This window comes from Centruroides vittatus, unplaced genomic scaffold (genome assembly GCF_030686945.1).
Source record: "Centruroides vittatus isolate TY-2023 unplaced genomic scaffold, ASM3068694v2 contig_1035, whole genome shotgun sequence".
NCBI lineage: Eukaryota > Metazoa > Arthropoda > Arachnida > Scorpiones > Buthidae > Centruroides > Centruroides vittatus.
In genome coordinates, this window is record NW_027120673.1 from 287411 (window position 1) to 359499 (window position 72089).

At 29.4% G+C, this 72089-nt stretch overlaps 1 protein-coding gene and 1 pseudogene across 1 annotated transcript; both read left to right on the top strand.

Moving 5' to 3' along the window:
- The first annotated feature begins 28392 nt into the window (after window positions 1-28392).
- On the top strand, window positions 28393-58577 carry LOC136969182 (uncharacterized). Its single transcript, XM_067263279.1, has 3 exons — window positions 28393-28483; window positions 29605-29761; window positions 58274-58577. Exons 1-3 carry the CDS (start codon window positions 28435-28437, stop codon window positions 58320-58322), a joined length of 255 nt encoding a protein of 84 aa, XP_067119380.1. The 5' UTR covers window positions 28393-28434; the 3' UTR covers window positions 58323-58577.
- A 6747-nt stretch (window positions 58578-65324) lies between these two features.
- LOC136969161 (S-adenosylmethionine synthase-like) lies at window positions 65325-67296 on the top strand (annotated as a pseudogene).
- Window positions 67297-72089: the final 4793 nt, after the last annotated feature.

Sequence of the window (72089 nt, forward strand, 5' to 3'; positions counted from 1 at the left end):
GCAACATTCCAAAATATTTGTAAGTTTGGTGTTCTAGTGTGTTTATAATGTTATTCATATCAATGTTGTAATTTGTACCATTCGAAAATCTGCATCTTTTTACATGTAGCATTGCACATTTTTTTCAACTCTAACTGTCATTCTAATATCTTGACTGTAATGTGTTGTTATGCTTAGAAGATCACCTAGTTGTTTTGGTGAAGTTGAAAAAAGTTTGACATACATTAGATATGATATTTGTATACTTTAAAAAATGCAAATCAAAAGATACAATCTTTGTTTTGATTGTTTAGTTGTCTTGACAATGGACATTGTCAAGACAACCATTTAATACTGGGCAAAAGCATAATGGGCTCAATGAATCACCTTGAAAGATACCCATTTATATCAATATCTTCAGTGGTTGTATTTCCACAATTTAATTTTGTTTACTGTTGTTTCATTATAACAGACAAATAATTAATTGTAGTGTTGTCAATTGTATATATATTTGAGTATTTCCAATAGCCATGAATGAGAGAGATAGTGAGTCAAAGGCTTTTTGATACTCTATATAAGTAATTGATAAATTTCAAGATTTTCTTATGGCATGATTTAATATAAAGCCATCAATTGTCAATTGTTCCTTACAATCCATAGTGCGCTTGAAACAACCTTTTTGTTGTTGAGTGAGTATGTTGTTCAATTCTATGTTTATATATTTTTCCCGCAAGTATAGACATTAAAATTTTGTAAATTGTTGGTAAGCAGGTAATTGGGCAATAATTTTTGGATCAGTTGCATCTCCTGATTTGTAGATTACATATGCAATTCTGTATGTGAGGTAATTTGGAATATTATCAGGATTTTTGACAGTCATTTAGTGTTGTAGTCAAATATTTGTGTGAGCGCCGCCAGGACGTAGGGATACGAAATTATCAAACACTACGCCACTTACAGGATCCCGTTTGTAAAACGGTTACTCGAATTGTCATTCCCAATTTAGGAGATGGTTACCTTTCGGCTCTGAGTGGTTGGAGGGCACGATAATAAATGAGTCGGAGAGAATTTGATCGCAAAATCAACTCTCTCCTTTTTGTCAGGATTCCTTGATACCAGGTTATCACATTTATTATACGCGGATAACCACGCGTAATAATCGACCCGCGTGAGCGATATCGAAATAAATCTAAGTCCAATATTTAATTAAACAAAGATTATATTTATTTAGACTAAATCTAAGATAATTACAGAATATACATAATAAAATCAAACAACTAAATTCCAATAAACATGATATCAAATCGTATGGAAATAAACTAGGTATATGGATCTAAAAATAACCTATTTCGCGCTCTACCTAAACTGGTGTGCGGAGAGAGAGTTTACAGAGATCTAAATGAAAAATAATACCTCATCAGCTTCTTACAGCTGGTTGTATTCATAGGACTGGTATCTTCACGTTCACAAATAAACATACTGATAATGTTCAATAACTATAACTTGCATGGCTTTCCTATTATGCCTAATTACTGTATGATGCCAGACTCTGCCTAAGTCAATGAGTATGGCTTACATCCTCCTTGGAACTGTGCACTTTGGCACTAAAACGGAGCATTATAGCATTTCAATCTAGACTGTGAGCAAGGTCGGGGACTATGTCTTGGTGCGATCTCTCTCGACCGAAACGAGGTTTAATTGCGATCGATTCAAGAGAGTTCTTGAAACTAGATCCAGTCATAAGAGAGATCCCACAATCCCACACATGCGAGATAATGCAAGATGGCTGTGGAACACGTGTTGGGCTATGGACAGCGAAATAAAAAGGATATTGTATTTCGAGAGATGATGACATCTGTCTACTATCAGCAGTGCCATTCGGGGTGAAAAATTTCTCTGCCTAAAAAAAAAAAGGGTTGACAGCACTAATATACTATTGTCACCTGGTCTTTGCCCAGGGCTCGTTACGTTCCAAATATGCCACTCATGATTAGATATATCGCAAGAAAAGGTACTGTATTTATTTCTAGCCAAAACTTCCATTTCGTTTCTCGGTGATTGTCGGGGAAAAATTTTCTGCTAGCGAACCCTTTGTTAACTATTTCGAATATCACCCACTGGGTACATAACTTTATATCGGAGCGCTTAAAGGGGTATGATTTGAATGTCAAGAACTCCAATGAACTAGTTGATATTTTACAACAGGTTAATGCTACAGATATAGCATGCATTACTGTCTGGGATTTTATCTCACTATACCCCTCAATTAAAATATAACAATGCTTCTGTACACTCAGGGATCTGTTAATAAGCTGTGAAGGGGCAAGTATGCATCGTAAACATGTATTGGAGCTAACGCATCTCTTATGCTATACCTCATTCTTCTGCTTCAATAACAGTACATATTTAGAAAAACGAGGCATACCTATGGACCTATGGGGCATACCAATGGCAATTTGCACAAATCCTGAGAGGGATTTGTGCAAATTGCCATTGGTATTGTGCAAATTGCAGGATTTGTGCAAATTGCAAATCCCTCTCAGGATTTGTGCAATTTGCACAAATCCTGAGAGGGATTTGTGCAAATTGGTGGTTCGACAATTGGAACAAAAGATCATACTTCTATTCCTACTGAACATCCTAGTTTACAAAACATACACAGATGACATCTTCATTCTTTGGAGAGCTGAGCCTAATGTAAATGATTTCATAGGTTCCATGAACAACAACCCATATCAAGCTAGAGCAGAAGAGTGACACAAATGCGCATTTTCTGGATGTCAACATTTGCCTGGACTTAGGCAGAGTCAAACTAGCATACATTACAAGCTTTGCTACATACTAATATTTATTCCGTTGAACTCTGCTGATGTTTTTTCTTACAAAATCTCTGCATTCTGTGCACTTAAAGGGCATATAGCACCACACTAGATGGGAGGATACACTGGCAGAATTGAAGTGCATTGAAAACATAGCAGTAAAGCACAGGTACATTAGAGGCATGATATGTAACTTATCATGCACATATACCAACCTGCTAACTGTGTGCCATACTCGCAACGCACAGGTAAAGCTCAACGACACCCATAATCACAGCATAAACCAATTGTGTACAGTGATGCGATACAACCAGCACCTAAGCTCCATCTATAAAGAGATTGCTACCCATAAAGGCACAAAGATTGCCTATAAGAGATCTAGCACAGTATATGGGCTATTGTGCAACGACAAAGACAGGACCAACGAAAGTTGAGCACCGGGTGTCTATATTTTTAAAAAATTGAAAACGATTTTTTAAAAATTTACAAGGTAGCTATGTTCTATTTATAGAACGGTTTTTTCCATTTTATATTTCCTGAAGAGGGCCAATAAAATTAGTGGCTGAAAATGATAAAACTTTGAACTTTGAAATTATTTGCTGGAAAGTTTGGGTTTAGGTGTTATTTTCGACTACAAGTTTAAAGGTGGTGTTACTATTTGCCAGAGTTATGTAATCTTGATGTTTCTTGGTTTTTGTAGAAAAGCTCCTGCAGTTTCTATATTTGTCTGAACTAGAGGTTAACTATATTAGTCAGGCCCTAGCCTCTTCTTTATGTGGAAGCGTTATTCTTTCTATGACAGATTTAAGATGATGTTGTTTATGTTTAGTAAGTGTTGTTCTTGTTTTTCTTTGGAATTGCTCAAGATCTGTGTGAGTCCAATGTATAACACTAAAAGAATAAGTGAGTACTGGGACAACATATGTATTTATTGCTTTAACTGTGTGTTTTGCATTTAACTGTGTTCTGAGAATAGCATTTAACCTACTTTGGTATTTTTTATTTGTGTATGTTCTGTTAGTTTGGTCTGTTGGAATCCTAAATACTTGTAGAACTTGCCCTCTTCCATGGATTCAATAACATCTCCATTTCCAAGTGCAAAAATCTTCTTTCTTCAGGACTCCTTTTTCTATGTGAAGTGTTTTGCATTTGTCTAGGCCAGAGATGGCAAACCTTTTTGAGTCCGCATGCCATATTGTAAGCATACTTAGCTTTAAAGATGTTAATGCGTGCCAATGTCTTAGACTTCGAATAATGATATTTAAAGAAATTAAACGAATACACTTTAATTCGAATAAATGTAAAAAAATCTGATCGAAAAAAAGATGATCAGGTGATAAACAGAAAGGTTGGTTGAAAAAGGCAGAAATCATATGATACATTACGTGGCAGATGATTTCTCTTACGTGCCACAGGTTCGCCACTCCTGGTCTAGGCCAAATTCTATTTGTATGTGCTTGGATATGAATGTGTGATTTGTATCAATTGATGAAGTTGTTTTTGTGTGGATGCATAAAGTTTTATGTTGTCCATGTGACAATGTAAACGGTGTTTGATTTTCATGTTTGATATTGTAACCATGTTGCATGTTGTTTGACATGTCAGATGATGGGTTCAGGACTAAGTAGAACCAGAGAGGACTCTAGGAATCTCCTTGAAAAATTCCTCTCCTAATGAATATTTGGTTTGTTTGTGTGGAAGTGTTATGAATCCTGAGATGTAGTGTTGTTTTCCAGTGCTGCATAATGTTTTGGAAGAATGCAATGAATTATTATTATTATTATTACTGTAATTTCATGTGGATTTACTGGCAGGTTATCAATGTTTGAAAAATAATTTGAAATGGAGTTGAAGGTTAAGTAATGGGATGGGTTTTATGTCAATTTTAAATTCTAATCAAAAGTTAATTCACACTATAATTATTTTATATTCAATTTTTTCTGAGTTTGTTTTATCATTATTACTGGACAAAAGAAATAAAATCATAAAATAAAAACAATAATTAAATTTACGTTTTACACTTAATTTACATAATTGGAATAGTTTATAAACATCTGCAATAAAATTATGAGAATGACCAGTAAGTAAAGGAGTGAATTTCTCAGTATTTCAGAGTCACTTCTCTGTTAAAGACAAGTATTGAGCACACATTAGCAGCAAAAACAATACAAAAGTCCACAGTACATTGCTGTACTAAGCTAATCTCTTTGTTAATGTACACTCAGATTAAAAATTATTTAATATTTTAAATTTTGTGCAAATGTTAGTTTAATTGTAATGTAGAAAAGCATTTTACATTAGAGTTTAAAAAACAAAAAGATAATGTCATTGTTAGTTTTACTTTTGTTAATTATTATTATTTTCAATTAAATTTAATAATTATTAAATAAGAATTAAATGAAATTATTAAATTTAATACAAAAATTATTATAATTACCATAATTTTGTACTGAATATATTGTTTGAAAAATTGCAAGAATGAAAATAAAACCTTTGTATATAACACTGTACTGTATATCCCATGCCTTCAGGGGTAACCGTTGAAAGCAAGATAATTACTAATACCATGTTTTTGTGGATTGATCTCATGCCGCATATAACTGCAACTAAAAAATAAAATTAATCAGATATAACATAACTAGTTGTTAAATAAATGTTAAATAAAATATTCTTTTCAATACAATAAAATAACAACATTGTAATTTGACTGATAGAAGAGAGTTTTCATTTACAGGGCAATAAAACTCAGTAGCTTATTGACAGTTGTTGTTGTTAGTCAATGTGGACTGTACTGACAATCTACCCTGATCCTGAAAGATAATATCACACCAGGTGGATGTTAATTAGTTTAAGTGGAGATAATTTACAGAGAGTTTCTGAAATTTGATATGTTTATTTTTGTGTTTTCAGATCAAATTACAATAAAATAAACAGAAAAAAGCATTTTTGATAAAAAGCATAATTTTCATGTAATACTGACAGTTTCACGATTTTAGAATAAAAACTGGAATCTGTGAGTTTCAGGTGCCCTCTAGAGGGGAATGTATAACCTCACTTAAACTGGCATGCCAATTTTTACCTTATGGAAATAACTGATTTAATGGTCTTCTTCAGATAGACTGACATGCTGGACAATTCATGAAAATATGGTATGAGTTTAGAAGTTGCCATCTGAAGCATAAAAATATTGCTTTTTCTGTTTAATTCCTACTAATAAATCATTGTAGATATATGTGAAGAACTAATCTCAAATATTCTATAATAATCATATTAATGTTCAGATTATTTAGAGGGAATTGTATATTTTAGTGTGATCATTTTGGCATGGGGCTGTTTGGGCACAAGAAAAATTTTCTCAATTAATTCATCATTGTCATTTGACATCAAAGTTATTGTAAGAGCAGTGTGTAATAATTGTTCCACTATGTTTATGCATGTGCTATTTATTAAAAATTATCTGACACATTTTGCAAACTGAAATTGTTAATTATAAAAAACTTTTTAGAATTGCAGAATTATTAAAATTTAAAATAGACATTCTATAATATAAAAATAATGTTTTTAAAGATTATAACAATTTATCCTGTTATTTATCTGCACCATAAAACTATATGACTTTCATAAGGAAAATAAAAGCAGTTATTTTTAATTATTATTTATTAATAAATCCTGCAATATGTTAGAAAATATAAATTTATTAAATGTGTTCCTTAATAAATTTCCTGAATTTTATATGAATAAACTGGAAGAAAATTTAATCAAAAATTAACCATTTTGTTACACAATCAAAATTATTAAAATGATAATTTGAAAAATGATAAAATGTTCTATAATAATTAATTTTTAATCATTTATAATTACTTGCACTTTGTTTTCATTATTAGACTAGTTGGCTTGGAAAACCTTTCTGGAACATTGTCACGGACAACGTTCCAGAAAGATTTTCCAAACCAACGGTTAATTTCGACTGGAAATTCAAATTTGAATAGAGAATTCCATAGCGCCTGAAGAAGAACCACATTAGGTTCGAAAATGTTTGCAAAGTCCTCTGCTTTCATTGGAGAAGAAGCACACCGGTTACAGTCAGTAAAGTTGGTTTAATTTATCTGCTCTGGTGTTAAAATATTTCTTTCTAGTTTGTATTTATTTTTTGTGCCAAGTTGTACAATTCTGACTAGATATAATAATTTTTTCCAAATGTAAGTGGTTAGACTGTTATCTTATACTAACATTAACTGATAATTACAATAATTTTCGATTAAATTTAATAATTTTACTTAAATGTAATAATTATAAAATAAAAATTATTTTAAATTATAACAAAATTATCTTTCTGCTTTATTTTATAAACTCTGTAATGTAAAATCCGTTCACCCATGTATTCACTGGTCACTCTCATAATTTGATTATAGTTTTTTATAAAATGTCCCAATTATGTAAATTAACTGTAAATAATAAATTTGACTTATTGTTTTTATTTTATGACTAATTTCCTTTGTTCAGTAATAATAATAATAAAATAAACTCAGAAAAATTAAACAGAAAATAATTTTATTGTTTATATTAAAATTATTTTCTGCTTAATTTTGTTTAAAATATTGTAACATGTTTTAAGCTGGATTTTGTCACAAGTTTCACTTGTTTTAATATTTTAATTTTCTAACACATCACCAATTATGTTTAGAATTTTGTTGTAAATCTATGTTTTAATATTTATTTGAACTGTTAATTAATCTTTTATTTTAGCTTGTGACTGGAATTTAAAATTGGCATATAACCTGCACCCCTTTTAAATTATTTTTCATACACACACAACATGTGGATTATGTATATGAAATTAGTACAGTATTAATTAATGTTAGTATAAGTATCAGTCTAACTCCCTACCTTTAGAAAAAACTATTTTAAATTGTAGTATTAAAGATTATTACATCATTACAATTGGTTCAAAATACATTATCATAATCTTTAAAATTTTGAATTTAAATTGTGTTTGGCTTCTACATATTTGTTCTATTTCCATTATATGGTTTTAAAATATTTGATATTAGAACATTAATCTGAAGAAGGTCATTAAGGATGACTGAAAAATGTTAGCTTTTGATTATTAAAGTTAATTTTTACTGTTTTACATGGTTTTGTATGATGTAACATTAATTTTATAGGGTTTTGAATCACTATGGATCCCTAAAGTTTCTCTGCAACCCAAGAAAAAATTCAGCTTTTCCTCTTGACAACCTTGATCATTCATCATATGGCATCATCAGTAGTGAATCACATGTGGCGAGGATGCTCTGTCCACTGTGGATTAGTTTTACAACATAGTATGTCCATTGTCACGTTCAAATGCTTAGCAACACAAAATGATCTAAAGGATGTGTATTAAAAAATTCAGAATATGAACTTGTAAAATGAACCAATACTTTCACTTCTTCAAAAACTGGTTGTATGTAATGAAAAACACAAAGTACCCAAAACCAGTAAAATTGCTTAATGATATGTTCGTAATCATTAAATAATTTTACTGCTTTTGGGAATGTTTGTTTTTCATTGAACCAATTGATTTTATAGGAGAACATTCCAACACACTGATATATTAGTATTGGATTGGTACTGCTTACCTCTCTAATTATTATAGAATGTTTGGGCTTGGTTTATATCTATAATGATTTGTTAAAAGCTTTTAGAATGTAATTTTTCTCGAAGATCATTCAAGACAATTGAAAATGTTTGAATAAACAAAGTTTTACTGCATTAGATGGTTTTAGAGTTGTATATCTACTTAATAATAGTAAGAATAACATAAATCTACCTAGTGTAAAGATAATGTGCTACATAATGATCACCATGATAGAGGTGATCATTATGTAGCACATGGTAACCTTCCACCCCCTCCTGAGGTCGGTATTTAATACAATAGCAAAAAACAGAAAAAAAGGCCATTTCCCACTGTTTTTGCTCTCCTTAGGAATGTGAAGGATCCACCCACCTGTCATATGCTTCTGGGAGTGTGCTGCATGCCTCTGAAAGACAGGAGATTTGATAGAGACCTTTATGCATATAGGCTCCACAAAAAGACTGGTAAATAAGAGGCTGCAAGAACATGCCACCAAACATAAGGCAGTTAAGACTCTCTAAGACCCTGTCAATATAGAGATAGACCCAGATATAGAGGCACACTTACAAAAGGCTAGCAACAATGCAATGCAATGAACGGCCTAGATATTTAAAAACTTTAGAAATTTTTAAAGCAAAATAAACACCACGTGTATCAATCACAAGGAGGAGCTCTCTCTCTCAGCAGCTTGGCAGGCCCTTTACAAACTGTCTCTATAGTTTTTGTTGTCTTAGGACCTCTTGTGCATGCCCATAACAATGCATGGCATTTTGTTCTATATTTTTCATAATATTAACACAGATACTCCAATGACTTCCGTTTGTTTTTTTAACAGATGTTGGATGTTATTCATTATTTAATGGGGATTTGAATTTTTATGTTTGAAATTGTGTCCATCAATGAAACAGTGAGATTCACCTGAAGCAGGACTCTGGAAGAGCCTGAAAATGTTCATTCAATGTATATGTGTTACCAACACCAGTCAATAGGTTTATAGTGCAATTTATATGTAAGATAATTCTGTAATTTTGAATGATTGTTTCTATGATATGAATAATATATTTCAAGATCAAACTGCAAGTGTTTATTAAATTGTAAGGTTTGCAGACTGTATGCAATTGTTGGGATAGTTGAAGGGTCAAGATAATTGTGCATGGGCATGATTTACACACTGAGACAGGTTTTCCATTCAGTTTTTCCCATTTAATAAAATAAAAAATGTTCTTACAAAATTTTACCTTTACAATTCTCTTTTGATTGGTCCATTTGAGAAGAGAATCCATAAAAGTTCAAATGTTACGATGAATATATTTACTCGGTCCCTCAGTGTCTCCTAAAAGATCGACAGCCTCAGGCTTGTTGGTAAGTTTGGATTTGAACAGATATGTGATGTGAAATTGCATGACACAGGAAACTTGGATTTAGCATATCTTGGTGGATCCCAGACTGACCAAAATATGACAGATCCTGGAGAAAAGAACAAATCTTGGAGAGAGAACCAAATTTTCCTTGAAATACAAGTTTTTAAAGGATTTCTCTCTTCTATTCTACAATTCAATTGGTTTTTTTCTTGTTTCCTGGTGACAATTCAAAACTTCTCAGAGCATGGGAGTTGTTGTTGACACAACCCAATCCCGAATGGTTCAAATTCCTTCAAATTTTGAAATTCTCACCTGAAATTCCAGTCTTTTTTTGTTTTTTCTTTTTGATGGAAAGAACCTCTTTATTGTTTTAGTAAGACTTTACGTTTCTCTTTGTGTTTTATTTTCAACATGTGAGAATTTAACTGTCCTGCCAGATATTTGTTATATTTAACACAAAATTTTGAGTTCTGTTCAGAACCTCACAAAATCATAAGCTTAGTATCATTTTGTATCTAAGATAAATTTCCAGTTTTGTTAACATTGTGTTTTTTTGATGCTACTTTTATTAGTACCATTATTTATTCTAGTTCAGATATTCCTAGCATATATACCATACTTTCCGGTGTATAAGACAACCCCCAACTTTTACAGTTAAAATATAGAGTTTGGGATATACTTGCCATATACAACTACCTCTCTTCCAATGCACACCAAATAAAAGTAAAAAAAAAAATCAGATTTGATTTCAGTATGGTAATGTTAATTCAAATACTTATGACATGCAGGTACTTGGGTTAAAAAGTCATCTTATCCACTGGAAAATACGGTAACACAAACAATTTTTCATATATGACATCCATATGTTTAAATTTAATTTTTTTATGGAAGTCATGGATTGATATTGCCAATATTCTGGATCAGGATCTTTAGCTTTTTAAATTTAAAAGACTTTTCTGTCATAAATCAACAATTTAATAACTTCATTGTTGTAGTACTTCATATCAAATAATGCAATTAGTTCAGAAAATCATGAAAAATAAGTATATATTTCAGCTGAACATTATCAAATGCTGGTGAATTTAGCAGACAGTTTTGTCGTAATATTAGTATTAATTCATAGCAGAATGAATTTGTCAATAATTACAGCTTTTGTGTAATTCACTTTTATTATAGTATTTGTGTAAACATCATTGTAGATATTACAAGATGATTGTTTAATTTTGTAATTATTCAAAAAGTTCTCTAGAAAGATAATATAGATGATCAAATTATAGAAGATATCTTGTCTTCATTATAGACAGCCACAGTATTCATCAATATGAGAATCACAAGATCCATCTATTGATAGTTACATTATATAATAACTTTTATACTAAAATTTAAACAGATTCTTTTTATTATTTAATAAGAACAACATTCACTCCAATGTTGATAATATATTTGAAGTAAATAAAAATTTTTAAATAAGTGTTGATTAAAACATAAAAAGAATACCTACAGATTAATCTACTGGAATTGAAGAGAAAGTCTTATAAAATGTTTTAAAATTAAAATGAAACAACTTTATCTGCAATTCATTTTTTGTTGTGTTTTATGAATAATAATAAACAGATTTTAAGCAATCAGCACATATGTCGTTCCAATACTGATATATTCATTTGGGGTTGGAAACATTCAAAACTAGAAAAACTCTAATGGAAAACATGAACAACATTAACAAAACTCAACAAACACCATTCTAAATCATTCATTAAAAGGCTGACTCTTTCTCATAAAGAGACTCACAGCTATTTTAATCATGCACTACAAACACAGTTTTTCTACAGAAAACAAGAAACATCACAATTACACAAGTCTGTAACTCTGCAAACAAAAACAGTACTATTAAACTTACATAACACTGATCTAATCGAGGCTAGTGTTCTAACACAGTAAACAAAATTCACAGACACCATCAGATAGTCTTGGACTAAGAAAGACTTTTCCAGGAGGCAGGCATCCTTACAATCTTAGTCAGGATCACATTGACAGAACTGCATCAAACTGCTGGCTGACTCGTGGTTGCCTCTTTGGAGAAACAGAAAGGCTTTTTCTAATTGCCATAGAAGACCAGATCACAAATACAAGAAACTAGAGGAAGCACATCTTAAAAGACACAACACTCATAGACACCACTTGTAGGAAATGTTACATGTTGCGCAAGACTACACAACACATCATATAAGGTTTAAGATTTTAACATAAATGCAATAGAACAGACATCACATTCATTTAGAATGTGATGGGTGTAAAAACAAAATCACATATATAATAGACATAGTTGTTCCAAACACTTAAAACATACAAAATAAATTACACTGGAAAAAAAATTAATAATACTCAGACTTGCCCATGAAATAAAGCATCTGTAGAAACTGGATAAGGTACTTATTTTGCCAATGATACATTTTTCATAGTTGTCACATCATATATACTATACAATAGTCCTAAAACATTAGGGCTTCACAAAAGCATATATATCACACTACAGAAGGCTGCCATAATAAACATGTCCATAGCCAGGAAATTCTTGAACACATACATACACAAACAGCACATAACTATAAAACATTTACTTTTTGTAGTTGTGCCTTGACTTTGGTCCAACATAGCCCTAGACACCAGTATATCTGCTGTGTAGGAAACACTACAACAACAACTAAATAATAATAATAATAAATATATTGAAAATACACTCATTTTAATTCAAATGAAATTTGATAACAACTTTTAACTGATTTTTCAAATTAATATAAAATCTACAGTTGTCTTTTTTTTACATTTTCACAAGATCTAAATTTCAATTAAAATTCAGATGATCTAGTAAAATAACAAAAGTTTCAAAGAAAAAATACCAGTAGCAAAACAAAATATTTTTTGTAATTTTGTGATATCCTATTTTATTTTAAAAGATAAATTAAGAAAACATTTTATTAGTTTTCATGCTCTAAACACACAACTTTTTAAAACTACAATATATTTATCAGTGCCAGTTTTACCACTAAGTATCATAGGACTAGCAGTACCACAATAAAGGAGTTTCTCAATCATTACAAAAATAAAATGAGCAAATAATTTTCCTTCTTCCTAAAGCATACTAAGTCAGTATCACTACTCATTTGTAATACACATGCACTATTTGTATTTATCAAAGTGGCAAGGTGATTTTCATTTATTACTTATACAAATTAAAACATTTAGGGAGCTCACAAAAATATTTCCTAAGAGTAAACTGATTCTGAAACCAGCACTGTTACCCACACAGGATTATATAGAATTATACAATATAAATACACAATAAAATTAAGATATGATACAAAGTGATATTTTTATTATACTGTAAAATGTTTTGTTGTTTTATCTCTATATAAATAATAATTGTATAACATACAGTTATTTTTAGTATTGTATGGTAAAAAAAATTATATAAAAATGTTTAATATCTTTTAAATGTATGTTTAATATTGTTGTATTTCATAATTTTTTTATTTTTCAAAAATATCATAAGCACTATATATATATATTTCATATATTAAAAACAATTTTATTTTAAAATATCTGAATACATCTGAGTGTTGTATGAAATTTAAAAAAGTTTTTGTTTTGATATTTTTATATGTATTAAAAATTGTTTTTTATTGAATAACAACTAATTTTATTTCAGAAAATGATAAAATGTTGTTATAATTGTATCAAAACATAAACTGTTTATAACATAATTTATTACATTGTTAATAAGTTGTTTAGCAAAAATTATGAAATTCCAAAAGAGAAATTATAATTTTTTTAAAATTAATTTATAACGTTTTTAATACATTTTTTCCATATATTTTTAGAATAATTTTATTATGATAGATATTATCATTATTAATTTCATTTATTTAAAATTGTTTCAGGTTCTTCTTGGGATTTAATGTGTAATGTATTAGGTGATTCAGGAATAGAGAAGGCAAGGGAAAATGCTCATTTATATTCATGCTCCATGTGTAATGCACAATACAATAGAAGAACTAACTTAAGACGGCATGAAAGAGTTGCACATCATCGAGGACAAATGAGATATCCTTGTAAAGTTTGTCATAAGTGGTTCACGCATGAGGATGGCTTAAAAGAACATAAAATGTCATATCATGGAATAGTCTGATAAAATATAAATGCATTGTTTAGTGAGTCTTACTTTATTATGAAATATTGTGACAATCATTAAAATTTGCTTCATAAGACAAATGTTAGTAATAAATATACAATAAAATTATATATTATTAATATAAATAATTCTTTAAAGTTTTTAAAATGTGTTTTTGTATAAATTTTAATTATACTTTTTATAATTTATTTATTGAATTATTTTTTAATTAAAAAAGTGTTTTATTTTTCAGTTATTAAAATGATAACTGCAGTATTTAAGTAGTTCTTTATTAAGAAAATAAATAAATGAAAATATATTTTGTTAAGAAATGAAAAATATTGTTATAGTTGCTACCGTAGCTTGTATTTCTCAATCTTTTTATTTAATTTTAAGTTCTAAACTACAACTTAAAGATTTTTATTAAATAAACTTTCTGAGAGATAAAATCATAAAAGAAACTTTTAAATTTAATTACAAATCAAATTTTTAAAATTTATTTAATGTTAATTTGTCTGAAATCAACTTGAAGATAATATAATATAACAAAACACATTATTATTTATTTTTTAAGAATTCAAAATGGGGTTTGATAAATGCCATTACTCAAATTTATTGGCATATAATAATATTGTATAAAACCTATATCTTGGACCAAATTTTAATTAAAGTATGCTAATATTAAAATGACTATAATTATTTTCTGTATATCTTCTGTAAGAATATTCCATAGTTTGTTTGACAGCATCACCTTCGCCAGAACCTTGAAATATCTCCAGCAGAAAAGATTTTTAATAAAATATAATATAGACAAACATTTTCAATTTATGAATAAGATCTACATCAGCAATCAAAGATAAAGTAAAAGTTTTCTGTGCATGGCAAGTTCTTTACAGCAATCCAGATCTCAGACTTCATCTCACTGTTTTCAAGCATTGCCTGAACTAACTTTCATTTATATTATTTTGTATATCTTGATATATATTTGTATATATTTAAATGTATCTGACAGAATTCAAAATACGTAGGTTTTTTTTTTTTTTTTTTTTCAAGCTCCAATGGTCCATAAGAAAAGACAAGTGTAAATAACAAAATGAATTTATTTAATAACAAAGTTAGGTACAAACATGGTTACTTTTTGACATAATCACTATGAAGATTGAGGCATTTGCCATATCTGTGGACGAGCTTTTCCATCCCCTTGTCGTAGAATGTTGTTGCCAATGACTTGAGATGGACCCTAACGTTGTTTTGAAGATTGTCATTAGTCTCAAACCTCTGCCCTCCTAGCCACTTTTCCTGTTCAGGAAAGAAGTGGAAGTTGCTCAGCATTAAATTGGGGCTACATGCTGAGTGTTTAAAGGTGGTGAAGACTTCCACCTTTCAGACTTCCACCAGCTTAAAACTTTTTAATGTGTGAGACTAATGAACTAATGATGATCTCAAAACAACATTGTTAAGGCCATCTCAGTTCACCGGCAGCAACATTCTATGACAAGGGGATGTCCACAGATATGACAAATTCCTCAATCTTCGTGGTGATTATGTTGAAAAGTAACCATGTTTGTACCTAACTTTTGGTAATAAGTTCATTTTGTTATTTACACTCATCTTTGTTTTATGGACCATCAGAGCTTGAAAAAAAACAGCCCTCGTACATTGTGTTCAAGCTAGCATTCCAATTTGGAACATGAATGAGACTTGATGCAGATTCATAAATTGAAAACGTCTGTCTATATTATATTTTATTAAAAATCTTTTCTGCTGAAGATATCTCAAGGTTCTGATGAAGGTGATGATGTATATTTGTTGCAGCCTGAGAAATATCTTAAAATTGTTTGATAGCAAAACAAAATCTTTAAAACTAGATACCGAAGCTAAATATTCTTTTAGAATTAGCATAATAAAACTTTAAAATTACCATAATCATAAGTTAGTACGCAAATAAGGATATATGGGTGTGTTTGATTGGGATAGTGCACATTTTTACATTAATTTTGTCATTACTTCTGTTTTCATTTAAAACAGACAGAATGACATCAAAGGATGTGCAGTATTCTAACCAATCAAACAGCTACCATAGCAATAAACTGGATGTTTAGAATAAAACTACATGCAAAATACTACAAAAACCAGTAAAAGGAATAAAAATTATTTACTTATAATAGTTCAAAGTACTTAAAGATTTGACAGCTACTTCTGTTTTCCTTATGGAATACCCGATGATCATTACAAGTGGACAAAAATGTTTGTATAAGTAAATAATTTTTATTCCTTTACTGGTTTTGTGTTATTTTGTGTATAGTTTTATTCAATCAAACAGATCTTATATTTTGCTATAATAAAATGATTTGATTTTTTATGATTACAATAAATAAAGCATGCAATGCCATAACATTGTGAATGCCATTTTTCTATAAATGCATTTTATTGAGGAATTGAATTATAAATGTAACGTTTTCTGCTGCAAAAAATATTATGGTGATAGTGGCACTGTAAGTGGCTGTATTTCAAAGTTGAATTTATGTGAAGCCATAATGTTTAAACTGCTAAAGTCAAGTCATGTGACTTTTGGTGCATAAAACACAACCACTTATATTTACATTATTTTGATATTCCAGAGAATTTGTAACTTAGTAATTTTTTACTATTTTATTGTAAATTTTAAATGAATTCATTCACTAGAAAAAGTGTTTTTACCTCTCCTGAAAAGATTTTTTTTGGCATTTACAACATCATGGCATTGCACACTTCCAATGCAATTTAACAAAAACAAAAAAAAAGGATAATTCTTACTTTATAAAATATGATTAAAATTTTTAAAAGCAGTTTCTATCTATTGACAGCAACTTTAATAACTGTTTTATTGATTAATTCTGTGAATGAGGGATGGTTATTTTTAATTTAAAACTGTTTTCTTGAATTTTATTTTAAAATTGATGCTATTATTTATTGCTGAATACAGAAAGACGATTATTTTTAATTTCAGATTTAGCATTTCAATTTTCTATAAAAATTTTATATGTGATTTGTGTCTTTATAATTCAAACCCATTTTGATACATGTTTTTAATTCTAAAGATTTTTATACATATGACTTTATCCACAGAATATTTTACTTTCAAAATATGCAAAATTAATTGCATAAAAATATAATTTGCATATTGTATGCATATATATCTGTTACAAAATAAATTTTGACCATCATTTTGCTGAATAACTATATTATTCCAGAATTCAATATATTTCATAGACATATCATGTAAGTATATTTTAAATATTAGTTTAATAATAATATCTTTTAAATCTTAACATTCTCTATTCAATTTTGGAAAAATTTTTAAAATATAAATAAAAAATAAGTTGACTGGTTACACAAACAATAGCAGCTGCTTTTATTTGCAATTTTTTATTTCTATTTTACTTTAAGCCTGAGTGAAATACATCTTATAAATTCAATATATGCAATGCACAGCTTTTAAGATAAATTTATAAAATAAAAATTAAAATAATAAAAAGATTGCTAAATGTTCTGCCAGATTTTATCAATCTATGTTAAGGCTACTTAATAATCAGAATCAAAGCATTTTGACAACCTCTAGTCAAATTGTTTTAATTTTGTTTATTAAGTAGTCTTAACATAGCCCAATAAAATCCAGCAGATTGAAACTATTAATTAAAGTATCAGTTTCTTGTAATTTATATATAATTTAAAGAATTTTATTATAAAACATTACAGTACAATTAATGTGAAAAAATGAATCAAGTTAAATAAAATTTAATAATCTCTGGAGAAGAAAAAGAAAAAATCAATGTTTGTTTTTGATTTAAGAGAGATTTAAAAAATTGTTTTATTTAATATAATGTGCTAATAACTGATAAATAAGCAGAAAAATTTGTGACAAATTACTTTTACTTTTCATACTTTAAATCCGAATAAATTTAAGATTTTGATTTGTTTCAGAAAAATAACATTAAATGGAAAGTATGAAGCTTTAAATATGTCTTCATTGTTCACGAAATCAATATAAAATTTTTTGTTACAGAAGTTAAAAAAGTTTTAAAAAATTAGCAGTTATTTAATTTGTTTTGAAAATAATTATTCTTTATCAACTCAGTAATAGACTATTAAATTTTACTTTCAAATTATGAAAAAATTTATGTATTGTAATTTGCTTAGTTTTGATTAATTTCATTCATCTTGTAATATTGAATTAATTCAATACTGAGTAATTGGCACTACAGGCAGGTGTTAGGTGCCATCTCTTGTTTTAATAATTATAATTAAATTAATATTTATTAAATAATTTATTATGAAATTTATTTTCAGACAAGAGGTAAATATTATTATTTATTTGAGAATAATAACTGTATAATAATAATAAGAAGAAAAATGACAATTTAAAATATTAAAAGCAAATTTTTTATTAAATTTAGTAATGTTTTTGAATTTATCTGTTCATAATATATGTAATTAATTGCTTAGCCCCTGATGCTGATAAAGATTATTAATAATAATAATAATAATAATTTATCTGTTCATTATTAGCTATCAGCTATACAAGTTAGAATGAACTGTATTTTGTTCTTCACTCTAATTCATTTGTATAAGTGAAAAATCCAAAAATGATTTTGAAATTAAAAAGAAATTAAATACAGTAAATCCTTGACAACTCAGATTAAAATGGCATAAAGTTGCCCAAGTTTATAAAAGTCTGAGTTAGCAGAGTGTTTTCAAAAATAAAGTGGAAAATAAGAAGGTGAATTGTACAGTACACTAATTTATTACAATCAACGCTATACAGAAGTTTTACTGAGTTTTAGTAGGTTATATTGCTGAATTTAGTACAGGAAAGTGGTCAAAAAATTTCTGGCAGCAGGGTATGCAGCATTGTACAGTCTTTAGCAACTTACCAAGTACAGTATCACAAATATTTCAAATATCAAACACATTGTTAATCAAAATTTTTCTATTATCAAGAAATTTTAAATTACTGTACAATTTTTCTAAAAAATTTATCTCAGTTGGCAGGATTTAAGCAAGGGTTTACTGTACTTAAGAAAATGGACCAAAATATATAATTATTACATTTCATAAACAGTTTTATAAATACAAATACGTTGTACTATACAAGGTTAGTATGACGTATTTGTATTTATTATCACTTTGTTCATCGGCTGGATTTGCATAAACAGTTTTGCTTATAGTATTAATTAATTAACTGATAGAAATTCTAAGAGCAACTATTAATGTAATTTTAGTGCTTAAAATAAGAAGTGTTATTGAATATTTCTTATTGAATAATGTATGGATAAAACATTAACATTTATGAAAGAACTTCAATTTGCATATATATATGCAAAATTGAAGTTCTTTCAGCCATGCATGTGTGATTGTGTGCATGTATTATGTTAAACTGATTTCTTTTCATGGTTGTTTGATTTTTAAGAATACCCAAATATTGCAGATATCAAATTAACAGGTTGGTTTGTAAGATGTAAATATTTTTTCTTTCAAAAATTCAGTTCATATCAAAATAAATTTATTTTTTGACATAACTTACTAAAATAGTAACAATAATGAATATTTGTTAAATTAACATGTACAAAAAAAGCTATGAAATGGCCAATAAAAAATAAGCATACATACACTGAATTAATAAATAACATTACAAATTTCAATTACTATAATTCCCATGTTGTAAGCAACTTCATCATCAAATTTTTGATAGTCCTTATAATTTTTTTTCATATCTTGTCTTCTTATATATGTCTGACAAAATACAGTAGGTGATCGGTTAATGATCAGTTCAGACAATGAACAAATCGAATAACGAACACTTTCACAAAAGATTTTTTATGTTCGGACAACGAACATAAAACAGAACAAACAGAAAAAGAAGCGACATAAAATAGTGAATACTGTTTGGTCTTCCCTTGTCTCCAGGTGACAGTTCGAAACCTTTCAGAGTTCTGAAGACACATTGACACTCAACCCAATACCAATCGAATAGTATTCCATAAATCCAATATTTGATAAATCCAAATCAAATACTATTTGATCGAATTTTGAAACTCTCCCTTGTAATTTCAGCTTTTTGTTTACCTTTCTGACAAATAATTTTTTATAGTCTTTGTGAGACTGTTGGGTGGGTACTCGTTAAGTTTTGTGTCAGTTTATATTTATGAAAGACAAGAGTTTAACTGTCCCATCAGATATTTATTAACATTTTAATACCAAATTCAAATTTCATCCAGGCCTTGCAGTTTAATAATTTTTTATGCGCTAGTTGATTTCTGTTCTCTGAATTTTTGTAAGTGCTTTTCTGAACATTTTATTTAAAAAAGAAACTGATAATATTATGGAGTCTAAAAAGAGTGGTGTGTCAAGAACTGTGCTCACCGTAGAAACCAAGCAAGAGATAATAGCCAAGGTAGAGGGTGGGCAGATGATGTATGATGTTGCTAGGCAGTATTGCTTGAACAGGTCTACAGTAGACACAGTCTTAGCTATGAAAGATATATTAAGAAGTCTTAGCTACTAAAGGAGTAATGAAAATCACATCTGAGAAATAAAGAACATTGAAGAGCTCATAATCAGTGGTGATATTCGGCGGGTTCGCACAGGTTCGGCCGAACCCGTTGTTAAAATTTTCAGTTTTCCGAACCTTGTTAAACACACGAAACATTTCTCAGTGGGTTTGTTTTTTTTTTAAAAATATATTAAAATATGCGTATTATACTCTGTAATACTACTAAACTAGGACCTTATACCCCGTTTGCACCGAGCATTTCAATCTAGATTGTGAGCAAGGTCAGGGAGTATGTCTTGGTGCGATCTCTCTCAACCGTTTCAATCGAGGTTTAATTGCGATCGATTCAAGAGTGTTCTTGAAAGTAGATCCAGTCATAAGAGAGATCCCAGAATGCCACGCGCGCGAGACAATACAAGATGGCTGTGGAACACGTGTCGGGCTATGGACAGCGAAAGAAAAAGTATAATGTATCTTGAGTGATGATGACATGCACCTATTTCTAGAAGCGCCATATTGCGGTGAAAAATTTCTCTGCCTTAAAAAAAAAAAAAAGAAAGGTTGACAGCTCTAAAATACTTTTGTTACCTGCCCTTCTCCCATGGCTCGTTACGTTCTAAATACGCCACTGATTGTTAGATATATGGTTGCAAGAAAAGGTACTGTATTTATTTCTAGCCAAAACTTCCATTTCGCTTGTCGGTGATTATCAGGGAAAAATTTTCTGCTAGCGAACCCCTTGTTAAATATTTCGAATATCACCACTTCTCATAATGGAACCTAAAACTGATCTGACGACAGAAGAATGCCAAGAACTCTTGAATGAAGAACACCAAGAAACTCAGCAAGATGTGTTTTTTTTTTTTATTTTTTATTTTAAAGAGGAAGACGAAAGAGACCAATGCCAACATCTGCTTTTAAAGATCCTTTGAAGTAGTGGGAGGATGTCAGAACAATGGTCATCCAAACCAGAATGAGGTTAATAGGCTTGGGGATCTCTACAATTACAATGCTATTAAGTACTTCTGAAAAATCCTGAAGAAGAGAGAAAAGCAATTGACATTCAACAGATTCTTTAATTCCCACAAACGGAAAAAACGTGACTAATAAAAATGCAAGATTGTGTATATATGTACTTTTACTATTACATATAAATAAACATAGTAAGAAAGTACATATTTTTTATTTTTTGGAGTCTCCAGAATGAATTAATCAAATTTCCATAAAAACCTATGGTAAATTGATAATCAGTTAACGAACAATTTGCATAGCGAACAAAGTCTTGGAACGGATTATGTTCATTAACCGATCACCCACTGTAATCTTTACATATAAAAATAAATAATTAACTTAAAAATTTTGTTGTTTCTAGATAATTTTTCAACTTTTATATAAAAATAACATATTTTATTCAATGTGAATATCTGTTTTTTATATTTTTCATTTATTTCTGTTGATGGAAAAATTATTTATGAATTTTTTAAATTTATTTTACTTGTAGTGATTGTGATAAAACTGAATAAATTAGTTATACTCATATATATAAAATCTTTTTTATTTGGTAAATGGATTATAATTTATTTTATTAAATTTTAAAAATTGATATTTTAACTTTTTTACTTCTGTAACAAACCGTTTTTAAGAATGAAATAACTATAAATTGGAGCAAAAATGTTGTAATTTATTTATTTATTATCTTATAACTCTTTTAAGTTATAAGCTCATTACAAACTTTTTGACTGTCTGTTTAGAAATACTCTTATGGAGATATTAACTATTCGCAATTGACTATCCTTGTAATTTTAGACAATTATTTGTAATTTTAATTTAACTTTGACATTATTTTTTTCTTTATAATATACATTTCATATTATTAAGTTTAAGTGTAATGAGTTAAAACATTAATGCAAATTCTGTTTTATTTTAAAATATATCTATTTCTGCTTTTTATAGAATCAAATAACTTTGTTTTCTAATTACTGTATGTTGTTATATATTAATTAACTTTATTTAATATATTTGGTAACAAACTAAAACAAAATAAAATGTATCTGTGCACTACATTTTATAAGTTCTTTCTACTAAAAATATTCAAAATTTTCAATGTATTATATTGATATAAAATTGATGATAATGATAATAATAATAATTTGTTTAAAACTTACAGTTTTAGTTGGTATATACAATGGAACATGAAACAATATTTCAAATTTGTTTTTAAAATAAAAACTAAATTGTTTGTATAAAAAAACTACAAATGAAAAAAACCATTTGTAACATAATGTTTCTTTTGTAATCTGTATATAATGACAAATGTGTTGTTGAATTTAAGCTAATTTGTATTTGTATAAAAGAAGCGATTTGCATTGGACTGCATATTGATGTAAATAATGTAAAATAAATAATAATTGTTTTTTATATTACTGTATTAAATTAATTAATAAATTAATTATATTACACAAGTTTTATTTTTACATAACTTTAAATGCTTTAAGCCAGTTTTTTTTTTCAGTTAACTGGAATAACTACATTTAATTATATAATCAATTGAAAATTAAAAATTAATTATATACTAAAAATTGACCAACTATTAATGTTTAAAATATTAAATTTGATTTTAAAAAACTCATTTATAATTACATAAAAAATAAAAATAATAGCATTTATTATTAATAGTAATATATTTTTTCCAAAGCTTGTTTAGAACAAATATGTGTTAAAGTTTAAATATGTAATTGTTGACTATTTTTACATCTAATTATCTGATATATATTTAATATATTAAATCTGTAATTACATTCTTGAAGATTATTAGTTATATATAGTTGTAAATAGTTATGACATCACTTTTTCTGAGATATTTAATGTAAGTGTACATTAATATGCAAAGTAAAAATTTGCTTTTTGTTTAGGTCATATTTTTAGAATTGCAAGTCATATTTACAGTTGATTAAAGAGATTTTTGACAGAAAGAGAGAATTAAAAGAAAAAATAAATTTGAAGAATTTTGATTACTTTCTTAATAATAAATAATTCTTAATAATAATAATAATTATTATTATTATTAAGAATTATTATTATGTTGGGTTAAGTGAGATATACTCGGTTAACACCGGTGGCTGTGTACTATGCCGGACCAAAGTCAAGGCATAGTAACCAAAACAGAAATTAAAGAAGTGTATCAGTGTGTGTGTCTGTATTCAGGAATTTTCTCACAATATGACATGTATTCAATATAGTGGCCTTCTGTAGTGTGATGTATGTGTTTCTATTCAATTCTAATGTGCCCAGGCTTTTGTGTAGTGTGTGTGGTATGACACCTGTAGAGGAGAGAACAACAGGTACAATAAGCACCCTATCCATCCTCCACAGATGCCTTATTTCCTGGGCGAGTTCTGTGTACTTGCTAATTTTTTCAGTGCATGCGTTTTGTATATTGTGAGTGTTTGGAATGGATATGTCTATAATGTATGTGATTTTATTGTGTTTGTCAATGAGTGTGATGTCTGGTCTGTTGTGGTAAATTGTTTTATCTGTGATTATGGCTCTGTCGTAGTACATTTTGTGCGTGTTGTTTTCCAATACTGTCTGTGGAATGTATTTGTAGTATGGTTCGTGGATGTCTACTAATTTGTGTTTCTTTGCAAGCTCTTGGTGTATTATATTTGCTACTTGGTTATGTCTGTGTAAATAATCTGTCTGTGCCAAGAGCTTGCAACCAGAGGTGATGTGTTGTATAGTTTCTGACATGATGTGACATTTTCTGCATGTGTCATTTGTGAGTGTTGTATCTTTGAGTATGTGTTTTCTGTAGTTTTTAGTATGTATGACCTGATCCTGTATGGCAATCATGAATCCTTCCGTCTCCCCAAAGAGGCATCCCCGAGCTAACCAGCTGTTTGACGCAGTTTTGTCAACAAAATCCTGGGCCAGATCGTAAGGATGCCTGCCATGGAGTGCCTTTCGAGCCCACGATTGCTTAATGCTGTCTATGCTTTTTATATGTTGCGTTGTGTCCATATGATGTGAGTGTAAGTTTAATGGTGTGTTATTCGTGTCTGCTAGAGTTACTGCTTTATGTAATTGTGATGTTTCTTGTTTTTTGTAGAAAAACTCTCGCAGTGACTGTATTTGTTTGTAGTGAAGGTTAACTATGTCAATCAGGCCACGTCCGCCATCTTTACGTGGAAGGGTTAATCTTTCTGTGGCAGATTTAGGATGATGTTGTTTATGCTTAGTAAGTGTAGTTCTGGTTTTCCTTTGGAGTTGCTCGAGATCTGTGTGAGTCCAATGTATAACTCCAAAAGAATATGTGAGTACTGGGATGACATATGTGTTTATTGCTTTAACTGTGTGTTTTGCATTTAATTGTGTTCTGAGAATAGCATTTAACCTACTTTGGTATTCTTTAATTAATCTTTGCTTTATTTGTGTATGTTCTGTTAGTTTGGCCTGTTGGAATCCTAAATACTTGTAGAACTCGCCCTCTTCCATGGATTCAATTATGTCTCCATTTCCAAGCGCAAAATCTTCTTTCTTCAGGATTCCTTTTTCTATGTGAACTGTTTTGCATTTATCTAGGCCAAATTCCATTTGTATGTCCTTGGTGTATGAATGTGTGATTTGTAGGAGTTGATGAAGTTGTTTTTGTGTGGATGCATACAGTTTTATGTCATCCATGTACATGAGATGTGACAGTGTAAACTGTGTTGTTTTTTTGTGTCTGATATTGTAACCATATTGCGTGTTGTTTAACATGTTGGATAATGGGTTCAGGGCTAGGCAGAACCAGAGAGGACTCAAGGAATCTCCTTGAAATATTCCTCGCCTAATAAAAATTTGGTTTGTTTGTATGGAAGTGTTACTAACCCTGAGATGTAGTGTTGTTCTCCAGTGCTGCATGGTGTTTTGGAAGAATGTAATGAGTGATGGATGTATTTTGTACATGTGTAGGATATGTAGCAGCCAACTGTGTGGAACACTATCGAATGCTTTTCTGTAGTCTATATATGCCATGTGTATGTTTCTGTGTTGTCTGTGTGCTTGCCGTAGAATGACTGAATCTATGAGTAACTGTTCTTTGCATCCCTTGTGATTTCTACGGCAACCTTTTTGTTGTTCTGTTAGAATGTCGTGTTCTTCAACATGTTTGTATATTTTGTTTGCAATACAGGATGTCAATAATTTGTAGAGTGTTGGAAGACATGTAATTGGTCTGTATTGTGTGGGGTCTGTGGTATTGTTGTTTTTAGGTTTCATGTAGGTGATGCCCTGAGTAAGAAAATTTGGCATGTCTTGTGGATTGATGATGATGTGTGTTAGATGTTTAGCTAGTTCCTGGTGCAGTGATGTAAACTTTTTGTACCAGAAATTGTGAATGTTGTCTACACCAGGTGTCTTCCAGTTGTGTGTTCTGTTAACAGTGTATTGGAAATCATGTATGTTTATTTCAACACAGGGCATAGTTGGTATGTTGTGCAAGTTTCTGTTCTCCTCCTCGATCCAGCCTGCATCAGCATTGTGCGTGACAGCACTGGACCAAAGAGAAGACCAATATGTTGTGAGTTCTTCTTCTGTTGGTGTGCCACTGTGCTGTGTATCAGTGTTTGCTTTGTTATTAATTTGTCTGTAAAAGAGTTTTTCATTGTTTGTAAATAATTTATTTTGTTGTTTTCGTAGTGTACATGTTTTGTATCGTTTGAGTCTACGTGCTTTGGCAGCAAGTTTTTGTTTTAGTGTATCAATGTATTCTGTAATGCGTGTGTTGTGATGTTCATGTTTTGTGTGTGTTTTTATTTTCTTGAAAATGTTTTTGAGCTGTTTCCTTAATTTGGGTGTTATGTTGTTTTTAGTGTATTGTGTTAGCCTGCCTAATTGCTGTCTAATGTCATTTATTTGTGTTTCTATTCTTCTCTGCCAGGCAGGCTTGTGATAGAATTGTGTTTTCTGTGTATTTGTCTGTGATTGTACTTTCAGTCCATGGTGTGTCACTACTGTGACTGCCCCAGCATAAACTAATGTATGAATGTCTGCGAGTGTAGAAATTGAATGAATGTAGTGTGGTAGTAAGTGAGTGTTTACATAATTTAGTGTTTTTCCTACTTTCTTTGACGTGTTGATTTTTGGTATTCGTGGTCGTTGTGTGGGATCTGTACCTGTATATTTAGTGAGTGTTTCCTGAAATATAAGTGAGAGCGTATTAACTAAATCCAAGTCTATGTTATCAGTGATGGATGAGGAAGTGTCTGTAGTATCATTAGTGGTAATTGTTGTATGTGTGTTATTATCAATGCTTGTTGCTGGATTATCCTGACAGGTTACATGATCTTCATTAATGTTAGATGTTTCTGTCTGTTGATGTATTTGATCAGCAACCTGTTGTTTGATAAGTTCAAGTGTTGTTTGTGGAATAAGGTTGTTGTGTATAATTGTTCTTTTTTGATCAACAACCCTTTGTTCGGTGACAGTGAGATGAGGATACTGTTGTGTGAATCTATGGTGTAGTTGTTGTCTGTATGCTGTCATGTTTGTTTCGAGTTTTGTGATGGTGTAATAAGTACGGATGATAAACTCGTTCATTTCTACTGTCCATTTCATCCGTTGGCGTGGTTTTCCAGCCTTTGTGGTCTGTGGATGCATTGCCACAGAAACACCAAGGCTGGGTTGGTTCCTCACATCTGTTGAGGGCATTGCAGTTGCCATGCTTGGGCCGGTGCTGCTTTCGCCACCGGTAACCAAGGGAGACTGTGACCTATTTTTCGAACGTGAGCCTCTGCCTAACCCACGAACGCGGACCTTGTTAACCCGGGCGACGTCCGAGCCGGTATCACACTTTGATCTAGTTATTACCATGATGAATATCTCCACAGAATGTGGGTGTGGTCACTCTTAGCTTCATTTCTCCCCATAGACCTTACTGGCATGGGTGTCCCTACCAGGAGCTTATGCTCCAGCCTGCATTGCCCTATGGATCAGTAAAATTACTGGGCTCTCCCACCACGACCAGGTGGTGACCACGGGAGAGTTATTATTATTATTATAATTATTATTATTATTATTATTATTATTATTATGTTGGGTTAAGTGAGTTATACTTGGTTGACATCGGTTGTTGTGTACCATGCCAGACCAGAGTCAAGGCATAGCAACCAAAATAAAACAAAAAAAAATTAAATAAGTGTATTAGTGTGTGTGTCTGTATTCAGGAATTTCCTAACAATATGACAAATATTCAATATATACATATTCAATTATTATAGTTGTTTAAAATTATCATTTTTTAATTTATAAATATACCATTCAATATTATTTTCATGTATACAGCTATGAGGCAAAATTTATCTTATACAAGGTTTATAATTATTTGGCATTTTTTGAGTGTTTCCTACACTGCATAAATACTAGTGTCTAGCATTATGCCAGAGCAAAGTTGAGGCATAACTACAGGGAAAAAAAATGTTTTGTTTACATGTTGTTTGTGTATGTGTCTATATTATAATTATTTGAATTTTGTAATATAGAGTTAATATATTTAATGTTGATTCAATAGTACATAATATTATATTATTTTATATTTTTCTCAACTGATGAAATACAATAATGATTTCAATACAAATGATAAATAATTATATTTGTTTGATAGCTTCAAAATAAATACAGTCAAAGAAACATATATATTCCTAAACCTGATTCATTAGTATAAAGCCACATCAACTGCTGTATAGTATCAGGCTATTATATGGAAATAAAATTTGTCAAAGAAAGTTATTTATTTATTTTATTTATTAATTACAATAAATTTTATTACTTAAATCAATAAACATTTTATTAATTTAAAATAAATAAATAAATAAAATAAATTATTAGATATGAGAATTTATTTCTGTTCTTTTAATGATTATTTTTTTATTTCAGAAATGTCTTATCATTTTAATATTAAAATTTGAATTTTATTAATTATGATAGGCCTACTACATTTATTTCTAATTGAAGAAATTTGTGTGCTCAGTATGTTTGTTTTAAATTTTATAATTTGTTTTTATTTGTTAGTACATATGATAGACATTATATGATTAACACTTTTAAACATAAGTAATTAATCTTTATATATATAACTAGTTAATTTCAAATAAAATACTCCAATTTTGAAGCTGCTATTAATTATAAATTCTTTTTTCTTAAAATATGTAAATGCAACTGATAAGTGATAGTCATCAATTCAAACTAACCTAATAACTTGACAACTGAAGTAATGTAGTCTAGAAAATGATGATGAAATTTAAGTTTGAATACCATCCCATGAAATATTTTCACTATATTGAACTGTGTTACAAGTGTTTATATATTTCCTTCTTCAGATTTTACATTTATATAAGAATTTTTCATGTATTTAAACAAATAAATATGATGAATTTTACTTCAAATATCAAAAATTAAATTTACAACACTAATGAAGTTTAAATAAATAAAACTATAAATAAATTTTGTATCATTTTTATTATTTTTTTTAAACATTGTTTGCTTAAATTAATGTTTGTGAAACATGCTTAATCTGTATTATATTTTATTTAAGTTTACAATGATCACTAGATAACTTATGTGATAATTGAGATCTTGTCTCCTTTATAAATATATTATTTTGAAGTGATATATGTAAATGGGAATAATTTTATTTCCCTATTGCATTGCTAAGATCATTGGTTCTTATCAATGCTTTTTTATTTTGTTAAAGCTATATGAGTCATTATAATCTAAATTAATAACAACACACAAGTACTAAATGAAATGTTTTACTAGTTTAAAAAAATTCCATAGAATGATTCCCAAAGAAATATATTGCTAGAAAACATTATCTTTATATATGGTAATATATAGTTTTTAAATATTATTGTATATTAATTATACATGCATGAAAATTTATTATTAGTTTTTTAATTATTTCTTTTTTACAGTTTTATTTTTTATTTTTATACTTTTATTTATAAATTTATATTTGAAGTTAAAAAGAATTTTTTTTTATAATCATCCTAATTGCATGTTATTTTATTAAAATTCTTTTTTATAAAAAAAATAATTTTTTTTATTTAACATCTAACAACAACATTGATTTTTTATTATTATTTTTATAGGTATGTTAAAAGTGTGTGAACAAGAACAATATTGTGATGTTTCACCTAGAAAATACACTAGTCATCTCTATCTGTGTTCATTGTGTAATGCAAAATATTCTCAACGTAGAAATTTGAGAAGGCATGAAAGAATAGCTCATAATAGAGGAAAATTGAGGTATACTTGCAGTGTGTGCTGTAAATGGTTTAAAGACAATGAACTATTAAATATTCACTATCGAATTATGCATTAAAAATTTAAAATGTAAAAATTGATTTATAATATTGTATATTATGATTATTGTACATAATGTCTTTTGAAATTATATATTGGTAAATAAAAGTAATTTTAACTACAGATTTTATAGTACTGCTTTAATAGTAATATATTGTTCAGTTTTAATGAACTTAAATACACACAAAAAATAACAACTCTAAAATTATTTATTATTTTCAATACAAGAAAAACAGTTTTAATTTTGTGAAATTGTAAAATTTCTTGATTTGTATTATAGTTATCTATCCTATTGAGAATTTATTCTCTTATAACATCTGTTGTATTATATTTATACATCAACTTGCTTAAATCTTTCTATGCTATATTATGTATATATTTGATAATTTTTGGACAGTGTAGCATTTAATGTAAATTAAATATAATTTTGTTACAGACTACTCATAGGTGCAATTTTTAATTTACTTTTATTGCTTAAGTAATGTTGGATTATTTTCAATTAAAATTCAATTATGATAGAAATGAATATCATTTGTATATAATGTCTTATTGTTCACCAAGTATAGTGCATTCTTGCTAATCTGAATTTTGTTTAATCCAAATCAATTTTATTAATTATTTTGTTAAATGTTCTAATCAAAAAGAAATCCTAGATTATTTTTTAAATCACCATGTGATAAATTTGTAAAACTAATATTCATTACTCATTTTAACATAAATATATGTGCCAAATATATAATAGGGTATTGTTTTATATGTGATTGTTATATGCAAATTCATATTGTTTTACAAATGGCAAATGGCCAGGTTAACCTATTCCTAGTGCCAATGAATCTGAATCTTTAAGTCAGAAGTGTGCTCCATCTTCTGACATTTCAAACATGAAATACTATACTACTAAATACTACACACTGTAGTAACTATCCTGATTTGCATGTATTTTTCTCAAGTATTATTGATATAGTGTATATATTAGTCATTAATATTTTTATATTTAGTAAGTCTTTGATAGTTTGGTGATTCTTAAAGACCATCCTAGGTTACAATTGAAGATTCTGCTGTTTATAGGTTGTGTGAAAGTTAACCAAAAGACTCTGCTACAGTAGATACTACTTTTCTTGATAATCCTATAATAATAATCCTTGAATAATCCTTGTTAAGCTCAAATAAAGATTTTTCATATGATAAAATTGTGTTGTTGTTTCCAGGTTTTATCATATGTCCAGCCATGTTGCCACATAGTACCAGCATTAATCTGTCCTTGCAAGTTTAAAAGCTTGGTGCATGTTTATATAGGTTTTTTGGACATCATATTAATATTAGGATTATTTAGACAATAGTTTGGCTAACTAATAATAATTGATATAAAATACTTTTTTTAAGATAAGCAGTTAGACTGCAATCTTATACTAGCACTAACTAATAATTACAATAATTTTTGAATTAAACTTAGTAGTTTATTCAATTTTTATTTAATAATTATTAAATTTAATTCAAAATAATAATTAACAAAATCAAAAGTAAAGATGACATTTTTGGTTTATTTTTTTTAAATTCTGTAATGTAGAAATCTATTTACCCATAATTCAATTGCAGGTGTTTATGAACTGTCCCAATTATGTAAATTAAGTGTAAAAGTAAATAAATAGGATTTATTGTTTTTATTTTATAATTGAAGCTTTCGGGGACATATAATACTAACTCTCAGTTTGTGGGAGTCTGAGTTATTCAATTACGCATAATGCATCCTAGTATCAGCAACATCTGTATCTATCAACTGGCAAAAAAGTACACTAGGATATTGCTGATTGCAAAAAATAAAATGAATGCTATTATGTCTCTGATGAGATGGGTTCTTGAAGCATACCAAACTTTTTAAGTCAGATGATGCTTTTGTTGATGTGGAGAACACCAAGAAAAATGAAATTATGTAAACAATAGTAGTAAGTGGAAATTAAAAGTATTTTCTAGACAATATTTTTTGATTTTCAATAAGCAATGCTTTGAGAATTGCAAAAATTCTTGCAGACAATGTTATTCCACATTACCTTCATTCATGAAATTCTTTTTGTGGGATTTTTCATCAGATAATTGTAATATTTTCTGTTTTCAGAATGAGATGACAGCCACATCAAAAGACAAAGTTCATAGAGCAAAATATTAACACACACCTATCAATACAATTTTTTTTGAAACGTTCAAACTCAATTACTTCAGAAACGTGATTTCAGGGTTAGCACTATACATCTGAGGGTTTCAATTAATATCTTTTGTTCAGTAATAATAATAAAATAAAGTAAACTCAGTAAAATTAAACAGAAAATATTAAAATTATTTTCTGCTTAATTTTGTTCAAAATATTGTAACATGTTTTAAACAGGAATTTGTCACAAGTTTCACTTGTTTTAATATTTTAATTTTGTGTAATGCATCATCAATTATTTTTTAGGATTTTGTTGTAAATCTGTGATTTTAATATTCGTTTGAATTGTTAATATTCTTGTCTTAACTCATTATTGGAATTTAAAATTGGCATATAATATGCCTCACATCCCCCTTTCAAATAATTCACATGAAATTATAGTAGTTTGGATTAGTAAGAATGCACTGTATTTGAATTATAAAACTGTAGATTTAAAGATGATGCATCCCAGTTTAAAGAATGTTAATGAAATAAAATAGGGATTTTTGCTATATAAATCTGTGAATTAAATAATGTAATTGATTTAATATTTTATTGTATAAATAAACCTTTCTGTCTGTTTGGATTATTTTACATAACTGTAATTAAATTTAATATCAAGTATAAGTTTAGATAGCTGCCTATTTGTGAAAATTGAATCAGTATAGAGCTTTACTACAGAAAAAGTCATTACAGCAGTGATTCTCAAAGTGGGGGTCGCGAAAAATATTTGGGGGGGTCACTGAAAAATTGATGCCAGATCAATTTTTTCAAATATTTTATATAGATTCATGTTTAGAAATAATAGAAATAAAAAATATATAAAATAATTTTTACTTAAATAAATTGCACATATAAATAATAAAAATAATATAAATATTTAAATACGAGCCTAACCCCCTCCCTCCGGGATGTTTTTTGAGACATACTTATTCTTCGGGGGTCCTTTGAAATTTTTAAGTGCAGAAGGGGGGTCGCGGTCCAAAAAGTTTGAGAAACACTGCATTATAGCATTTAGATTAAAACTTTAATTAATCATTATTTAGAATATGCTTTCATTAATTTTGCTGCTTATTGCTACTTGCCAGAATAAATATTGTGATATGAAAATTTATATATTGAACAATCAGTTTTTAATGCTTTCGGCATAGGAAAAATTAAATGGTCATTGAAAATAAGTTAATCTCATGTTCCTATAAATTAAAAGATTGACAGGATAGTTTAACAATTATAAAAAACAAAAGATTAAGGAAAAGAATGATCAGTATGAAACTTTCAAAATAAAAATTTATCAAAATTTGTTTTGTTAATAAATTTAATACTCTTATTTATAAAATAATTGCACTATTCTGCAAAAAAAAAGAAATTATTTTTGTTCTTGTCAAACATTTTTACTGATTTTTATAGTTTTAATGGTGCTGAATGAATCTGACAATAGAATTGGCTTAACACCACCAACTTTTGAGAAATGAGGTTTTTGAAGAAAAACGTTTTCTGTTCAAAATATCATTTATTGGCTACACACATTGCTAATTGGCTAATCAGATGCAAATAAATTTGCAAATTATTCCTTTTTAATAATTCTATACATTTAAAAAACAAACACTAATGATATGTTTTCTTTCTTTTATATTCTTTTTCTGAAGTCTCCTGCTGTAGAGACCAACAATAATTTGCTAACATAATCTTGTTCCACCTTCCATTGTACTACTTTTCCATTTTAGAGAGAGTCTAATGGAACTTTTCTCCATGTTCATCAGAAACAGCTCCTAGATTGGCAGGTAAAAAATCTAAATGGGAATAGGAAATGAACCTTGTGTGACATATTGCAACCCAATGTTTGGTAGGACATTACCAACTTCTCCACAATTTCCTCATAGTTGTTAACTTATATATTCCCCAAAAAATCTTGTTCACATTTTTGAATGTATCTTATACTGTCCTTTCTGTTGGGTTAAGTTTTTCCTTGAAACTAGGATTCTTGAAAAGCTGTCTTACTTAGAGACAAAAAATTCCTTCCTTTACTTTCACATCACTGAGATGAAAACTTTTGCTTCAAGTAAGCAAAGCCTTCTCCTTCTTTGTCAATACCTTTCACAAAGTTTTTCATCAAACTGAGCTTGATATGAAAAGGAGAGAAGAGAATTTTAATTTTCTCCATTAGAGCAGGAAAAGCAATATTCTTATGACCTTGTATGTTTGCTGCACAGTTGGGTCACTTTTTTATGAAGTAGCAACAGGTTCTTTCTTGACTATCCCATTCACATAAAAAAAACAGCATAAGTTAAAATATCCTTCTTGTAGATCTGTTAGCATTGTGGCAACTTTGAGGTCAGCACACATATTCCATTTATGATCATTGTATTTTATCTTGTCCAACATTACCTTTGTGTTTTCGTAAGTTTCTTTGAAGTGAACAGCATTAGTGATTGGAACAGATGGATGTTTTGTTGATGGATGCCACTGTTCAACAAAACTTCTTTAAGGCTGAACTTTGATGAGTCAATAGAGAGGTTGAGGCACACGTATTCAGCCCAAAATGCGAATGGCGGACAGATGAGTGCCGCCATCTGGAAATTCTATACAGTTGATAATGGCGTTTGCTACATCTAGAATGGCGAGTAGACGATCAGCTCAAACTTCTTCATTTTTTTTGTATCTGTGGTTAAAATTATGACTTATTTTATTAAAATAATGATTATTTAAGCATTTACGAATAATATTGTAAAGAAACAGACGATTTTAATTCAGGAATTATTTAATTATTCAATTTTTTAGCAAGTGATGTGAAGTGCCTATAGAATTTACATGTATTTGTCTTCATAATAGCTTATCTTAAAGTAGGTTTGTTCTTCCTTGGCATCTTCTACCATCAACAGCATAATACGTTTGTAAATTTTCTAAAACTTAATTTCTTGAGCTGCTTTCAAATTTACATAAGCCACTACTTCCCTCAACAAAAGTATGAGGTAGTCCTATTGTCCGATCGTACAGTAGGGGAGACAACGCTAATTAAAAATAATTATTTAGTGTTATTAAACATCCTATAAATACTTTTAAACAGTTTAATTTGTTTAGTTACCTTTGCTGGTTGATAAGCTGTGGCTCTTTTAATACACAACTTGATTGTCATTTTGGCAAGGTATCTTTAGGGTAAAATTCCTCTTCCAAATCTCTTGTGAAATTTAGAGAGGGGCTAGCACTGGCATTGATTCATAATGGGGCATTGGTTACAATGCAGATGAACAGTTGGGATATTATATCTTGCTGTTTGATTTTGCTGTGAAGTTTTTGATGTCAGTCATGCAAAAGTAACAATCATTGATGTGATTCTGAGATCCTGTCAGACCATAGGGACAGCAAAAGACATTGGTTTTTTGTGTGCCCTTTAATTATTCAGTCAGTGTCCACTTGCACAAATTACAATATATTTTGGGAACCCAGGTTTTGTCTTAATCTCCCACCACTTTACAGCCAAAATAACAATGGTACAATTTCTACACTAGAGGTTTTGGTGATTTTCATTGCACTTTCAAAGTCAGTTCTCCATAACTAGCAGAAACAGCTCAGCTGGTTTTTTCATACATGTGATATGTTGAGTATATATATATGAGAGAGTGTGTGTGTGTGTGTGTGTGTGTGTGTGTGTGTGTGTCTGAGTCCAAGATTGAATTCCTTGGATCTCTGCTGGATCTTATATAGCTGACAGGCCATGTCTCCGCACCTGACACCTGACACTTGGGTGAATGGGGCCCACCTGACAACTGACACCTGTGGTCTACTAAGTTGTAGCACCTGACTTAGGAGGGTCCATTTAAAATGATTCCAGACATTAAGGAAATATGATTTTTCCGGTTTTATTTTTTCCAAACAACAGTAACAGAAAATTTGTCTAAAACAGACATTTTCCTACAAAAAAGTGGTATTTTAAAAAACTGGGTAATAGAAGATTCATATTCAGTACACTAAAATATGAGGATTGTGATGCAGAGCAGTGTTACTTTAAAACTATAGATAAATAAGTGTTTGATTTATGTAAAAAAAATTTATAAATAATTTTAAAATTTAGAAGTTGAAATTCTGTTATCGTTATAAATTCCAAGTTGTTTTACATTTTAAACATTTGGAGCACAATTTGTAAAACTTTTTAAAATTAAGTTTGACTAAACTTAATTTTAATATTAAATAGATGAAAAATATTTGATTTTGAAACAATTTATTGCTGTTTTTTGATGTCAATATATATATATTATATATATATACTTTACATATTAATACATGTAAATTTTACAATTAAGATGTTATTTTGTAAATTCATTGTTCTATAAATTACATTCAGAACTACTACTAACATGCCAAAAGAAGCATTCATTTTATTCTGGATAGTGCCAATAGTTTATGATGATGCTATTACAGTATTTTACTTTTTTCTTGTTACTATATAATCTGTTTATTTTAATTTATATAGAAGAAAAGGTTTTATCTGTTTTATTTTAGCTCTTTTCTTAATGTTTCAAACACAGATAACTGATAGGTTATCTGCACAAAATGATGATGATGATAATTTAAAATCTATTAAAATAATTTTGACAGCTAGAATTGTTATTAAATTTGATTTTCACATTACATTAGTGTGTTTGTTATTTTGTTTATTTGCCTGGTTTGTGGAATAGTGAATCATATCTGGAATATGACAGTACAGCAACTGGCCCATTAGGTGCCTCTACCATTCACTTATGGTGGAGCTCTGTCCAGTGGCGTAGCTATGGGGGCAGCGGGGGTGATCTGCACTGGGTGTCACCCGTTTAGGGATGACACCTGACCGTAAAAAAAATAAAAACTTAAACAAACCATCACAAAGTTTTTCAACGATAAATCACTTAGGCATGAAGCCATTTTAACCAAGTTATCTATATTAATTAAATAATTTAAATTTATTTATTGTGATAATTTATAAATGCACATAAGCTACAAAATAAATAATTACTCCGGATTAAAATATATACAAGGGGCAGTTATGCAATCACTACAGTTTTGTGAATTTTTATACATGGCAGTACTGATGTATGGTTATGATTTATTTTATAAATCTAAACTTATACATCGCAACATTGCATATTCGATATAGCGTTCAAGTTGCTCAAGTGTGAAGATAATACGATTCAATAGTGTTTTATAAAAGAGTTAAAAAGGGTGACACCATGATATCCGCACTGGGTGCCACCCATGCTAGCTACGCTGCTGGCTCTGTCTACACCTAGAAGCAACTTAGTACATGCTAAAGAGCGAATTAAAGACCTCTTTTGTTCAACATCGCAACATATAGAAGCTATTATTTTCAGTTACATTGACTTCACAAAATACTCATTTTTGTGCTAGTACAGCTCTGTAAATTTAATTAGTTATCACTTGTTACATAAGTAATTTATGGAATAAATTTCACTTAAATAGCCCTCGTCTTTTTCGGTATTGCAATTTTCACAAACAAAAGAGTACAGTGGAACCTTGGTATACGACCTTAATCAGTTCCTGATGTTTGGACTTATACCGAATAGGACGTATTCCAAACCAACCTTTCCCATAACAAGTAATGTAAAAATGATTAATCCGTTCTCATGTAAAAAAAACTCCTCTTAATATGGTATATTAATGGAGTTATAAAATAATTGAAACACTGAGCACATTAATAAAAAAGTAAATTTTATTATAGATTTTTAAGGTTATTACAGTAATAATCACAAATAATTGCTTCTGATATGCTGTTGCCAGCACACTGTTCTTCATTTATCCAAAGCAAATGCAATTTCTCAACATGATCTAATGTCTCTGATCTCTGTTTAGAAATTGATTAAATCCCTTTTGCAACGTTAGCAGATTTTATAATGTCTTTATTTTTTACGATTGTCAATATCGTCGTTCTCGGAATACGGTATGCAACAGTTAAATCTCGAACACTCATGCCACCTTCATATTTCTCAACAATCTCTTTTTTCAGTTCCATTGTGATTCTAGTCATTTTTTTAGTTTTCTGTTGGTTTTCATTTGCCTTTTTGCAATTCATGATTAATAAAAATAATAAAGTTTTACTTACAAATTAAAATCAGAAGAAATTTAACAAAGTTATAGACTGTGGCACTGCGAACGTCTAGTCTGGTCTAGTACACCAGTAGTGCTACTCGTTCATAGATGGTGCATATAATTGAATTAAGTCGTTTACTGAACAAAAGTCGTATACCAAGCAAAATTTGTTTTGTCCAAACAGGACATATTCCGAATTGGACATATTCTAAAGCAGACTTATACCGAGGTACCACTGTATTTACATATTTTCTAATAGAACAATACATCAGACATAGGCAAATACAGCTCTTTTTGAGTTACATGCGGCTCTTGCTGAAAGTGTTAATTTCTGTTTTTTATTATTATTTTTACTATTTTATTTTTATATTTTTGTGAAATTATGTTTATTAAAAAAAATTCAATATTTGTTTTATATTATATTTATATTATAAAATAAAATCGCACGCCTTACCATACTATCCACCACGACAGTGCAGAACTGCGGCTCCCATGCATTTCGCAAAATCTACATTTCGGCTCCCACTGAACTCTTGCTTGCCCTCCCCTGCAATACATAATATAATTTTAATAGAATTAGTGTAATTTTTCTAAAGGGTTGAAAACATTAATTGTTGTTTGTAAGTCTTAAGAGTAGCTATATGATTTTATATAAGTATGAAAAATAATTTTAATTGATTAAAAAAGTTAAATTTAGTCAGATGTTAGACTCTAAAGTTTATTAATGAAGGTTTTAATTGTCACTAGATAGTGTTGTAAATGTTTTAAACTTTCAACAAGAAAATTGCTCTTTGCATTGAGAAAGTAAATTCAATAAAATAATAAATTTATAAAATATCCTGTAAGTTTTTTCATGTAAAAATATTAATATGATTCAGCTATAATTTTTTTTAATATATCATATATAATAAATATTTATGCTAAAAATATACTGTAATTTCTTGCCTGTAATTCACAGACAATGCAATAAAAACTGTCTGACTGATGATGCAGATTCCAGGCCTATGCATATAATCTGTGACAATTTTTTATAATAGCAAAAATGGCTGTAAATCAGTTGACTTCTTGCCTTGGCAAAAAATATTTTTATGTAATAAAATTTTATGCAGTTTGTTTTGTTTCTATTTAGGGAGAATACAAAAGACAAAGTCATTCACTTCTATTTGTGAATAGAATGGAATGTCATTTACATGTCTATTGGCTCTCCAATAAACATTTCAAACTAAATATAATTATGTTCGAATCCGAACACAGTTTACCTGACAAGGGCTCATAAATAGTTTGTAAAGGAAATTTAAATACCCCAGTGGTAATGTTTTTATATTTAGTTAAAATAAGAGCTGGGTTAGAATGGATTATTAAATATTTCCAAGTTGTCTTTGTTTAAAAAATGCTGTAAGCTTAGCTTACATAATAAGTAATAGTATCTGTCCCAATACCTCAACCAAGACTTCTTTACTTTGATATGAAGAAAGTTTATTCCAGTTATAGATTCAGTAAAAGGTATAGAGATTCTTACAGGTTATAGAGATATAAAGGATCTTATAAAGGTGCAATTTTATAATATTTTATGAATACAAAAACCTGTGAAAATACCAGGAAGACAACATTTTCAAAGGAATCAAAAATCATATTGAGGGAATATTGCAATGTTTGTGTAAAATGGATATTATTTTTATTTTTTATTAATTAGCTTTAACTTTATTATAATTTTGAGATTCAAATGATAACCCCAAACCCAACAGCCAATTGCAGAGACAACATTTATATGCCAATAACAGTTTAGAGATCATCTAGACCAGAGATTGCCAAACTTTTTTATCGTTGACCCCTTACAACTTTTCAAAACCTCACATCGACCCCCACCAAAAAGTTTGTGTTACAAATAAAAAAATGTTCTTACTATTTTAATACATTTCTTTTAATTTTACATTTATTGTATATATGTTAATAATAATTTTTGTAACTGACAATCAATGAGACGGATAAGCTTGATGATCCTTAGCAAGATTAACTATATTCGGTTCAAAATTTGTAAGTTTCAGTCTTTTCATCGACCCCTGAGGAACTGACTGACAGATTTTATACTTTCATTTTACTGCATTAAAATGAATTGTTTACTTTCTTTCCTAGATTTTAGAATATGGTGACACGGTACTTTGTACTTCAAGCGACTTTAACTTTGAACGCTTCAGAGTTTGAACTATGTATACACTGAAAAAATGCATTTGAACCATAAATGCAAGTCATCTCTTGCTCTTGTGTTACACTTGTATGTTTTCAGTGCTCTTTTTTTCCTTCATTTTTGGTATGTTTGGTTATATATAGTATATTGTGGTTTTTTCATTGATTTTTATCAGTTTCTTCCTGCAAGTTTCTTCCTCCAGTTCCAATTTTTCTTTATCAACATCTTTTGAATGCCTGGACATTGTTTATCCATTAGCTCAAAATTTCCTGAATAAAATTTTTTAAAACACATTTTCATACTTGAAGCTTAGGGTCATCTTTCCCGATGCACATTATGAACCTTTTTTACTGTTTTTATGGCATTATATCGTTTCCAAAATTTATAAAGAGTAGCATGCCATATATGCTTTTTATCTGAAGATATTTTGACTTGATTTTCTTCAAACACAATATGAAGTAAACAGTTTAAAATAAGCTTCTAAACAAAGAATATAATCTTTCATTAGCAATAATGTGTTAAATTGCACAACTATGTTTAGTAACAACAACTGTTTAAAATGGGCAAAAATTTTCTGTTTAACTGAATATAACTTTTACTTATTAACTATGGAATCCACAGAGGGTATGAGGGCAACAAAGTCTAAAAGGAAGGTTGTACTATCGACAATTGAAATTAAAAAGGAACTTATCACAAAGCATGAAAGTGGTACATGTGTGGAAGATTTGATGGTAAGATTCAAGCTTTGAATGAGGGGTTTCACATCCACCAAGAATTGTAAACCCCCTTATACAAGCAAAAACATCAAAGGAACCATACATGTTCATGTGATCCTTTGCAAGATATTCACCTCCAAAGGTAAATTTTTAACGTGTATCAGTATACTTCTTATTCTCCATGCTCCATGTCGTCAAGGCTCTGCATATAGTCGTGCACTTCAGCACCCAAGTGAGGTGAGCCCCAGGCTCCTAAAACTATATATCATCAAGTATTTCACAATCAATCAAATGGGCTGCTTAGTTGCCTGGGCTAAATAGTTAAATGCAATAGTTTTAGCAGAGCAATGCAATTCTTGATCTCACGTGACCTGATTTTGGGGGTTCTTGCAAAGGGTCGCTTTGTAGAGGTATAGTTCCTTTGACTTTTTTGCTTCTATGGGTATGCTCTACAGCTCTGATAAGGTACCAACCGTCTCATTCAGAGCTTGAATTAATCCTATTTGGTGGCCATGTTTAAGATGCTGAAGTTGACAGTGTGCAACCAATAAATGCAATTTTTATTTTATTATACATTATTTATGTATTTTATTTATTGTTTTCAAGTTTTAATTTATTATTAGAGCATGTAATTATCTTATTTTTACATTAAATAATGTGTATTTGCAGTTTTAAATGCATTGAAATGGGTATTGTTCAGGGTCAGGAAATGAATTAATTCACTTTCCATTATTTCTTATGGAAAAAATTGCTTTGGACTTCAAATAATTCAGTTTGAATGACTTCCTGGAATAAATTAAGTTTGAAGTATAAGGCACCACTGTACTTCTTTTAAATGTCCTTAAAATTGCATTATTTCATTTCTGATACTCTAAGAAAGCAAATAAATGATTCACAAATGACTTGCACAAATTATGTGACAAACTTTTTTGTCAATGTAAAATTGCGCCTGTGAGAATAATAGTCAGGAAGTTACAGTAATCACATAAATATAGTAATTCCAAAAGTTCTTTTACAATCCAATAACTTCTAGAGAAATGCAAATTTATAAATAGGAATGCTTATATCTGTTACGGAAATTGATAGTGACAATCTGATAATGAGCATCTTAATAGACTTGATCTAATTTTGTAGAGTTAAGTAATAACTAAATTTTTAATTATTATTAATAGGAAAAAATTTGAATTCTAAAATTATAGAATGAGACCGTTTTAGTTGTACTGTACATGAAACATCTTTGTTTACAATATAAATGAAAGTTCATAATATTAAAACACTTTGGAAGTGAAAGATCCAAGAAATGCTTTTGCAACATTCTCTGAAGTATTCAATAATATTTGTAAAGAGGGAAAAAAAGAATATTGAAGATAATGCATTGTAATTTCAATTTAAATGTCAGACTATCAGTCTTAAATATATATATTATGGATATGATGTAATACAAATATATAAGATGTCTTCATTGTAATTAATGATTGAAGATGGTATGTTATTATTTTAATCTATAAATTATTATTATTATATTTTTAATTGTCTTTGCTAAATTAATTGTAGTGGAATAAACTCAATAGACAATGTAAAATATTATGATTAGTAGCATATTAATACAAATATATACATTGTGTGCAAAGAACTTCACCAACCTAATTACTTTCATTAAAACTAGACAATCTGCTGAACTTAGCTTTATTAGAGTTCAATAATTCACAGATCATCTGGTTTTATTAATACAAATATTTAGAAGTTTTTAAATTAATTTACGGTGCATTTTTACCCTGATCTAGTTTGCTTCTTTTTAGATAACCTGACGGCCTAGATTCCCATTTAGCCATCACATTGATGTTACTCTTACAAGGAGACAGCCAGATGTTGTCCTCTCTGATTCAAACAAAACTTGGCAAGCATATAGCCCTAAACACAAATAGTTGATTGTCCAAATAATAGGACCTAGTTCTCAAGCATTTCCATAGGGCCTCTAAAAATTGAGTGTTCAGCTTATAAGTCTGGAAGTTCCACACATTGTAAGAATGGCAGCAGCCAAGTGGATAAGGTTATAGATGCTGGACGTACATGATATGGGTTCATCCTTTGCAAGTTTCGTTTATTTTAATGTGTTGCATATTTATTTTATTATTTTACCATATTATTAGCATTATTAATTTATTATTACTATTCTTATTTCTCACATAAGCTTCAGATATAGTAGTATTGTTTTATTTGAAGTGTAACAAACATAAGCGCATGATATATCCATAACATTAACAATTAGGATAGCATAATCGCAAAATTTTTCTATTATTTTCATATCAGGGACTTGTCTTTTTTGTCCATGAAGTAACGTCTGATCTTATTTGCTTGTGTTGACAGAGTATGTAACCATGAGCTAAAATATCTGAAAATAAATATGAAGAAATAAAAAATTTTATTTAATGACATACAAGAGTTAAATCTAAATCAGAAACTTCTTTTTTTCTAAACAGGAAATGATGTCACAATTTTTAACCTCATTTTATAAGCTCTAAATGTGAGGAATAAGAATAGTAATAATAATACTAATACAGTAGAGCATCAATTATCCGACTCAATTGGGGACTGGGGTTGGTCGGATAACTGAAAAGTCGGATAACCGAAAAGTATGAAAAAATACATTATTAGTATAGTGTATTAGACCTGGTTTAAATACTAGCCTCCCTTTCAGGGTCGAGCCAGTGCTGCCAGCTAAAACATGCAAAAATTTAACAAAAATAATATTAAAGTAGCCAAGACATAACCAAATATTGTAGCGCCACATCACTAGCAGAAATTTGAATTTGCCGACTAGAACGCAGTCAGTTAACCGATAAGTCGGTTAATCGGGGGTCGGATAATCGATGCTCTACTGTAATATGCTAAAATAATAAAATAACTGTGTTACATATTTTTATTTAAAAAAAAAGAAAAGAAAAAACTGAAATTACCTAGAATTGAGCCCATATCAAGTAGTTCCAGTATCCACAACCTTATCCACTCAGCTACTGCCATTCTTATGATACGAAGAACTTCCAGACTTATAAGCTGAACATTCAATTTTCAGAGGCACGTTTTTCAGAAACGCATGAGAAGTGGACTTATTATTTGGACAAAGAACTATTTGTGTTTAGGGCTACGTGCTCGTCAAGTATCGTTTGAATTGGAGAGGACGATATCTGGCAGTCTCCTTGTTACAGTTATGATCAACATTGTACTAAGTACAACATCTAATTTATTACTTTATATTATCTTATTAAGACACTTGTGTGTACAGAAAAACAATTATATTAGAAAAATACTATTATTATAAAAAGATAACTGTATAGAAGGCAACTAAGACACACAACCTATTATTATTGTTGGTTAAATTTTATGAATAAAAAAGTAATTTGATTATATCTGTACTTCAAAGAAATGTTTTTAGACTTTAATAATAAGATTTTTAGTTTTTCTGATATATCAAAATTAATTATTGTCTTAAATTTCACTTCACCTCTTAAAAGCAGGTTTTCTGATTCAGAAAGATAGTTATTTTAAAATTAGTTACATCATATTGTTATTGATTTTGGTTTTTAGTTAAAATGAATTTAGTGTTTTCTTATTTGAAAATATTACAGTTATGTTTTGTAAGAAGATTACTTTGTGATATATACACTGAAATTCATTTCATCAAAACAAAAGCATTTACATTAAAATGAAAGTAAAATTTTTGCATTAGTTTTGTTTTTCATCTATCTATTTTTGCAGTCTTATTTAATAAAAATAATTATTATTATTTTTATTAAATATCAAATTCAATAATCAAATTCATTGATGATATATGGAAACAAAAACTTTGAATTTTTTAACAAATTGTTCTTGGTATAATAACTAACTTATATGCAGATCTATAGTTGTAAATTCAACAGAAATTATGTAGATTTTTTTATTATTTTTTTTTCCTTCATCATTTAAGATTGGTAAGACTGATAAAGAAGAAGAAGAAAAATTACTTATAAAAAATGCAGATGCTAGCTTGGTTATTTGAAATTTTTTAAAAATATTAAAATTTATTTATTTACTTACCACTATTTAGTATAAAAAACTGACTGAAAGAAGGATGATGATACATTGAGCTAAATGAAGCTATATAGCATTGAGCTATATATTGAGCTAAAATAAAGTCATAATAAAAAACTTGAATTAAATCATTTTTATTTATATAGTAAAAGTAAATGAATGTAATATGTTACATGGCAGTCATTTCTTCTGACATGCCATTTTGGGCATGCTTGCCATCATCCCTGAATATGTTGTTTTTACTATGATATAGTACTATTTACAGTTGACTTTTGTCCTTATTAAAATCTTAATTTTCTATTTTTGTTTAACAAATAATGATTACATAATTAAATGATCACATATTAATTAAATGTTTATTACAAGAAATTGTTATTAATTCAAACTCAGATAGTTCAAAATCCTGTTAGTTTGTAACTGTATTTTTGTCACAGCCGGGAATATAGAGATTTACGCATTAATAAATTTGGTTAGTTCAAAATATGGCTACTTTGAAATTTGAAGTGAAAATTCTGTCCAAACTGTGATATGCATATGTTAATTCATTTGTTTAGATTTAAGTGCTTCCATACTATAAGAGAACAATAGAACAAGAACAACTCTAATCTGGTCAATATGGCATTGCTTTTACAGTAAAGACATTTTCAGGTATCACTTTACATATGAGTACTTTTTTCTCTTATCTCATAAAATAAGGCTGATTTTTGGGATTTCAAGATTGGCATATTTGTAGGCTCTAGGTTACTACATTTGGGCAACTTACTACTTTTTGAGCCACTTTAAAAATAATTTGGGTTACATTTCAAAGAATTTCTACTTTTTATAAAACCTATCTGGTGACCTGTGAGGTTCTTACCGGACATGTGCTGTGTGCTGTTTACCTGTAGTTCATTTATATTATTAATTATTAATTAAATAACATTCTATATATGTAACCATATTTACTCGCATTTAAGACAAGGTTGTTATTAATTTTTCACTGCTTAAAAAACCTAGGTCGTCCTATACATGCGAGCAAAGGATTCTTTGCGTTTTTGCAATAATTTTTGTGAACTGTTTCACATTTTTTACTGGATGCTCGCTCTCTGGTGTTTAAAAACAAAACTATTTTATCTGGATAGTTTGAATCGTTCTCATGTATTGTCAGGAGTAAAGGTGAATATCAATATGAAAAGCAAAGCTTTTTAATTCAATTCCAAATTGAAATTCCAAAATTGGCTCATCAGTGGCAGTTCTGTTCCCTGAACATCAGGAGTTCAATCATGGGTTTGCACTTCGCCAGGACGGGCTGGCCACGTTGAGTTTTCTGGGTTTTCTCCACATCTGTAATGCCTGAGTAGGGATCAGTTTCCCTTAAAAAGACCTCCCTGGAAGGCATGACCCGAGGCATATTGTCCAAGTGTTGTGTTGCTGTAACTTAACAAAGCAAACAAATGAAATTCCAAAATCAAACGGGAGCCCAGTATAAGTTTTAATCTATTTCCACATGAAAACAGATGATTATTTGGAAATCAGAATTCAGACAAACTCGTAAGTGTAATCAAGAGAGAGTGGATTAGACTGTTAAGAATTGGAAAAAAGGTTTCCGATTGCAAAGCTTTACATGAACAAATTATATTGTTGATTTTACAAGATTTTTCCTTAAAGTTTAAAATGCTAGTAATTTTTGTGGGAAAATACATGCATTTGATAATATTTTGTGTGTGATTAAACGAAATAAAATTAGAATTGTGTTAATAAATCTAATTTTCTTTATTTTTATCTTTAAAGTCACACCTCGTCCTATATGCGAGATCATCTTATACCTGAGTAAATACGGTAACTTACATCAGTTACATGACATTTAAAATATTATACAGAAATATGTAAATTTTAGATAATTCAAAACTCTATAAATCAAAGTTTTGATTATTTTGTCCCTTGAATATTGACCTAACAAGGACTTCCTGTATGTATTAACTGCATAATCAAGTGTAAGCCTATCTTATATAAAATGAACGAGTTTAATTTGTAAAGGTGGTTATGTCAGTATCTCCAATTCCACTACCCACTTACAATCCTAAACCCCTCATACAGCCTGATGTAAGTTTAACTAACTCCCTCTTTCTGGGTTGGTAAACCTCACAATCACACAATCACACAATCACAATTTGAATGCCTTGGAGATTCATCTACACTAGAATGGACAACTCAGAGCCCACATTAGTTCTTTGTGTGGTTTGTGTTGCACAAAATGTTTTTAAAATATATATATATATATAAAATAAAATAAAAATTTAAAATATCAACATCAAGTGGTCTGTAGTCATACCAAGAGCCCACTTCATTCTTGTCCAGTTGTTTAACCTAACTTCACTTAACACTTCATGTAGAGTTGTAAAATTTTTAAAACATTTTCTATTATTGTATTTAGTTTTTGGTTTCTTTACAAATTATATACTATTCAATCTATAGCTATTATACCATTCCTTAGCCGAGAAAATGAAATACTGATGTTTACAGTGCTTTTTTCAGTTAATATAGAAAATGTATCAAATGAACTTCAATTGGAGACAATAGATTTGCAAAGTAATTTTGATTTGAAAGATACTTTTGAAGGAAAAATTTGATAGATTTTATAAAACTTTTATCAAAGAAAATCAATTTCCCAACTTAAGGAAGTATGCAACAAAAATTCAATGGTTGTTTTATACAACTTACGTATGTGAACAGTTTTTTCCTGTAATGAATTTAGTAAAGAGTAAAACAAGGAATCAGCTAACAGACTTGCATCTCAAAAATAATTTAAAACTAGCAGTGATTAATATTCAAATAAATATTTCAGATATATTACATTCACATTAGTTCCAGAAGTCACATTAATTGTACCTTTGTTAATTTATAATCATATATAACTAAATAATTGTGATTTACCTGCATTTTGTTTGTTTTCTTTTTTCTCTGGTGTGTGGCCTGCATCAGTTTGAAAGTTTTAAATATGACCCTTATGTAGAAAAAGGTTTCCCATCCTTGATCTATATATTCTATTCTAGAATGCTACTGTTAGAAAGAATTGATTTTGAAAGAACTATCTTAAGGTCTTAGAGGTAGGCTAAAAACATTTATAACAAATATCTTGCTTATGTTGGTGTATTTTATTTTGAGTGAGCACTCACATTCAAATAAATGTATTCCATTTTGTCAATAAAAATATTAATCAATTAAAATCATTATTGTGCTCTACGTATTACAGATTGACCCTTTTTCAGACACTGTCACATCCCGTATGTCCATGCACAGTGATTGCTTTCTTGGCATATGTCATATGCTTAGTATGAAAAATGCTCTAGAAATTTTTATTTTATTGTCAGTGATATTAAAATAAACATACAACATCATAAACATTAAAATAAATATATAACATTAAAAAAGTGAAATAAATGTTGTTATGTTTATTTTACTATTTCTTCAATAGATGGCTTTAAGTTACAGAAATCATTTAGCTGATTTTTGTGGGACAATTTAGTTTTGTTTTGCAATCTGAAAGCATCTCTAACTTGTTTCTGATAGTTTTTCTTTCAAATAAATTAGAGTTTGTGGGAAGTTATAATTTTATAAATTGTTGATAGATTATAATATTGACTGTTTTAGTGATTTAGAAAAAAGTGAAGTTCACTTAACTCAATCTCATTTACTACCTGGAAAATGTGAACTTCACTTATAACTAATTCAGGTAGTGATTGAGAAAAGGGAAAAATTATCTATTGGTATTAGTGATAGTGAATCATCAGAATCTTCTGATGATTGTGATATCGAGGCTGCCAGGAAATGGGTTGAAGAAAACACAGTAAATAATGTTTCTCTATAAGCACCTCTGAAAGCAATTCTTGTAAAATTGTTGTTTCCTTTAGCTGTAGTGAAACTCCTGGAATTCTTACTTTTAGTAGGGATGATGTACTTCAGTTTTTTGAGTATTTTTTTGATGATTCTATGGAAGAAATGATTGCCAAGGAAATTAATAAGTATATAGAGCAGGGTACTCATACTGAGGCTGCTAAAAAATCATTGAGAACTAACAAATGACTCAAAAGAGTAGAAAATTTTAAAGTGTGGCAGGTGGTACCGAATGGCATATCGCTACTTTTGGAAGAAAACCAGCATAACTCAAAAAAGTGCAATTTTTCGGTTATGTCAATCAAAACAAAAATGTAGTAAATTTTTATGTGGAAGAGTGTCACAAAAGTAACTTGTGTATTCCCCCACTAGGGAGCAGTTATGTCAGTGTTGAATTATCAAAACCTACTCTAAAATTTACTACATTTTCATTTTGATTATAACATAACCGAAAAATCACACTTTTTTGAGTTATGCTGGTTTTCTTCCAAAGTAGATATATATACTTGTGATAAAAAAATATTGGGGATGCATCATTTAAACCAGGGATGGCACCCCGCAGCCTGTACTAATAATTTTTGTGGCCACATCGCATAAAATTTGAATAAATATATCAATTTCCCAGCTTAAGAAAGTATGCAGCAAAAATTCAAATGTTATTTTCTACAACTTATGTATGTGAATAGTTTTTCTGCAATGAATTTAGTAAAAATTAAAACAAGAAACCGGCTAACAGACACATCAAAACTAATTTAAAACTAGCAGTAACTAATATTTAACCAAATATTTCCGTTATATTACATTTACGGAAGCTAAATTAAGTATAGCTATGCTAATTTATAATTATATATGAATAAATAATTGTGATTTACTGGCATTTTTTCCCTCTTTTCTCTTGTACGCAGCCCATGTTAGTTTAAAAGTTTTGGAATACGGCTTTTGTTGTGCTACAGTTTTGTCTTACATAGAAAAAGGTTGCCTATCCTTGATTTAAACTGTGTGATGCAAGAGGACACTGTCATCATTTTTTCATCGTTTGGTACAACTTTCATTGACATCCAGCAGCAATCTGTACCTCACATGTTTTTGTGCCAGCAATTTTTCAAAATGTAAAGTATAATTGAGCAAGGAATGTGCATTAAATTTTGTTTTCACAATGGAATTATTGCTACAAAAATGTTGAAAATATTGTAAAAGCCTTTGGTGATGATAGTCTATCAAAAATAAGAGTTTTCAAGTGGTACAAGATGTTCAAGGAATGCAGAGAATGTGTCAAAGATGAACCATGCTTTGGTAAACTGTCCATTTTAACTGATGAAAAACATGTTGCTCAAGACAGAGATTTGGTGCTCAATTATCATCATTTAACAATTAGGAATATTGTTGAACATGTTCTGGTATCATTTGGATCTTGTTAAGAAATTTTAAAAAGATCATTTGGGCTTGCAACTTGTCACTTCTTGAGTTGTCCCAAAAACATTGAGTTTTTTTCAAGAACATGTTCAAATGGCTGAGGAAATGTTTTCTCAAGGTGAATCATTCTTAAAATGTATCATTTTGGTTGATGAAACATGGATATAAGATTGTCGGGCTGTTTTGACACCAAAACAGCACGACAATCATGTAAATAGTGCTCAAAAGATGAAGAAAAACTAAAAAGACCACATCAAAGTCAGTCAAAAATCAAAGTCATGTTCACTGTTTTCTTCAATTGTCCTGGTGTTGTGTGTGTTGAAATCCTTCTGTCTGGCTAAACAAAGATTATTATTTGAGAATTTTGTGTCATTTGTGTGAAGCTATTTTCAGAAAACAACCTAATTTGTGGCAAGAAAACTCATGGATTTTGTGTCATGATGATGCACCTGCTCACAACACTCTTGTTGTTTGTGAATTTCTTGCCAAAAGTTTAACAAATACAGTTCCACAAGCTCTATATTCACCTGATATGGCACTGTGACTTTTTCCTGTTTTTTTGACTAAAATTTCTGTTTTGTAATCATGGTTTGTATTGATTAATGCCATAAAACAAAATTCACTGAGTTCTGAAGGGGTTTTACAAAAAACAATTTTAAAGCATGTTTTGAGGACTGGAAAAAGCATAAGTGCATTGCAGTGAGAGGGGATTACTTGGAACAGGATGAAAATTATCTTAATAATAAACCAAACAGTTGCTATATTGAATCTGGGCTACTTTACCACTATTATTAATAATTAAATTCTAAGTAATTTAGTATTAAAGATAGGTATTAGGTGCTGTCTTTTATTAAATTTAATATTTATTAAATAATTTTGAATATTCTGGAAGAAAAGAATTGGCCTGGAGTGGGATTCGAACCTGCAACTCCTGCTTAATGTGCAGATGAATTGCCTGTTATGCTACCTGGACTGCTGTCTGACCTTTTGCTATCAGACATATTTAATTTATATATAACAATCCATGATTACTTATGGTGCTTACTAGAGATGACTGCTATGACCATGGCCTATAATCACACAGATGTTTATAGATGTATATATACCATATTAGGATAAAGCAATAGCTGGCTGAGTGCCATAGTGGGTGATAGCAGGATTTGCTTAAAAGCAAGATATTCTTATACACTGGTAAAACCCTACACATTTTGGTGTAAAATAGTTTGGCTTAAAAGTTGCATATTGGCAAGATTTTCTTACTAGAAAGCTATTTTTGCACACCACTTTTAGTTTACCTATTAACAAGTTTTGACAATGACTACTTTCCTATCTCTCTTCCATCATCTTACAAACTGGGTTACATGTCCTGTGCATGCTGTTCTGTCTAGTAAGGACAGCTAGTACAAAACTTTATATCACTAAGTGTAATCTAAATTATTTTCATTCCCATTAGTTTTTTTTTTATTTCTGCCTGTGGATACTGTTTTATCATACCCATTGCCACCAGATCCATAATGGTGGCAGCAGATGGTGAGGGATAGGGTTTGACATATCCAGAATGGACCACCCCTGAAAAATTTCTGTTTTTGTTTTTCAACTCAGGTCTGGATTTACTCCTGGATCTCCAGATTAGTAGGCTGACACCTTAACTAGTTTGTCCATCCTGCTATCTTATCATCATCAGAGGAAGGAAGAAATTTTTCCGATTTCAAATTTATTATCTGGAAGTTGGTAACTCTGGGGATAATACAATTTTAAAATAGCATATTCATATCAGTGCTGTCTATATAACAGGTTGACTGCAAAATATGAACTAAATTGTTGTTGGAAATCTGTTAGTTTAGCAGCCATTCCTAACCTTTTTTAATCATGAACTTTTCTAAACTTTTATGGTTCTCTTCTCATTTTTTCTGTTACCATATTATTATGATTTCCATGAACATATTGAACCAATGTATATCCACTAAAATACATATCTTTTGTCCATATCTATCAAATGTAGACATATTTTCTAATTTCTTAATGGTTTACAGATAAAGTTGAAAAAATAATAAGCAATGATGAAAGCTTAAATATATATTTTTTTAATTTTTATACTTGCATACAATGCCAAATATAGGATATGAGAAATATTTTTATTTTTATGAGAGTAATTTAGGAAAAAAATAAAGATATTATTAAACATTGGGTAAATAAAAGATGAATAAAAAACTTTTAATATTGTTTTTTATGTAATATCTATTGTGAAGTAAACTGCACTGGTTGACTTAAATACTTATGTACTAATGGTGTTTGATATTCTATGCACGGAAAGCTAGAACTTCTTTAAATAAGTTTTACAAAACCTTTCACTCTTTATCTAGCAGTTTCTTTAATTGATTAGATAAGAGAACAAATGCTTTCAGCTATTTTGAATGACCTTCTTCAGGTTCTATAACATTGGAACATCAGTTAACACATATTCAAAGTTCGTTTCATTCTTATGACGTCATTGTTTTTACAAAAAATTTCTTTTAAATTACAATCATTGAATAAATACGGAAATAGATAAAGTTTTTTTAAAACACGATTAATTAATAAATATGTAAATGGATAGCAAATTACAGTTCAATTAAAGAAACTGCTAGAAAAAGAGTGAAAGATTTGGTAAAACATGTTTGATATTATTGAATACTCAACTATTGATACAATATTTTCCAATATCAAAGGCAGGAAAATGAATACTGGCCTATATCATTATCTAAGTTCTATATTAGAAATATTGAGAATCATCAAAATTTACAAAGTTAATTAAGGTAATTCAAGTATTTCATTCAAATTATTTTTATGTATTTGTCATTATATTTTGATTTAACTAGTTTTACTTTAGGTATTATGTTAGCTTTACATCTTTTTTGGGATCATGCTTTTTTTCTTCTTAAAATTTCAAAATTTTTTACTCCAATAATTGCTCACTAAAAATGAACAATATCACCCTAGTCGGCTTTATTACAGGAAATCGGGTATTAAAAATAAACTTACAATTAAAACAAGAAATTCATGGAGAGAAATGAAGTATAATCAGTAAATAATAATAAACTGATCAAACAACAAAGGAAGCAACATGAATAAAGAGGTTTAAAAATTTTTAAATCCAAGGATGAAGTACACATATATATTTTTAATTTCCACAACAACACCTTATCTCACTGAGAATTATTTATTAACTTCAACAAACATTTTCAATCTGTTCTATAGGCCATCTTTAGGTTTTTAAAAATTCATGGAACATTGATAACTGTTCCTTTTTGAATAGAACAGTTAAGAATTCATTTGAAATACAAAATTCTTTAGAATAATGAGCTATTTGAATCCAAAGAAAACATTACAGTAATATAAACAGAGTTTATATAAAATTTAAAATAATAAAATATGATACAATAAAAAAAAAAATTACATTCTTGATTATTTGGGCATTATCCACTATTCTCCAATAAGTTCATTTCAACCATATATTTCCATGCTGTGGGTAACACTGTGGTATCCTTACAGTTCATATAAGGTTACTACTATAAATGTCAACTTTTTCCAAATTCATCCCTAAATTGGATTTGGAGAAAGAGTACATAGAGATCACAAACAAAAACCTTAATAAACATCTTAAAGAACACACACAATATTGGAAAAGGGCAGTATTGTACAGCTTTGTCTAGAAGGGTGCAATACAAAGGATCAGTGGTAGAATGGGAGGGAGCTAGCATTATAAAACTGGTATACTCACCAACATTTGTAATATTTTGATCTATATATGTATCTTTGTATTTTAATCATTTATAATTTTAAAACCACACTGATTCCATATGAATAATTAAAAATTTTTGACCTTCGTGGAATGTTCCGTTTTTGAAAGTTTTGTAAGTTATTCGATTTATAGAAAGGGGCTTTTACCTGACAAAGATTCCTAAATGTAGCTGAAAACGTTTTTGTTTATATTAAGATTCAAATGCTGGAGTAAGTATAAGTAGTGTGTTTTTGCTATTAATTTTTGCATTAATATTTGTTCTGTAATACCCTTAAGTTTAGATATAGAAAATTTAACAATGATTTGAAAATGACAATTTTTTTAACTTATATTTTTAACTTGATTGTTGTGGATAATAAAATCATTTATTTACCAATTAAAAAATATATGATATCAGTTAGAAAGAAACAAATGAATTCATCATATGAGATTATTATTGATAAATTCACAAGGAAGTTTTAACTTTTAATATAGGTTTTGACAAATTTTTCATGTGTTAATTTTTTATGTATAACAAGTTATTTGGTTTATATTAAATATTACTGAAATTAATTTTATGAATATAACAGCATACAGAGATATGTAGTTTAATTACAAATCCAAAAACAAAAATGCTAACAAACATTTAAGGAGCTTGAAAAATATTTATTGAGATAAAAAGTTTTTCAAGCTGATTCATATCTCATTTTCAGATTAACACCAAAATATATTAAATGATAATATTCTAATAAATTTAAAAATTGATGTCATCTAAATATACCACTATTATGTGCTTCCAATACCCAGATAGTATATTGAAAGCACAAATAGGTTATTCAGCAAGAAATTAAAACTAAACAAAGACAATCATCTGAAACCAGCACATATTAACTCAAAATAGTACTTTTACTAACATTTTCGTCTGAAACAGGGATCTTCAGGTACAATATATATAATGCAGAACTAAATAAGCAAGTTTGTTTCGTTCCTCATTATATGTATTGTACATGAAGATATCTGTTACAAACAGATGAAAACATTAGTAAATGTACAGTACTATTATAAATAATGAGTTAATTTATGTTGGTTTCAGTGTTTGCCTTCATTTACACGAGATATTCCAGTTTTGGAGCATAATTGAGATATTAAAAGAGCATAAAAGACTATCAAACAGGAATTGGAATATGGTTTTGGTAGAGCAGTCGATTCTGAACAAGAAACAGTTGCCAAATGGAAACAGGCAGATATATTGTTTTTATCAGATTTAAAAAACATTTCTTTTAAAAACAGCAGATCAAACCCAAGAACTAATATTAATCAGTATGAATAAGAAATATGAAAAAAATGATTTAGACCCTAGATCTGATTATTGATGTCAAAAAACACTCACCAAACTAGAAAATCTAGCAGTATAACATTGATTTAATAAAAACAAATGTTTTCAACAAACTCACATTTGAAGATATATCGATGTTTTCACATGTGAAAAGTGATAATGTTATAATTTTACTTTCATGCCACATTATAATGTGGAAAGTTAAATATTATTGATTTAATGTTTATTTTCTTTACACCCAAAAAAACTTAATAGTTAAAATTATTTATAGTATTTTCCAGAATGAGAATTGAGCTGATGTACTGGATCTTAAATGTGTATCACTCTTCTGCCTTAACTAAAAAATTTGAACTGTTTTTTTTTATCATCATAATCTAATATTTTTTTGCAAAAATTGGAAATTTTGAATAGATTATAACAGTTTAAATATACAATTTTCTAATATATGTTATATATAATGTTCTATATAATGAACATGGAACTATTTTCCTTTGTGTATTGTTTGTAGATTAATGAACATTGGTTCCATTCTTATTCTAGGAAAGATTACAGTTTATTTTATTTATATTTTATGTTATCGGTAGCCTATGCCAAATAAATAATTATTTTATTATTTTACATTTAATTTTCTCATTAAAATTTATGTTATTTAGCTGATATGAATTTTAAAACTTATTAGAATGTCTTATAGAATGATTAGAATTTAAAACTGCACCATTTGATATATTTTGCTCTTTGAACTTTTTTGTTTGGACCTGAAGGTGAAATATGAATCATTATGAAAAATGTATTATCACAATAAACAATGAATCCTTAAATGTTTTTTTTTCCTGTTTTCGATTTGCTGTAGCAAATCGAAAACAGGAAAAAAAACTTCCTACTTGTTTCCTACTAAAGTCAATACAGTGAAATTCCATTAACCCAGCATCGTTGAAACCAACGTGGTGCTGGATTATTGAATATGCCACCTTATTAGATGGTGGAAGTTTTTTCAATCTCCTGGACACAATTTTACATATCTTTGCATGTAAAACTGTAAAAATCTATCTTTTATGATTGTTTAACATGCCATTTCAATTTTTCCAGGCTATTCCTATTCTTCATTGGCTTAAAACAAGAACACTATTCTTACTATGTGCTTTGTACACTTTTATTGCATATAAATATAGATATACTTTAATTATCAAAATACATGAACTATAATGTACTGTAACTGTTTCTGTGATAATTATTGATTTCAAATGTACTAAATATTTCTGCTTCTCGTATGAAACCTGTGCACTAATGTCTTTGGAAAACTTTTTAGAAAAATCTAACTGATTTTACTTAGCACATCATCATGTCATCTTGGTCTTCCTCTGTTTCCATAACCTTTATATCGGAAGTTGTCGACGATGACGGTAAAGCACCTCAATAACCCCAATGATGAGGTCAACATGCCAGTTTATTGGATTTTCTGGCTTACAGATGTTGGGTTAACAGAATTTCACTGTTCACCAGTCTTAACAAAAAATATTAAGATTAAAATTTAATGTACAGTAAATATAAAACAACTCCTACAATATTAAGTGTTTAATAGAATAAAATATTTTGTATTTCTTAGTTATTAAACTAATCTATTATAAACAAGTGATGTAAAAATATAAAATAAATCTTGAACTTCGAAATTTAAGATTGTTCTTAAACAAATTCTTACAACAACTGCATATTTATCCAATAAAAATTATATGACCTAATAAATTATTTACTCAAAAAGTACTGAGTATTTTTGATTAAATCAAATCACATTACATAGCATCAATACATTTTAAGAAATAATCTATATTAAATATTAGCTTAATCTACTGCTATTGACATCTTACTCAACAGACCAGAAATGTGGATTTATAATGTTTGTGTAATTAGAAATATTACATCAGTATTTCTAATTACACAAACATTGTTTAATTAATAATTTTTTTAAATTTTGAATTAATTTTGTTGTAATGCTTTATTAATAAAGTAAATAAATGTTCATAATGTTGATCAGAAACTCCATGATTTCATTGAAAAAATAAATACCTGTAAATAACTTAATAGAAATACATTTGTTTCAATTAAGAAAAATGAAATTATTTCGTAAACTAATAATGTTTTAGCTGTTATGAATTCTTCACAATTTTTTGAGTTTTATTTTAATAAATAAAATAATGGTTTGAAAAACTGATAATTTTACATTAACTGAAAGCCATATTTAAATTTAAATATTGTGAATGAAATGAAAACAAAATAATAATTATAATATTTAATTTAGTTATCTGTAAATTTCTTTTTTATATACAGTGGACCCCCGATATAACACACATGTCGGGTGGGAAACAACACCCGTGTTACACCGCACCACTCGGTGTAACACAGTTCATCTCTTTACTTTAGCAATAATGTCAAGTTTTTCTTTCACACTGTAAGCTTTTCTTTTACTCATCATGCATACAATAATTAAACACTATTCAAAATACATTCAGGAACGCAATACATACACAATTACTTAATACGCAGTAACAATAAAATGCACTACTCACTAACGCCGCACGGACCTGTATAAATGTGTTTGAGCTTATCGTGTCGCAAACATCGCCCGCACTATAACCAAGTACGCAGTATAGCGAGCAGTGCTATAACGAAGGTCCACTGTATTAAAAAATATACTCTTAATAAATGAAAATTTTAGATATATATATGAAATTTTTATTTTCATAACTTTTTCTGATATTAAGCATTTATAAAATTTTTTAAGCCATTTATTTTAAGTTAATTAATATGATTTACATTTTGCAATTAATAATAATATACATTACATTACAGGAATTGGGCAATATCATATGACATTGAGAGAGAGAAGGAATGTTTTTGAAAAAACAAGAAAAGTTTTGTTTTATTGTCATTTATGTAATGCCAGATACACAGATAGGAGCAATTTAAGGAGACATCAAAGAATAACACATGAGAATTGGCACAAACTTTATAATTGTGTTGTGTGTGGAAAATATTTTAATAGAAAAGACAATTTGAAAGTTCATGAAAGTAATGTTCATAATATATAAAAGTTTTTAAAAGTGAAGAATAAATGAAAATTATTTTTATTTTTAATCTTTAAATTGACATTTTAGTGCAGTTTCATCAGTAAAAATTAAATAAATGTAAATATTTTAACAGCTCTTCTGCTTCATATCTTTTTCGTATTTAGTCATATTGATACGTCGTGATAATATTTATTCAAAAAACATTGTTATTGAATGAAAAAAATATCTAATAGCTATGTTCAGGATATTTGTGAACAGTAGAATAATAAATATGATAACAGAATGAAAATATTTTATATAAACTTCTATATTTATATTGCAATGTATTCTTTCTTAGATTTATCTGAAATTTGTTAAGGCAATATTTCCAAACCAATAGACCATGATAACTGTAGTGATTAAATAACTATATTTTTGTGTAATATTTTAAAGTTCTTAAAGAAAATTGTTAATTAAAACATGTTGGGAATTATTATGTGAAAATAAAATTTTTGAAGTGTTCTTGTTTTAGTTACAATTTTAATATATAAATTTACTATTCAGACATTTTCTTTCATTAATGAACTAACTCTATCCTCCCCTATCTTCCTGTCAGGTCTTGGTGTTTATCAGGGCTCTCCATCATTTCTTCCCAATTAACCATTCTATTTCCCATTTTTGTAGATCTTGCTTGATCTTTTGTCTTTGTGCTTTTTCTTCAATATTATTAATGTACTGTACAGTACTAATACAAATTTTAAGGAATTTTAATTGTTAATAAACAAATAACAATATACAGTTTCAGTGTTACAAATATTTTTCACATATTTGGAGGTTTCTGTTTGTATGCTGCTCAAAGAAAAATATTTGTTACTCTGTTATTGTATTAATTAATGCTTTTTATGAATTATTTTTTAAATTTGCAACTCCCGAAAACAATTATGATCCAAAACTAGAATATCTCATGTAAAAGAAGACAAACACCTGAAACCAGCACATATTAATTCAAAATAGTACTTTTACTGATGTTTTTGTCTGTTACAAATGACAGACTGGAGAAAAGTTCTCATCTGAAAATCTTATTCAACTGAACAAGTAAGAGAAAGAGAGATCTAAAATCTGCTGAGTGCCTAGAAGTGGTTTGCCTCATACAGAAAGGCTTTCCTTATCTACTTACTGTAGATAAGAAAATACATCTTTTGATTCCTAGCAGTAATTTAAATTACTATCTATTGATTCTGCTCACTAATTAATAAATAACACCAACAAAACCTTCAAAATATACCAACAAATATAATTTAATATACATATGTTATGACAAACATTTTTGATCCCAATAGGATCTGCATCAGGTCAAAAATGTTTGATAGAATTAAAATGCTAAACAATCGAATTTAAATATTTTAATAGTGGATGGCGGACAACAACAACGCGATTTTAAAGGCTGATAAGTATAGAACTTTAATATTATTGAAAAAGACTACATACAGGAGGATGTTGAACAAATACATTATTGACACAGAATGTGAATTAATCAGTGCAGGGTATACAGACAGCTTACAAACATGGGTCATCAAATTCACACATTCCCCCTCGCCAGAAAACTAAATTCGAAATGTGCAGTGATATGCCTCCTCGATGTCTCTTGGTTGTTTGCTTTTGCTAAAATGCATAAAACAGGTACCTCAGGACCAATTGTCAACAAAGCCAGATCACCCACCAGATATTTAGAAAATGAGGTACACCATCTATTAATATCACATTTAAAAAATTATAAATATACAATTCAAAATGTGAAAAATCTTCTAGTAGAATTACAAAACATTGGATTAACTAATAATGAAAACATCACAGTTTTAGATTTTGTATCCTTATATCCATCTATTAAATTAGAGCCTTGCTTCTGTGCCTTATGGGATTGGTTATTCCAGATGGTTAAAAGCTCTGTGCACCACCATCAAATTTTAGAATTAGTGCATATGTTATGCCACACTTCATGTTTTCAATATGATAACAAAATTTACTTACAAAACAGGGAGTACCTATGGGCAGCCCCCTACCAGGTGACCTATGTGAATTAGTGATATGCAACATAGAACATAAAATTCTACCATTGTTCCTTCCTGAGATAATCACACATAAGAGATATATTGATGACATCTTGACTATTTTGAGATCTGAACCAAATATTAACAACTTCATACAATGCATGAATACTAACCCTTATGGTCTTACACTTAACCTCAAACAATTCAATGACAAATACACCCACTTCCTAGACCTGAACATCTACTTTAAAAATGGCCAGATTGAAACATTTACAATAAACCAGGGCACCACTCATTATTCATACTGGCAGCCTCAAATAATTCCTATACATACAAAATAGCAGCATTTAGAGCCCTTACAAAAAGAGCATTCATGCACTGCGCAAACATAGTTAACACATTGAAAGACTTAAAACATATTGAAAAAAATAGCAACAGTGCACAGTTACCCTAGAACAGTGTGCAAGGTTTAGCAGAGAATTATATTAAAAGAATGAATGATCACACCACTTCCAATCTTAACAAGGGCAATATTATAGTCCAGCTTATGAGAAATTGAAAAAAGATATAAAGAATGAAGAAACTAGAGGGAAGGGGAAATAAAGTGAGATAGGAGAGAGGGAAAGGGAATAACCATGGGACCCATGAGGTGTCAGCAACATATTTATTAAAAATGTAGACAAAGTACAAAGTTACAAATATAAAATAGTAGAAGGTTGTTACAAACAATGTACAATGACATTAACTACAGCAGGCTAGTCTCATTAGATGCACCCTTCACACCAATCAAATCAAAATTTTAGGTCTTGAAATTTTTAAAGCCGAACTAAAGGGGGAGAGCATCAATTTTGAGGAGGCGGCGAACATCTCACATGCATTTATTAATTCAGGAACAACGATTAATTTTTATTTTAATTTTAACACCTATGTGTGTTTTTTTTATATACTTATTCTAATATTTACTGTTCCGATGATTTTAAAATATTTAAATTTGATCATTTAGCATTATAATTCTATCAAACATTTTTGACCTGATGCATGTCCTATTGGGATCAAAAATGTTTGTCATAACATATTTATATTAAATTATATTTGCTGAAATATTTTGAGGATTTTGTTGGTGTTATTTACTAGCTTTGGGAAGATTTAGAACTCACTAATTAATAGAATCGTTCATCTTATTTTGAATCTTCAGCTCTTCTCTAGCATCACCATTTTCTTCATGTTGTCAATTTCTAAAATTTGCAATTTGGAAATTTTCTAATAAGTAAGTTTTCAACAGAAATATTGGAATATTCAGGATGTTTCAAAAAGGACACAATCCTATTTTGTACTTAAATACAGAAATAAAAGTTTGTGTATAAAAGTTTAACAAAAGATAAATTACTGTTTACCTTTATAACAGATGTTGAAAAGGGCTTCCTCTATCCTGGAAACAAATTTGTATCCGTTTCAAAACATTTGCAGCCACTTTCTATAATGTTTAATCGCTTATGTTTGAAATCACTCACTCAATGTTTACCATCAAATCCTCAAGTGTGTGAGGATTGTTTTTAAACATTGTTCTTTTCAGATATCACCAAAGGTAAAAATCAGAAAATGTAAGATTTGGGAATTTTGGGGGGCCATGAATTTGTTGAAATCAAATGATCAAAAAATTCACACAACATGATGCTCGAGAATTTTCATTGTTCCATATTCAATAGTTTTGATTGTTTACATAACCATCCAAGTGGAGCCAAGCTTTCTCATTGAAATAAACACAATCCAATATCTAAATTCCATTTTCATCAACAATAGAATGAAACTAATGACAGTAACATAGTAACCACATTCTTCACAGTCTGGTTCCTTCAGTCCATGAATGACACCAACACATTAGGGATGCAGTTTTAACTTCTTTGTAGTCCTGAAAAGAGTTGTCAGTGATACCCCAATCTATGAAGAAATATCTTTTCACTGTATGAGTATCACTGACGACTCTTTTCTCATATTTTTCTCAGAGATTTTCTGGATGAGCATGTTAAATGCCGAGCAACACATCAAGAATGTTGGCATTTAACTATGATGACTGGCCTGAGCTCTTTTGGTCCTGTACAGACCAAGTGTCTTGAAATTTCTCAGTCAAATAACATATTGTTATGAACTGCAGTCTAAGGAGACTTCAAACAAAACTCTTCTCTCACATGTTTGTATACAAAATGAGACTCAACAATAAATACATGTTCTTCTTTAGAAAACAACATATCTAACAGAATGCAATGGAATGACTGCTTAAGTGAGACTAGTGCATGGCAACATTATTTCAATGGTTAGAGGCTGTTAACATTGAGTGCAGTGTTACCCATCTGCCTAAAACGATGATTAAAATTAACTGCATGTTAAATTTTATTGTTGTATCTTTTGTGTTGCATCCTTTTTTAAATATCTTATATAAATTTGAACAATAGACATTGTGTTAATTTTTCTAATATCTTTTGGAAAAACTTTTAAGCAATTGAATCACATTCAAAATGACTATAATAGAATTGCATAAAGATTATTAAGGAAATGCAATTCAAAATTAAAAAGTTAAGCGAAAATTAATCTTAAAGCTTATTTTCCAGAGTGTATATTTTACTCAAATTTTATAAGATAAATCTGATGGAGACTTACAATAGCAAAATAGAAAATGGATAAAGTATTGAAATAATAAAATTAAATTTTTTTTATAAAAGCAAATTATATTTGCATTGAATTTTTTTTTTTATTATAATATTTATTTTGACCACATTTGTAATGACCACTTTCAAATTATATTTATTTTGAAAGTGGTCATTACAAAATCCTACCAAGATAAAATCCTACTGGATAATATCTCACAGAAAAATTCTTATAACAAAATCCTATCATCCTAGTTTTATATCAAAGGAAAAAATATACATTAAATATAAACTATCATTAGAATAAGGTTTTTTTTTTAGTGTTTATTAGTAAACATGTTTATGTTTGTGTTATAAAGGCAGGTTTATGCAGAAATCATTGGTTATATAAAAATGGAAAAAAGAAATTAGTTATAACTCTTATTTCTAATTTATTCAAAAATGATCAAATGAGAACATGTGTGGCTGTCAGCCATAATATTATATTTGTATAGTTATTATTTTAAGTTAGGCTTAGTATTTTCTTTGTTCTATTGTTTTAACTTTTCTAGAATTTTCCTCTCTAATCCTTTTTCCCTTGGATGAGATTACCGATTCTAAGAAATGGCAAAGAGAACAAAGGAGAAACAAGGCCCGATGGGCTAAGAGAACCGGGAAGAGTTAAGTTTGGGCTCAGATTCCGGTGAGTGAGGACAGAAAAAGGTAGTGCTCCAGATCAGAGATCAGACGATTGGAGGCTATATGGAGCCGTTTAATCGAAAACGAATATCCAGAAAAGAACTTTGAAAGAAATAAAGAAATATTGTGAGAATACCATATGAAAAGATGTTCAGGAACGACAATAAGATGATGGTCCAAGAAAGACTTCAGGATGGTAACCCACCCAAGATTACGAGGCCAAGGAATCCTGGGTATTTCTGTCTTCCCCTCTTACTATCCTTAATCATCTATTTTTCCTTTCTTTCTTTAGTTATAAGTAGAATAAGTAGTAGTTATAAGTCACCCTGTGCATATTTGTCATGTTTTGTTAGACCTGTTGCCCGGGAGATAAGATCCACCGCCTGTGTGTACATAAATCATTGTTTTGTTCATTGGGATCATATTAAGAACCTGTTTGAAGCAAAAACAAAATACTTTGTGTTAATCTTCTTAACATGTATTTTCTGTATTATTCTGTTTGTGGAGTCACATACTTGTCACATCGAACATCACACATGTTTATAGATATTCATGGGGTCCCTTTTGGATATTGATTGATCATTGTTAGACATACAATGTGGGTGATGTAAACTTGTGCAAAATTCTGCATAATATTGATGTAGAGTCATTAGTGAGATGCTTGGTAAAGGGCAAAGTTATTTTAAATATTAAGCATGTTATTTTTTGTGGAAGGAGAAAAAAAACTATTGACAGATTGTCACAAACACATACTTGCTTTAGTGTTAAGTGGTACTAGTATAATTTCTCATTCTTCCTATTATCCAAACCTTTGTTAAGCAGTTTGTAAAATGGAGTATATGTTTCCCATAAATATCATTTAAAAAGTATTGTGTCTTTATGTCTTTGCTTCACAGAATGGTTTTTGTGTCTTTAAACTTGGAACTGTGAAAATTTCATTTCACATTTTTCAGATAATACTCTGACATCCTCCATATCAAACATTGGTAGATTGACAAAGAGAATGGGGTTTTTTTTGTTGCGTAATGGAAAGAAGGCATTAAGAAACTCAGAGAATTTTGAAGAAAAGAAAAATAGGATCAGAATGAATCTAATGAGTCATGTGTTGGGAAAATTGGCAAACATAATACTTCAGAAGCATTGGTATAACTCAATCATCAGAAACTGGATGATTTAAAATTGTGAGGATTGTCTGACATTGTATCCCCATTATGTGGGGCTGTAATATTATTACTCAAAGTTATTTTTAATAATACTTTAGATTTATTATTTAACAGCAATCCTGGGTCAAGATCAATTACTTTTATGTTGAAGTTTCATGGGCTAGGTGACTTGGCATCTCATCTCCATATATGTCACTGTTTAGGAGCCTAATATTGTAATCAATAATGTTGCCTGCTTAGGTTACAATTATTGCAGTTTGATGTCTCACTCTAGGCAGATTTAGATTTTATCTTAACATAAAAATTAAATATATCGCTCTCTTTTCCATTCGGTCTGCTTCCAGATTGGTACGGACATTCCCAATGTCTCTTAAAAGGAGTATTATGCAAGTGGATGGAGTTGACGGTTGTGAAAATGGACACGATACATTCTTATTTACTTCTGAATCAGTTGGAGAAGGTCATCCCGATAAAATATGTGATCAAATCAGTGATGCCATATTAGATGCCCATTTAGAACAAGATCCAAATGCCAAAGTAGCTTGTGAAACTGCTACCAAAACTGGTATGATTATGGTTTTTGGTGAAATTACCTCTAAGGCAGTTGTTGATTACCAAAAAATCTATTAGAGCATTTAACTATTATATAATTAATTAAAAATTTCCTTGTAGGATTTGATTATAAAACATGTAATGTACTTGTGGCTATAGAACAACAAAATCCAGAAATTGCTCTTGGAGTACATGTCAATAAAGCAGAAGCAGACATAGGAGCTGGAGATCAGGGTCTAATGTTTGGTTATGCCACTGATGAAACAGAAGAATGTATGCCATTGACTGTTGTTTTGGCTCATAAATTAAATGCCAAATTAGCTGAACTTAGGCGTGATGGTACATTTTGGTGGGCTGGACCAGATTCTAAAACTCAAGATTACTTGTGAATACTATTTTGATAATGGTGCTGCCGTGCCAGTTAGAGTTCATACTGTAGTTGTATCAACGCAGCATTCTGAGAAAATTGCACTGAAAGATGTACGAAGTGAAGTTATGGAAAAAGTTATTCGAGCAGTAATTCCTCACAGATATTTAGATTGCAATACTATTTATCATATTAATCCATGTGGAAACTTCATCATGGGAGGGCCTATTGGAGATGCTGGTTTAACTGGAAGAAAAATAATAGTTGATACATATGGTGGTTGGGGTGCTCATGGTGGTGGTGCATTTTCTGGTAAAGATCCTACAAAAGTTGATCGTTCTGCTGCTTATGCTGCTCGGTGGGTTGCTAAGTCACTGGTTAAAGCTCGTCTTTGTAGAAGATGTCTAGTGCAGCTGTCTTATGCAATTGGAATTGCGGAACCATTGTCAATTACTGTGTTTGCTTATGAAACATCTACAGTCTCCTCAAGAACTACTTGAAATTGTTAAAAGGAATTTTGATCTTAGACCTGGAATTATCATGAAAGTGTTGAACCTCAAAAGACCGATATATCAACAGACAAGTGTCTACGGCCATTTCGGACGTCCAGAATTTCCATGGGAAATTCCCAAGAAGCTTATAATTTGATATATAATAGACATTTGAATGTTTAGTAAGCAAAGTGAAAAACAAGATGGGTTAGGGACAGATCACAGCAAAACAATGAAGGACAAATGCCTATTAAATATCTTTTTGGCATAAGATTCTTAGTGAAAAAAATCAAAACACCTTCCTATTTTGTGTCAATGAATTTTTTTTTAAACTTTAGGAAGTCGTGCAGTCAGTTTGCTGCAAGTGTGGGGAAAATGTTACTATTAAAATTTTATCTTACACACTTGTCTTGTGTTTATGAAAATTGATAAGGAAAAGGGCACTTTTCTTAAACACTCGGATTTGTTCTTTAACCCATTTATATACAGTCTGACGGGCAATTGTATATAGTAAAAAAGGAAGTCTAGATCATAGTGTTATTTCATTTTAACAGAATTTGATGTGAATTTAGAAAATTTCCTAACAAAACAGACAGTAAAAAACAATGTTTTTCTTTTGCTCTTGCTATTATTTTTGTATGTTTTATGTTTTCTTATAAGCATATGTATTTGAATTTTCTGTACTTACTATCAGTTTAACTTATCGCTCATTTGCTCATTCCAAAAAAATGCTTTCATATTTCATTTTAATTCTGAGGGACCCTTTGAACTTCAGATTGTCTTAACCATACATAGAAATGATGTAATAAGACCAAAGATTTGATTTGACATGAAAATCATTGGCATGACATTTTATGTGCAACATTCAATAAATGTCATATGAATGAAAATTAAATATATCTATATTTTTGGTATTTTATTATATTTATAATATTTCAGATGACATTAAATAAAATAATAATAATAGTACTTCAACATAATAGTGCAATGTAAAACTTCATGTAAAATTAAGTTCTTAAATTTAAACTTGTTTCATTGTTCAATTAACATCTCTTTCAACAAATAAAGCAGCCACCAGTTAAAAAGCTCTTGCTGATGAATTTGAAAATGTTTAAGAAAATGTATTTCTGTTAAAAACTGTAATTGCCTATCTACAATCTTCTGCTGTAATTTTTCATTGATGCAGCAAAGTTTATCATTACAGTAGACCCCCCCCTATAACACGGTAGATACATTCCGTGTTGTAGGAGTCACTTAAATACATGAGCCAATCACAGCCCGGCACATGTGCAGTTTAGGGGCTACGGCTGTTTGAAAGGTTTTCTTCCATAAAATTAATCGATTCTAGACTAATTTCACTCAAACATTTCCAAAACATGTATAATTTTTTGGGAATAATCCATATAAACTACTATAAACAAAAAATTATAGGATTACTTACAAAGTGTGCACCGTTTGAAGATGCCTAAGTTTGTTTTTATTGCAGAGTGACTCATCAAACGGCAGACACATTTCCTGATAAGTTATTCTTTCTGCGAAGAATTCGCTGAACTTTGGAGACATCATTAATAGAAACATAATTTTTATGGCCGTTGAATAATACTGTAAATGTTTTCTTTCACAAGAACTGTATAAAAATTTATCAATACTTTCCCACCTAAACCTTCTGTATATACGCGTGGCACTGGATGGCGGCAAGTAGTTTGGCTGCTCATCCACTATTGGTCCAGATTTGACCAATCCTGTCGTGACATGAGTCGGTGATGACGTTTTATCATGTTATACGAGTCTCTTTTAGCGTGTTATACGAACACGATTGCAATTTTTTCGCCGTGTTATACGAGTCTGTGTTATATGAACCCATGTTAAAGGGGGGTCTACTGTATATAATTTGCACAAGTTTGTGCAGTTTGTAAGAGCGTTTAATAATTTTAAAAACATTCTCAAATCTAGAAAAGAAATGAAACAATTCATTTTGAAATGGTACAATGAAAATTCAAAATCCAGAAATATAAAAATATAAAATAATAAATCCAGAAATATAAAAATGGCCAGTATTAATTCAAAACCAGAAATTCGAACGCAGTGTTCATGTGTTCAAATTTCCGGTTTCGAATTTATACTGGCCATTAGCCTGATGAAGACCAAATTTATGGTCGAAAACGTTCGTTTTGTCTAAATCTGTTCATACTGGGATATTAAAAAGGTTTTTTGTGTTGATTTATCTTCCCAGGGGTTGTGCGAGAAGTTGCTCGCTAATAATAAATTAACTTTTATTTAACAACAAAACAAGATTAATTTCACTTGAAGACTGTAATAATCTATTAGTATGATTTTTGATTCCTTTTAAAGTGGTTGTTTCCCTAGTGTTTTTGTAACCTTTGCATTAATAAAAGAATAATTTAATCATGATATTTAAGAATTTTTTATATCTGTCAATGAAACAGACTCAAATTTCTCCAAATCAGAAGTGAAGATGACAAGTTTTATATTAAGGACATTTTTAGGCTCTTATCATTCTAAATTCGAACTGAACAAGATGGAATACCTTGATCAAAATATGCAGACTCGTTGATTGGTGAACTAAGCATCTTGGTAATCTCATAAACTACAGTCAAACCTGTTTTTATGCGGTCTTTTTTGTGCAATTTTTTTAATGCGATTTTTTATTTGTGCGGTATAGTTGGCGACTAGTCTCGTGCAATTTGTCATGTCTCACATTGACTTATCATAGCTAAATAAACTTATTATAGCATAAATGCACTTATTATAGTAATATTATTGCATGAATATGCGAAAAATGAAATAATTTACTTTTTAAGTCAACAAAACACCACCTGGACAAAAATATGTAAAACAGACGATAGAAGAGATATGCAGTCAAGTGCTGACATCTGTTGTCAATAAATTCTATTTCGTACGGTTTTGAGTTATTTTCTATGTGAGACTTTTTTTATGCGGTCCCTGTTGACCGCATAAAAAAATATGTTTTGAATTGTGTTGCGAAAACTATTTTTTACAGCCATTCGTGAAGTTTCGTGTGATTTTTTTTATGCGTTTTTTTTATGCGGTTCCTATCCACCGCATAAAAACAGGTTTGACTGTACATGATTATGAAGTGAAGCAAGTCTTTCAAGCTAATGGAAAAGAATCTGTCATTGAAATTAATAACTGTGTTTCTCATAGTGGCTTTATATATTTCTAACAGTTCCAAAAATCTGAGTCAATTCAATTGTTTGAGATGCATTGATAACTGTTTAGTGGTACTGTACATATCCAGAATTTGTTAGTGTTATACTTTCAGTGGGAAAAATCAGTCTTAGTTTGTTTTGAATTAACCTTGTATTTGTTTATGTATAAATCAGTTAGACAGTAAATGGGAGAAGAATTGTTTTTAGAATAAACCTATTATCTAAAAATCTAAATAAATCTATTTTCAACTCAGTGTAACTTATTTCCTTATTCTTCATAAGTAAATGAAAACAGTTTTGCAAATAATTATTATAGTTTCAAAGCTAGTATTGAATTCATATCAATACATTTTATTATAATTACTGTATTTCCTTGATTAAATCCTGCAGTGTTTATTTTTAAACCTAGATATCCCTAGAGCTTTTTCAAGGCTAGGGTTTTTTTACTTGGTAATATGAGACAAGTGATAAAAATTGAAAGAAATATCTTAATTGCTTGTACATTTTCCAAACTATCAAAACCATTTATTGGCTGTATTTATGACTTACAGTTATAGCATTTGAAATAATTACTGTTTTCATAATTAACCCAGTTCAGCATCTTTTAGTTTGATTATCACATCGTATTCATGTCCACTTTGATGTGATGTAGGAATCATAATCTTGACTACTGTCTTCAGATATAAATTTGTCATCCCTTTTGGAAAGAGATGGCAAGTTTATACTACAGTTTTCCTAATTACCCTGTGTTATAATGATTTGGAGAACTTGTCACTAGTTGGCTTGCCCTCTGTTTGGCTCAGAAGGCTCCAATTATAAAGAAAATGATACTCAAGATAGGTTGAACAAGAATTGCTTTAATTTTTTACATAAAGTCTATAAAATACATTAACAAAACTAGGAGTGTGCTGGCCACATGGTCGATCTTGTTCTTCTTGTCCTCTTGGAAGATCCAAAAGTAGTGTTGTCAGTTCTTTACCTGTTCTTTTATATTCTTTTGGTCAGTGTTGCTGCTCCTATTGGCCATAACCCTTTGGCTGATCAGCTCTTGAGTTATGAACTTGATCATGAATTCCCACACTCAATATTTGACAATATTTATAATTTTATTTCAAAAAATATTTCTGTGAATCTTGAAATAGAAAGTACTGTCCAACTCTAGATAATTTGAAGAGAGAGAATTTTAGTTAAATTCCTCACCTGTCATTCTAAATTACATTACCATATACTAGTGTTTTTCAACAATTTTCTAATAGTGGCACTCCCAGCTTGATCAATTTTTCTTGTTGCACCTCCTACTTTATTAATATATAGTTACTGCACTTTTAGTGTTTTTAGTAATATATGAAAGTGTTACAGCACTGCTCAGCACTACTGTATATAGTGACTTCTATACAATATAGGGAATATGTTTCATATCATAGGAAATTGCATTATATAAGACGTGTAAGATGTGTATTATCAGACAATTTTATGCAAATTTAAACTTGCATAAAATTGTCTGAGTTCCAGCACTGGTTGCATATTGCTAATTAGATCTGCCTTACTTTTAATTATTATTTTATTGTGTGCAGAGTGTTAATTAACTTGTTTTAAAGAATGTTTCTTTTAATGAAGGAAAAACAAAACAGAATACAGGTAACTAAATTTTTAAAAATATTATATAGGCTATTGTTGTTATAAATTATAAGAGGCATTTAGCTATATGTTCTGAAACAAAAAAAAAATACTTGAGAGTTGAGTTAGAATTTGTTGAGAGAAAGTTAGAATCTTGTATGAGTACTAGTTGCAATTTTTTTGGTTGTGTTATCCAAATTTGCATTATGTGGGAGTGCATTATATGGGAATTTATTGTGTTTCACAGCACCAGAGCTGCCACTAGTAGCAAGTGGATAAAACCACTGAACACTAGTAGTTGGTCATGTGTTCATTCCTAGTTGCATGGATATTTTTTGGGTTTTCTTCACATGCCTAATACCTTAATAGGGGCTAGTTTCCCATAGAAAGTACTTCCAGGAGGCTCTTGTCCTTGATTGATTGTCCAAGTGTTGTGTTGCCTTCTTCCATCATCATTTTACAGCACCCTTAAAATGTCATTGTGGTACCCTAGTGTGCCAAAGTACCCCAATTGAAAACTACTACCTTGTACAGTGCCTACTTTAACGTGTTTCCTTTTCAACCTGGGGTTTATTTTTTAACAGCCCTTTTATTCTTCAGGATTTAATTTAGGAGATACAATAATTTTAATTAAACTGAATGAACTAATGCAATCAATATTTTCCAAAAGTTATAAATTTTTAATCTTTTTTATCTATAAACTATTTTAATATTTTTAGGAAACATTCACAAACTGTGTAGCCCAGTTGAAGGGGTTAGGGGATAAATCAGTAGCTACCATGGACCACTACAATAGGGAAGGGGTCTGGGTCTGGTCACATAGTCTAGTCTGTAGAAAAAAATTGTTCAGTTACAATATAGAATATTGTA

Coding starts and splice junctions, on each gene's coding strand:
- LOC136969182 (XM_067263279.1), top strand. CDS start 28,435: ATGATAGGCCTACTACATTTATTTCTAATTGAAGAAATTTGTGTGCTC. Junction 28,484..29,604: donor TGAAGAAATTTGTGTGCTCA/GTATGTTTGTTT, acceptor TTATTTTTATAG/GTATGTTAAAAGTGTGTGAA. Junction 29,762..58,273: donor CATAATAGAGGAAAATTGAG/GTATACTTGCAG, acceptor ATTACATTACAG/GAATTGGGCAATATCATATG.